This window comes from Rhinatrema bivittatum, chromosome 7 (assembly GCF_901001135.1).
Source record: "Rhinatrema bivittatum chromosome 7, aRhiBiv1.1, whole genome shotgun sequence".
In the NCBI taxonomy this organism is placed as follows: Eukaryota; Metazoa; Chordata; class Amphibia; order Gymnophiona; family Rhinatrematidae; genus Rhinatrema; species Rhinatrema bivittatum.
The window spans coordinates 1,255,737-1,327,825 of NC_042621.1; the positions used below are offsets into that span (position 1 = coordinate 1,255,737).

The 72,089-nt window shown below is 45.5% G+C and overlaps 1 protein-coding gene and 1 long non-coding RNA gene across 6 annotated transcripts in view; both read left to right on the top strand.

Moving 5' to 3' along the window:
* The first annotated feature begins 17,983 nt into the window (after positions 1-17,983).
* On the top strand, positions 17,984-39,934 carry LOC115094936. Of its 3 annotated transcripts, none has more exons than XR_003857641.1 (3): positions 17,984-18,320; positions 19,748-20,108; positions 34,472-39,934. It is a non-coding gene; the product is annotated as an uncharacterized LOC115094936 (long non-coding RNA). The 3 variants fall into 3 exon arrangements; XR_003857639.1 differs by lacking the exon at positions 17,984-18,320 and adding an exon at positions 18,329-18,511; XR_003857640.1 differs by lacking the exon at positions 17,984-18,320 and adding an exon at positions 18,329-18,511 and having other exon boundaries at positions 19,748-19,897.
* Positions 39,935-63,722: 23,788 nt separating this feature from the next.
* Positions 63,723-72,089, top strand: part of ZCCHC14 (zinc finger CCHC-type containing 14) — a 307,427-nt gene continuing 299,060 nt past the window's right edge. The window contains exons 1-2 of one of the 3 annotated variants that reach the window (XM_029608037.1): positions 63,723-63,841; positions 64,329-65,768. In XM_029608037.1, the coding sequence (XP_029463897.1) occupies positions 65,151-65,768 (618 nt within the window). In that variant the 5' untranslated portion in view covers positions 63,723-63,841; positions 64,329-65,150. Of the gene's footprint in view, positions 63,842-63,869; positions 65,769-72,089 lie in introns of those variants that run through there. The other 2 variants (XM_029608036.1, XM_029608038.1) reach the window with 2 other exon arrangements.

The following is a 72,089-nucleotide window of genomic DNA, read 5'->3' on the forward strand; positions in this document are numbered from 1 at the left end:
ATACTGTGTGCAGTTCTGGTCACCGCATCTCATAAAACATATAGTTGCACTGAAGAAAGTACAAAGAAGGGCGACCAAATGGATGGAACGGCTCCCCTATCAGGAAAGGCTAAAGAGGTTAGGGTTGTTCAATTTGGAGAAGAGACGGATGAGGGGGGATATGAAAGAGGTGTTTAAAATCATGAAAAGTCTTGAATGGGTAAATGTGAATTGGTTATTTACTCTTTCAGATAATAGAAGGACTAGGGTGCAATCCATGAAGTTAGCATTAGCTCATTTAAAACAAATCGGAGAAAATTCTTTCACTCAATGCATAATTAAGCTCTGGAATTCATTGCCAGAGGACACGGTTATGGCAGTTAGTGTAGATGGGTTTAAAAAAGGTTTGGATAAGTTTCTAGAGAAGAAGTCCATAAATTGCTATTAATCAATAAGGAGTAGTAGCTTGGGATCTATTCATTTAATGTTTGGGTACTTGCCAGGTACTTGTGCCTTGGTTGGCCACTGTTGGACACAGGATACTGGGCTTGATGGACACTTGGTTTGACCCAGTATAACATATCTTAAGTTCTTATGAGCTTGATAAACAGGGAAGGCAAAATTCAATGTGGACACATATTTAGTTACTAGGGCAGAAACATAATGGTAGCAGGAAAAACTGGCTTTGTCTGTTTGGCAGGGCTAAGGATCCCATATGCACTCTTGTCTGCAGGTGTCGGTCTACTCATTCTGTTACGGGTCACGGAATCTGGGAAACCCAACTGGGGAGCAGCATGGGACTGCAAGGCAGGACTCGGGACTGTCTTCTGCCTAGCCAGCTCCTCCCCCACAGGTTGAGTCCTTGGGTCCTGGGGGCCAGTAGGTCTCTGCAGCAGCAGTACATAAAAGTGGTGAGTCCACACAGGCAAGGCTTGGACAAGGCTTAAGAATATAAGTGACAGTGATCTCGGAGGATTGCGGGGTGAGGCGCTGTAGTCATGTGACACCATGTTCTTGGGCCAATCCGCACGATCAAGCATTCAGCCTGCCTCAGTGGCCATGCGGGTCAGTACAGCAGGGGCAGAAACTACCTGCACCCCCACAATTACAGGGCAATGACTTAGCCATAAGGGGGGATGGGGCTCCTCGTCCCCCACAGACATTCCCCGCCCCCATCAGGTTTCTTTCCAGGATATCCCCAGATGTGGCCTCTATGCTGGGGGTCAATGCTGGCTTGGCATGGCAGCGCTGGTCCTCAGGCAGCATCAACAGACAAGGCAGCGACAGTAAGTTGCAATGGTGTGGTCTCGGACTACACAGGTCAGCACGAGGTGCAGCAGCAGATGGCTGGCAGGGAGTCTCCAATGCGGTGCGGGCCGAGAGTGCTGTCCTTCAGGTGGAGTCGGTAGGTGACCAGGCTGGCCGAGCTCCAGACCCACCGGCGGCGGAAGCACGTAATGGCGAGCCTACTGGCACAGAGATGTCCAGTGGAGTCACTCTGAAGGGTGAGTTGGAGGGTGAGCACATAAGCGTTTCACAGGTCGGGGGGTGGGGGGGGGGGGAAATAAGGCAGGCAGGGGGAGAGGGCAAACGAAAGATGGGGAGGAAGAGCAGGGCAGTCAAGCTCGAGTTCCTCTTCAGATGACAGCCTGGCTTGACCTGTCCATGATGCCTTGGAGGCAAGAAGGGCACCTCCGGCTCTTACCAATTTCTCTCATTTGTGGAAGAGTGTTCCTAAGGCTTTGAGGAAACAACTGAAAAAAAGGGAATACATTGAAATTTTCCAAATTATGGAGGGCAGAAGGAAGAGAGGTGATAAGAAGAAAGGGAAGAAGAGAGACAAGGTCAGGGGAGGGGAAATAAAGATTTCCAGGAATATAATCAACTGGGTATGGGCAATCTTGGGAATGATTAGTGTGGTAGGCAAGGATGATCCCTCCCAGCACGGCCCAATGCTCATATATGCCGATACCATTTTAGAGGCGTATAGGTAGTACCAGGGATGGCCTGGTTAAACTACGATGATAAGTTCAGGGATAAGATGGAGGGAAATCATTACATGTCTTGGGGGACACAGGATGTAGGGTTGTGACTTAGGCAGATGACCAACAAGGCCACCGATGCAAGAGAGATGGGTAAGACGGGGCACATGAATAATAACTCTGTAGCATCGGGGGGGGGGGGGGGGGGTAGCCCAAACAGGGTGGAGAATGGGAATAGCAAAGTATGCTGGCGCTTCAACAAATCTGGCTGCAATTTTCAGGACTGTAAATTTAAGCATGTCTATTCTGTGTGCTCGGCTTCGCATCCCCTGTGTAAGCACGCGAAGAGAGGTACAGGGAGCACAGGAGGGAGTTTTGGGAAAGGAAAATGATACCAGGTTTTGTAAGGCCCCCATCACCGATTTGATTATCTGCCATGGACAGCGATTCCACCATCTCCCCGAAGTGCAGGGATGCACAGAGGTTAACCAAAGGTTTTCATTGGGGGTTCGTGATACCTTTTCAGGGCAAGATCAGGACTAGCTCTGCCAGCAATGCTCCTTCCTCAGCTCAACATGCTGAGATAGTGTAGCAGTAGTTGGAGGCAGAGATTGAAATGGGACACATGGCAGGTCCCTTCAGGGTCTCCCCATTTGAGGATATGATACTTTCGCCTTTGGCTGTAAGCGGGCGAGTTTTGACTAATTCAGAATTTCTCCTTGGGGAATCTGTGAATGATCACCTGCCTGTGGAGGAGTGCACGCTTCAATATGCCTCTGGGATTTCATGGTGTGAGCCACCTTTCCTGCCGGTTCAGCTTTCATCCAGGACTTGCAGGAAGAGAAATTCTGTATTGACATTGCACACTTCTCCTCCCAGAGATCCCAAACACACCTTCTTCATCATACCGTCAGGTCTGCCAAGCTCTGACTTCCCAGATTAAAGAATTAAAAGAAAAACGCATGCCCAATGCGCGAACTAAATGAAAATTGTGGCACATAGCCAGCTAAATTCTAGCTGGCTAATAAGTTAAGGAGCTAGAATTTAGATGGATAAGTTAGGGGCTTCCTGGGGGCGTAACTGGGAGAAATTAGTTTAGCCAGCTAGTTGGGCCAAAGAGCTAGCCTAAAATATTGAATATATCTCCAAAGTTAGCCAGATAAATTTGTCTGGCTAACTTTGCTATCTGGACTGTGTCTGAATATGGACCTCTTTATGTTTATGCAAAAAAAAACCCAAACAAAATAAGCTCTGTGGCACTTCTCATTGCAATTACCCATGAGATTCGCTGCTCGGCCACTCTTTGCAGAGGTCTGAAATCCCTTATGTACATTTCTACAGCTTCCTAGGCAGTGGGACTGAATGCGAGAACAGTTCGGACTGCTGCGGTGTAACAAGGAACCGGAAGCGCACTGCCCCGCTTAGACCACAAGAGGGCGCTCCTCGGCAGGCAAAAGACGTCCGCCATCGGCATCACGTGGGGTTTGCATCGCAAGCTTGCAACAGGAAAGCGCAGAGCCGAATCGGAGCGTAAGCAGCATGTAATCCTGTTCGTTTGCACTGTGATTCGGTCCTTTTTAATAGAAATGTATATAATATGAACCAAGCAATATATCTTGTACGGAAACATTGAATTCAGAAAAACATTATCAAGAATAAACCAAAACTGAATACAGTAATAATAAAGCAAGCATACTTCACATTTACAGTCCACAATAGAGAGAGGGATCCAAATAAAAAATGTAGCAGGAGCTCGCAATCAAAAAAAATGGAAAGAAACAAACAAACAAACAAACAAAAAAAGACAAAAGAAAAAGGCATTCCTGAGGTATTAACCAGGCCATTTTAACCAGCCAATAGTCCCTCTTGGGTAGGTAGGACCACAAAGCCTCTTTGTTTGGAATATTATCAGATAAAAGAAGGAGCTGTTCATGAACTTTTTAAAAAGGTAATTCTTCTGCCAGCTTTGAAACAGCTTACAGGCTTCGCACCCTGTTAATTATTAACCACTCTCCAATCTCACCTTTTTGTGGAAAATAATTGAACAGGTTATACAGATTTAATTGCAAGAATTTCTGGAGAATCCCCCCACACACACCCACCCTAAATGGACCCATTTCAATTCGGATTTATGAAATCCGAATTGAAATGGAACCAAAGCACAGAGATCAGAGGCATCGCTAAACAGAAATAATTGAGGGACGGCTGGGGGTGCAATCTAACAGGCCGATTCAGAAAAACCCGTGGGAGAGCTGGCACTCCAAGGTGAGCGCTGGCTCTCCTGGGCGCGCGATTCTCTAATTAAATTAGGGCTCGCGCCAATAAGGAAGCGCTAGGGTCACTAGCGCACCCCTAGCGCCTCCTTATTAGTGGAAGCGGCAGCTGTCAGCAGGCTGTCAGTTGTCGAACCCACTGACAGCCACGAGTATGGAAAACGGACGCCGGCAAAATTGAGCATCCGTTTTCCAAGCCGCGGACCGGCTTTTTTTTTTTTTTGGGACCTCCAGCGCTACCTCACCTGGGATCCTACCTCGGCGCTTCCTACTCCTCAGGGCCTGGCTCAGTGCCTCTACACTTGGGACCCTGCCGCAGTGCCTCCCGCTCCTCGGGGCCAGCCTCAGCACTTCTACATCGGAGATCCTGCTTCAGTGCTTTCACGCTTCAAGACCTGGCTCAGCACTACGACATTACAGGACTGTGTCTCTGTGCCCACGCTCCTCGGGGCACCTCCCAGCGCTTCTACATCACAAGGTCCTGTTACTGCATTGCCGTGTCTCAGGCAGTTCCTCTGCGCTGCTACTCTACTCGCCCCTGCTACAGCGGATTCCCCACGCTAGCCCTGCTTCAGCATTACCACAATACAAGTCTCTGCTTCGGCACCTCCTCTCCTCGGAGCCACTCCCACGTGGTCCTGCTCCTCAGTCTTCGGAGCTGCAGTGGTCTTTCACCCCTTGAGACTTTCTCTCCCTCTCCCTCCGGGAGTACCTCGGTCTTGGACTATACCTAACCTCCCTGACACTCTCTGCTTCCAGCCGCCTGCTCTCTCCGGGACCAGCCACACAGAGGTGCTCCTAAGTCCAGCCGAACCCGGCACCCAAGGGCTCAACCTGCGGGGAACGAGGGCCGGTACTGGCGAAGTTCCTGTTTGCCTCCTGACAGTGGGGACCTGAGGAGCCCAACCCCTCAGGTATCGTCAACCGCACCTTGGGCCAAGGGTCCACAAATCCTAACCGTCCCTAGGACCATCTGAGCAATTTAACCCTCTCTGGACCAGTTTCAACCAACCAGGAAAACTATTATCAAAATTATTTAATAGCATCATCCATCCAAGTCTAGAGCCTACACAGGAAATATGAACCCTGCACCTCCCGTTCCCATACTCCACATCCCAGGAACATCCTCCAGCAATGGACATAGGATGCTTCCCTTTACATCTCAGCAAACAAAACAATATATTCAAGTGCTGGTGTCACCTCAATAACAACAGCACAAGCACCTTCCAATGCAAGACACTTTGTGAAGCAACACAAAATCCTGCACATAAGATACAGAACCTATAGTGTGTAGTGTAGCAAACCTGCCATGATAGAATAGTACTAACTCCCAGGACTCAAATGACAGCAACTCTTCCTGAGAAACAGCAGCAATGCAAATAGTACCACAGGCCCTAGAACACCGATACACCAGCCAGACTGATTTAAATCTCTGTACAGACACTGCATATTAGTGAAATCTCCCACTTCTGTCACACACGTGGAGCACAGACCAACCTTTACATAATACAAAATAAGGGAGCACAAATTAGAAACAAAAGCCAGCAGACAAAAAATTAAATGGAAACCCCAAGAAGCCAGATGCAGTATGCAGTGCAACATCTGAGAACGAGAAACGGATGTATTTCCTCCTGAACTGAGCAAAAGACAAAGATATAAGAAGTGTACATTCCCAAAGCTAACATATTCCATTCTAAAAAAAAAAAATGAAAATACAATATTTTCTTTTCTAGCTTTGTCGTTTGGGCATTTTATTTTTTAAATTGGATTGGTCTTCACTCATTACAGTCTTCTCCTACATTCTTTTTCAGAGTCCCCTTTCCATTTATTCTCTCTCCTCCTTTCTTCTTCCTCTCTATAGCTGTCTCTGACTGATATTTTCATTTCATATTTTTTCTTCATTTCTTTTTTCTCTGCCTCTCTATCCATTTACACCCGGCTCCGTCCGTCCTCTGCTCGACCTGTGACCCGGCCCTTGCTCTCGCGATCGGCGTCCGACCCATCGGGGTCCAGAGCAGGCCGCACCGAAACGCGAGCCCCCGGCACCGAAACGCGAGGCTCCGAAACGCGAGGCACGGGTCGAGCAGAGGACAGACGGAGCCGGGTGTAAATGGATAGAGAGGCAGAGAAAAAAGAAATGAAGAAAAAATATGAAATGAAAATATCCTGACCAGGCCGCGCCTCCAACCCTCCGTCCGGCCCACCTCGTGAGGTCACTGGCTGTGGGAGGTGCCCCTCCAGCCCTTTAAAGTAAGGTCGCGACCTAGGCATCGCATGCCGTGTGTCGCGCGCCCCTTGGTGCGCCCCTTAGTGCAGCCCCTAACTCGCATCCCAACTAGGACTCCCTCTTAAGTTTTCGGCCACTCTACTCAATATCTTCCCCTTGACCTCCCTCTTCCCTGCACTCCCCCCCCCCCCCCACTGTCTTCCCTGAATCCCCCTTCCCCTAGGTTTTTAGGTTCCATCTGTACAATCTTTATACTCACTTTATCTTATTTGCACCCCTTCCAACCTACACCACCTCTTCCACCCTTGCTACCCTTTATACCTACATCTATGCCACCCAGCACTCAGAATACTCTCTTCCCCTATTACAACATGACTACCTACCCCATCCCCATTCTCAACCCACGACCATATCTCCGAAAACAAATCTACACCCCTACTCCCTCCTCAAGCCTCAGATCTCTTGTACCCATTATGATCACGCCATTAACACAACTCCTCTGTCTAACTACCATATCTCTCCTCCTCTTTAACTCACAATCTTTAACAAAAACATTTCCCATCCTGAACGACCTACTGCAGGACTCCCAGCCTGACATCTGTGCTATCACAGAAACATGGCTTAGCCAGACTGATATGGTACTTCTGAATCAACTCCCTTCCAACATTTATGACATATATTCCATCCCCAGACTAAAAAAAAGAGGAGGCGGCTTCCTATTAGCGGCCAAGAAAGAATTAAAGCTGATTCCCCAAGAAGTTAACATAGCCCACAAATTTGAAGTTGGCTTCTTCAAATCTCCGCTGCTTCAAATATGCCTGGCCTACACCCCACCTGGCCTCCTCAATTCTAATGCCTCACCACTCATCGAATTCATTGCAGATAGGATAGACATAGACACCCCTGCCATCATCTTGGGAGATTTTAACTTACACGTTGACTGTATACCATTACCACCCTCATGCGAGGCCTTCCTATCCTCTATGTTAGCCATGGGCTTCACACAAATTATTTCCAGTCCTACCCACAAAGCTGGTCACACCCTCGACCTGATCTTTACAAACTCCCACTTCCTCACAACCTCAGCCCCCTTCTGCACCCCCATACCCTGGTCCGACCACTCACTCATAAAAACAGTCCTCTCTATAAATAAAGTAATCTGCCCAAACAATAAACAAAACAATACTATACACTACAGGAAGTCTTGTTCCCCAGAGGAACTGTCCCTATCCCTTTCAAAGAACCTGCTGAATCTAGACCTCACTAACGAAGACACGGCCTACAGCTCCTGGAAGAAAATCACTAAACACATCGCTGATGAAATTGGTCCCATTATCACCAAAGAAATAACACCATCTAACCCAAAAAAAACCCTGGTTCACTCCCGAACTTAAAGCTCTTAAACTCCAATTACAAGCCAAGGAAAAGAAATGGCGTAAGAACCCCTCCCCTGCCCTTCAGTCCATTATGAAAACAAAAAGAGATACTACGCCCAGAAAATCCACAACTACCAATACGATTCTAAAGCCCTCTTTGCCTATGTCTCATCCCTCACAAATTCAACACCCCCTCCTATCTCAAATATTGATGCCAAAAACAAGTGTATGGAATTAGCTAATTATTTCCACACCAAAATCACCAACATTATCTTGAAATTCCCCCTAACCTCCCCTCTCTCTCTTGCTACCCAAAAAACACCCTGTAACACTCTCATCTCCTTTGAATTCACCTCGGCTTCAGAGATAACAAGACTCCTAAAGAAAATGAAACCCTCCACCCACCCAGAAGATTCCATCCCTACAAAATCGCTCCTTGCTATCCCAGACTCCATAGCCAAACCTATCTCCGAAATTATCAACCGATCCCTCACCTTAGGTAGGGTCCCCGCCGAGCTGAAACAAGCTACCCTCAAACCCATCCTGAAGAAACCCAATTTGGACAATACGGAAACCTTGTTAATCTCTCTTACCGATACAATCCTCAAAGGGCTAGATAAAGGCCAAACATACATCCTGGCCATGCTAGACATCTCTGCAGCCTTCGATACCGTCAACCATAAACTCCTAATCAACCGCCTTTCTGATATCGGTATCGCAGGCTCAGCCCTGAACTGGTTTTCCTCTTTCTTAGACAACTGCTTCTACAAAGTCAAAATTGGCAACCATGAATCAAACTCAGTCAAGTTATCACATGGAGTTCCCCAAGACTCTTCCCTCTCCCCTATCCTTTTTAACATTTACCTACTACCTCTATGCCAACTTCTTGCAGATCTTGGACTCACACACTATGTATATGCTGACGATGTCCAGATACTCTTCCCTGTCACTGATTCAGTAACAAATGCCCTTAAAGCCTGGGATAAATGCCTCTCCTCAATCAATAGTCTTCTCACTAACCTTAACCTCGCCCTAAATACCTCGAAAACTGAATTACTCTACATCTCTCCAACCCGCCACCTTCCACCATCTCCTCATCCCCCCCATCCCTTCTCACAACATGTTAGAGACCTAGGGGTCACTCTTGATGACCGCCTCAATCTCCAAAAACACATAACCAATGTTACAAAGGACTGTTTCTATAAATTACACATCCTGAAGAAATTAAGACCCCTCTTACACCACAACAATTTCTGAACAGTCCTCCAATCTACACTATTTACAAAGATCGACTACTGCAATACCCTACTTCTAGGATAACCCGCCTCCACCACCAAACCTCTGCAAATGCTGTAAAACGTAGCAGCTAGAATTCTTACCAACTCTCGCAGATCAGACCACATCACTCCAATCCTCAGAGACCTCCACTGGCTTCCTATCCCAGCTAGAATCCTTCATAAAAGCCTATTATCCACAAAACCCTTCACAATAATGAGATTCATTGGCTTAATGATTCTCTCCAGTTTCATATCCCCAACAGACCTACTAGATCCGCCTACCTAGGGACCCTGACTACCCCCTCATACAAATCCACCCAGCTCATTTCCACCCGAGAACGTGCTCTCTCCATCGCAGGTCCTACGTTAGGGAACTCGATGCCTCCAGACCTACGGTTGGAGCACTGTACAAACACCTTTAAAAAAAAAGTTAAAAACCTGGTTGTTCAAACAAGTATTCACGTAACCCAACCTCATCTCTGTCCCACACCCGTTATTATTACTGTAACAATGTAATTTCTATTGCTACATAACTTTCATACAGCCAATCTGGTAACTTTAACTATTATGCATTGTAACTACAATATACTACATTAACTATTGCTTCTTAACTGTTATATAGTATGTAATATAATCCTCTCTTAACAAAGTTGTTCTCTTAACAAAGTTACTCTCTTACCAAATTTGTTTAAGGTTTCTGTCTTCTTCCTTGCCTTTCTACTCTCTTGGTCTCCCTGACCGTTCCTCACTCTTGCCCCATTCCTTACAATACCCTGTTAATTGTAACTTTTTATCCTTCCTTTCTTGCTATTTAGTATTTTGTACCCCAGTTGTACGTGAACCGATGTGATATTCAATTGAATGTCGGTATATAAAAGTTATAAATAAATAAATTCACCCCTCCTTCTCCCTCTATTTAATTCTCCAGTCCTCAGACTCCCTCGTTTCACTCCTACCTACCATCTCACACTTTCTCCAACCCTGTTATGTTTGGTGGTCTGTGGGCTGCCCCTATGGACTGCCGCCCTCACCTCTGGGCCCAGCCAAGTTATAGCGGGAAGCTGGCGGAACACTGCTCACTTATCGTGGCAAGATACTGCTAAATGCACATGACAGGATGCCGCCAGCCTCAAAGCACTGCATCTCTCCGTAGGCATGCAGGTGCGCCTCTTGTCTGTATTTAAAGGGACCATAGCGGGAAATCCCCTGCAGCCCCCCTGATGATGTCAGCGCCAAGGCCCTATAAAAGGGCAATGCTATGGTCTCAACTTGCCTCAGCAACAGGTCCAGCTACGTCATTGTAATGTATGTTGCTTCTTCATTCCATCCTTGTCTTCAGTTCTTTGACCAACATATCTTCAGTTCTTCATCAGCTTGCCTCCAGCCTTGTCCCTGCCTATCTGTCTCTTGTCTCCTCCCTCAGATGGACCATTTGCTGGACCTCAGATACCACTGCCTGCTTTTGACCATTGCCTGCACCTCAGATATGCCAGACCACCGCTGGACTCTGACCATTGCCTGAACCTCAGACACTCTTGACCACTGCTTGCCGATGACCCTAGCTGCTATTGGACCTACTCTTCTGCCATCAGCAGAGACCCTCCCCCTAAGTTCTACCGGCCCCGGCACCCAAAGTCTCAACCCAAGGGGAACATGGGCTGGTTTAGACAAAAGCCCAGATTGGTCTCTGCTTTGTCTGGGTCCACCTGCTGGCCTCCTCCCTACAGGTAGAGCTAGTCCACCTCAGCCCAAGGATCCAAAGGTATAACAAACCCTCTCATTCCCCTTCTGTCTCTCATGCTTTTCCAGCCTCCTATTCCCCCTCTGTCTTTTAGCCACTACCTAGTCTTCCATTTCTACCCTTTGTACTCACCCCCTCCTCAACTTTCATCTCCTTACCAACTCCAGGTCCTTCCCTGTGATTCATTCCCTCCCTGATCACAAGCCTGTTCTTCTATCTTTTACTTCCTACCCAGCCTTCTATAATCCTTTTTTCACTGCCTCCCCAGTCTCATTCCCATCCTCTCTTACACCTCACAGAGCCATTCCTTTCCTCTCTCAACCCTCCACAGCACCCCATTTCTTTCCATTTCTTGTCACCCTCTCTCCAGTCCTCTAGGTCATTCACATCACTAATCAACTCCATCCCACCCTTCATTCTCCTTCTCTTACCCCCATTGCATACCCTCCAACCCATCCAGAACACCCCCACTAAATCTCTGAGTCCACATTGTCCCCCAAAATTCCCATTCTGTCCATCCACTCTAAGTCCCCATCTGGTCTCTGGATCTCCCCAAACTCTTGAGACGCTGCTCTCCCAGACTCCTACCCAGTCTCCAAACCCTTGTTCTCTCTTGTCCCATTGTTCTCCTGCTCCCCTCCCAGTTCCCAAATTCTATTCTACCCCTGCTCCTCCTCTCCCCCCCCCCCACCAATTCCCAAATGCCTGGATTCCCAGTCTTTGTCTCTATTCTTCCCCCTACTCTCTCCATTTTTCTCCTGCTCTTCTCCTGAGCCCCTGGATCCCAGACTCCCATCTAGTCCCTGAGTCACTTTTCTTCCCCTGCGCCCCCACACAGTCCTTGAATCCCATTGTTCCCCTACTCTTGCCCCCTACCTCAACCAATTTCTGAGTCCCTGCTTCTCCCCAAATCCCAAGTTCTCAATCTTGCTTTCCCCTTCTCAAAGGAGCTTCTAACTAACCTGCAACCCAAACACCCCTAATCTGGTGCAGTTATAGCTCCCATTCCTGGCTTGGGTGCCTCTTCCCTCTTCCTTTCTCCCTCCTATGTGGGGCCTGTGCAGTTCAAACATATGATGTGGTGGGCAATACCTTGCTTGCACACATGGAGCTACTCACAACCAGATCTGAGGGCAGGAACTGCATCTCCAGGCTCAAGTGACATCAGTGGCCAGGGACTCAGACAATTTCACCCTCACAGCAACAGCAATTCAGAGAAACCAGTCATGTCCTCTGCATGCTACACAAACTTGTTCATCAGACCTGTAACAGGGGTAATCAGAGCTTCAAAGGGGTAGCCAAAAAGCACAGTGAAATGTCTGCATTGCGATTCCAAGAAAGCATGAAAATAACCTGCAAAGAGCAGAAGTTATGACCCTATATAGAAGACATGAGGATACCAAGTGATAACTTTTCAGTATGGGGGTAACCTACAGAGAGACAACTCAAATAGAAGGTAAGGAGGTAACCTGCATAGAGCAGCAGTTACAACCCTAAACAGAAGGTGAAGGGGAAACTGTGGGATAGCACAATTGGGTCTGTATTTCCCAGAGGACAGAAACACTCTGGTGTTCTTACATAAAACTTTATTCTTCACAAGCCAATAGTTCAACATAAACCGATTACTTCAGTAACACTCATATTCAGCATTTACATTTAAGAACATAATAAGTTGCACTAATGGGTCAAACCGAGGGTCCAACAATCCCAGCATCCTGCTTCCAACAGTGGCCAATCCAGGCTACAAGTACCTGGCAAGTACCCAAACATTAAATAGATCCCATGCTACTGATGCCAGTAATAGCAGTGGCTATTCCCTAAGGCAGAGCTTTCCAAACTTTTCATGTTGGTGACACACTTTTTAGACAAACATAATTTCACGACACGGTAATTCAGTCTACTAGTAAACCAGAGGTTAAAGGTTAAACGAACGAAACATATTTCGACAATTTATGTATGTTTCCTTAAATATATACATAAATAAAATGTTTCATGACACAACCTATCTCATGAAAACCTTAAATTTATATTAAAAATATATATTCCAAGATTCATGTTATTGTTATAATTTATGAGAAACAATAATAAAACAAATTGTCTGTCCCCCACACTCATCTCTCTCCTCCCCCCAGCACATGTCTGACCCCCACACACTCATCTCTCTCCTCCCCCCAGCACATGTCTGGCCCCCACACACTCATATCTCTCCCCCTCAAGCACATGTCTGTCCCCCCAGCACGTTTGCCCCCCACTCACTCATCTCTCTCCCCCCAGCACATGTCTGGCCCCCACACTCATGTACCTCGTCTTTTTGATTGTTGCCAGTTAAGTGCTTCACTCCCTTCCATGATCACCAGACACTGCTGCTTGCAGTCAGTACTCCTCATGGCCAGGCCTCATCGGCAGCAGCAGCCAATGCAAGGATGGCTGGGCTCGTTCCACCTACCAAGCCCCCCCAAAAAACGCGATTGACAGCAAAAATCACCCAATAATAAGCAACCCATAAACTGAAAAAAAAAAGTGAATCTCTAGAAAAAAAAAAGCCCAAACTCGCATCAGAGTTGACCGGGCTTGCGCGACACACCTGCACACTGCAGGCGACACACTAACGTGTCCCGACACACAGTTTGGAAAGCTCTGCCCTAAGGGGTAGATTTTAAAAACATATGCACGCGCGTACTTTTGTTCGCGCACCAGGCGTGAACAAAAGTACGCTGGATTTTATAAGATACGCGCGTATCTTATAAAATCCGGGGTCGGCGCGTGCAAGGGGGTGCACATTTGTGTAACTTGTGCGTGCCGAGCCCTGCACGCGCTGCCCGTTCCCTCCGAGGCCGCTCCGAAATTGGAACGGCCTCGGAGGGAACTTTCTTTCTACCCCCCGCACCTTCCTTTCCCCTACCTAACCCCCCCTGGCCCTATATAGACCCCCCCTACCTTTATCGGAGAAGTTACTACTGCCTCCGGGCAGTAGTAACTTACACACGCCAGCGCGGCAGGCCCCGACACAGGCCCCCGACCGCCCCTTTTTGCAAGCCCCGGGACTTACACGCGTCCTGGGGCTTGTGTGCGCCGCCGAGCCTATGCAAAATAGGCTCGGTGTGCGCAGGGGGGGTACGCGCGTATCTTACACTAACGCCAGGGTCAGGGTAGGCAGTAAATTAGCAGGTAAAAGACGCAGCAAGATAGGTTAAAAAGGAGATAGTCGGGGCGCACGTTACTGTATGGGAGGGAATAGCTAATCGGATCGTTTACATATATATACATGCTGCTGGTCTAGGAATCACACACTATATATACGCAGACGATATCCAATTAATCTTACCCATCGACGATACAATTGAGAAAACATTAAACACTGCCAACATGTATCTAGATATCATCAAACAGCTACTAAACCAAATGGAATTAATAATCAATATAGAGAAGACAGAATTCCTACACTTAGAACGAAAAAATACGGAAATTAAACAAAGCCCAATCGCACTCAAAAACAACCAACAAATATTACTTGTAGAGAAAGTACGGAATCTAGGAGTAATAATTGACACTGAACTAAGCTTAAAATAACACATATCTCTGAAAGTAAAGGAAGGATACGCTAAACTTATGGTCCTCAGAAGACTCAAACCACTCCTAACAACTGCTAACTTTTGATCAGTACTACAAGCGTTGATATTTGCAAGCACTGATTATTGTAATGCACTTCTACTAGGCCTACCATACACCTCACTAAGACCACTGCAAGTTTTGCAAAACATAGCAGCAAGAGTTTTAACCGGCAAAAACAAAAGAGAACATATCACGGAAACACTGGCTGAACTACACTGGCTTCCGATCGAACAAAGAATCCAATACAAAACATTGTGCACCATACATAAATTAAATACAGCCCTCCGAGTACACGTCCCTAACAGAAACCTAAGGTCAGCAAACAAAGCTCTCCTGACTATACCATCAATCAAAACAGCAAGACTAACACAAGTAAGAGAGAGGGCGCTATCATTGGCAGGACCCATACTATGGAACTCCATGACCTTGGATTTAAGATTACAAAGAGACAGCAAAACCTTTAGAAAAAGTTTGAAAACCTGGCTATTTAAACAAGCTTTCCAGAAAGAGAAGGGAGAATAGAAGCCAGGGATGGGCAAAGCACAAACAATTAAACAACCACACACACTGCAGAAATTCACTAAGTGTGTAGTTTTTAATATATGGCACACCATTACTAATGGATAAGTTACATTTGTAAAATTAGTTCTGTACTTAAAACTGAGAAGGAAAGACATGGACATGATTAATCACAGTTAACGACGAACATTGATAACAAACTATGTTACCGAACCTTATGGCACCTATGTAAACGGACAAACTGTAGTATCATTACTTTTATGTGCCTTAATGTAAACCGTTGTGACGGTCCCCACCAAACGACGGTATAGAAAAGACTTAAAATAAATAAATAAATAAAGGGATACGCGTCGAGTAAATGAAGAGGTAAGGATCGGTAAAAACAGATAGTGAATCGCGGGTTAGACTTACGCAGCCAAATTGTGAGTACACAGCGGGTTAGAAACGGGGTAACTGCGGCTGCGCTTTACTGTATCGGCCTGATAATGCGGAAGTTACAAACTTAAACAGAGGGCGAGGGGGTAACGTGCACAGAGAAGAAGTTACAACCCTAAATAGAAGGCGAGAAGGTAGCCTACAGACAGCAGAAATTACCACCCTAGATACCTAGGCATCTAAATGGCAGATGAAATTTCATGTGGAAAACTGAAAAGTGATGCACACAGGAAAAATAATACCAACTACAGGTGCACAATGCTGGGTTCTATATTTGGAGTCACCACCCAGGAAAAGGACCTTGGAGTCCTACTGTTCAATCCAGATATATACCTAATTATATTGTATCTCTTGATTGGTATTAAGTTATTGTTCTATACCAGTTTCTGTTGTTCTGTTAAATGCTTTAAATGTAACAGGTTGTTGTAAATGTAAACCGGAATGAAGGCAATTTCTGCTATACCTCGGTATATAAAAAAATGCTAAATAAATAAATTGGATTCCTCAGCTCAGTGAGGGGCAGTGGCGGTCAAAACTGCAAATAGAATGTTAGGAATGATCTAGAAAGGAATGGAAAATAAAACAGAAAATATCGTACTGCCTCTGTATCGAGCCATCGACTGCACCTTGATTACTGTGTGCAGTTCTGGTTGCCCCATCTCAAAAAAAGACGCAGAGGAGGGCGACAAAAATGGTAAAGGGGATGGAATCTGTGTCCCGCGATGAGAGACTACACAGATTAGGGCTCTTCAGCTTGGAAAAGAGACGGCTGAGAGGGGGCAGGATAGAAGTTTATAAAATCATGAGCGGGGTGGGATGGGTAAATAAAGGACGGTTATTTACCCTTTCAAAGAATACTAAAACAAGGAAGCACTCCATGAAGCTAACAACCTGCAGATTTACAACAAATCATAGAAAGTACTTCTTCTCTCAACGCACTGTCAAGTTGTGGAATCTGCTGCCAGAGGACGTGATGAAGGCGACAAGCATAGCGGGGTTTAAAAGAGGTTTTTGAAAGTCCAGAACACATTATTAGCCAGGAAGACTAAGGAAAGCTATTGCTCTCCCTGGGAGTGAGTGACAGGAATGAGATCTACTTTACAGAATCTGCTGGGTACTTGCAATCTGGACTGGGCACTGTCAGAGTCAGAATGCTGGGCTCAATGGACCTTGGACTGACCCAGCGTGGCACTTCTTATGATCTATGTTTTACAAAGTCTACATTGACAATCAAGCATCACAACATCCAAACACCCAACAGAATTACCAACCGAGTCCTCGAAAAAACTTGTCATCAACCAGCACCAAGCAAACCCTTCTCATTCAAAAATGATTTTATTCTGGACTATAAAAAAGATTAACTTTACGTTTATAATATGTATCCTGTTATACCCTTAATTCACAATTGTTAAGAAAATACCTTTTGAAACTTGTAAACCGTTGTGATGGCTTCACCGAAACGGTATATAAAACTCAACAAATAAATAAATAAATAAATACATAAATACATAAATCTAAGAAGCCCATGTCCGAGGGATCTAGGAAGCACCAATTTTCTCTTTGCCATCTTGGTTCCCCTGAAAATTATTATTATGATTCTGATGTGACACAAATTCCATATGTCACAGGAGAGTTCTATACTGTTCACCTCACCCCTCCCTCTGGGGTTTTCCCTGATTGATTCTTTGGTTCTCAGCCTGAGGACATACACTCCATCACAGTGTGTGGCCTGTGTCTATGTGAGTGTCTGTGTGGATGCGTGTGCAGCCTGTGTCTGTGTGTGTGTGGCGTGTGTCTATGTGAATGTATTGTATGTGTGTTGGTATGTAAAGCCTGTGTCTGTGTGAGTGTCAATGTGTGCATGTAGAAGTGGGATCAAAAACGTTTACTCAAAATAAAACCTAGAAGCATTCATTTTTAAATAAGTAAAGTATCATAGGATAGGTAAAATTTAGCAAAAGAGAGAGAAGGAAAAGGCAATAGTGACTCTTCCCTCATCAGAGGTTGTGTTCTCAAAGGGCCCTAAAGTGATCTTGAGAGGTCAGACAATGAACTCTCCTTTATCCTGGAGTCTTCTTTTAGCAGCTCTAAATCTCTAGATATACAGATACAGCACATTGCTTGCAATATGTCATTGGTGTACAGGGCATTGTTCAGGGACAGATGGTCAGTGGCGGATAGAGGAAGAGAGAGAGGGTTTCTATGCCTTCAGCTCTGTATTCTGCCCACAAAACAGAATCAAAATATTCACATATCACATAGTAGATGTGGGAACATGTAGGCTTATCCACAAGGAATCGCCAATATACATCAGTCTGACCCAGACTGGTAACCAAAATGTCTTCTAGAATGTCCCAATTTCTGCTTTGCAGAGCTGAATCTGAATCCTGCACACAAACAACTACAAATCCCAGAATGCACTGTGCTCTGGAGCTAAGGCTAGAGATGGAATTACTAGGGCTCTGAGCTGTGATTAAAAATAGAGGATAATGCTTCCAGCACAGCAAGGTTTGGCCTTCCAAAAGCAGAGAAGCTATCGGCATCAGCTCCCAGTAACTCCTGGCTGTGTAACAGTCAACCCTGCCATAGTAAAACCTGGCACCCTTGAATGGAAAAATGCACACACGGAGTCGCTGCTCACTTGCTGTTTTCAATTTTTCTCTCCGTGTTTCTATTTTTATTCTAAAACAGCAGTAATCACTTCCAGGCCTGCTGGGTGATCTCAGCAAGCGCTGAGCCCGGGAATCCGAGGAAGAAATGTTGAGGCTGCAGTGTGGAGCTGGCTGCTGCCTCACGAGCCCCCCCATGTCTGGAAGACGTGGTGTGTAAACGGACAGCCATCTTCTTTTAATGAAAGCCAGAGAGGAAACCAAATCCGACCTCAGGAATGAGTCACGAGGTGCGCTGGTAGAGATGGGGGATGTTCAGTCTCCTGAAACTGGGGGCTCTTCTTATATACTGCTTTGGTATATTCTTTGCATGCTTTTTGGGCTCCTGCACACGTTTTCACTGTCTCTGCCTGCCAGTGCACTTTGCTTAAAGGACTATACACAGTTCTGGGCACAAAATTCTGAAGGGCAACTAAGTAATGTATGTATTTATTTATTTATTTAGAATTCTTATATACAATTAACAAATCATATCGGTTTACAATATAACAAAACAATCGCGGCTAAGGCGTTACAATAAAACAAAGCTTCTAATATTTATTTTATTTATTTATTTATTTTTAATTTTTATATACCGAGGTTCTTATAGAGACTACAAATCACTCGGGTTTACATATAACGATAAACTGCCCAACAGAGATAAGGGGCTTTACATAGAACAGTGGCACATATGGAACAATATAACTGGATGACAATTTAACATAATGATAATAAATAATATAGTATAGTTTAACATTGTAATTAATAAAATTATGTAATATAATCTGTATAATTTAACTATTTAACTTGGATATAGTGACATATTAACCATGCCAGATATAAATAATAAGATAAAATGAATTTTTGAACTTAGAAATTGTAGTCCAGTTGCAGAGGAAGATATAAATAATAAGATTAATTTTTAGAACTCAAAGATTGTTGTCCAGTTGCAGAGACCTGAAGGTAGGACTTGGTATGGTGACCATAATTAGGGGATACTTCTTATTTGGGAAGACTTTCCGTCTTGGTAGGATTGTGAGTCTGGGAAGGCTTGTTGGAAAAGAAGAGTCTTTAGTCTTTTTTTGAACTCTTGATGATTGGGTTCAAGTCTTAGATTTGGGGGGAGCATGTTCCACTGGTGGGGGCCTGCTAAGGATAGCGCTCTTTTGCTCAGAGATGATTTTACTTGTTGGGCATGCAGTGTTCCTTTGTAAGCGCTTCTGATTGGTCTAGAAGATGTGTGTGGTTGGAGTTGAAAGCTTAACGTGATGGGAGCTATTTTGTTTGTCGCTTTGTGGATGATTGTGAGTACCTTATAGAGTATCCTTTGTTTAATGGGAAGCCAATGTATATAATAGAGTATATAGAACAACATGTATATAATATATAGAACAATGTATATAATATATATATATATATATTATATACATGTATATAATGTATATAATATATTATATACATGTATATAACAATGTATATAATATATATATATATAGAACAATGTATATAATAGAGTATATAGAACAACATAACAGTAGCAGCTAAAGCGTTATATTAAAACATAGGGTCTAATAAAGTATAAATATGAGAATAAATATGCGAAAAGAAGTGTAAATGTGATAGCATTTATAATAATGGTCTGTGCTTTTTCTCCTGCCTCCTCCTCCTTCTCTTCTAGTTTCAATCTGGAGTCTGAAAAATGCTGCAAAATTCAAGGGAAATAGGACTTAGTGATTTGGAATGTGCCTGACGGGGAGAATTCCATGGAGACTGATGAAACGTCCCCATCAGCTATACAGCAATATGGGCCAGCCTGGTGGCTCAGGCAGTAAGTGCTGATCCCGGAGTTGGGACTTTTGCTCCTCGGGGTCAGCTGGAGCTTGAACTGAGAGTGCCGCAGAGGCAGTGCACATACTCCTTCATGCTTATTGCGCTGGGTTGATGCCTGGATAACTGCAAAGCTCCAGAGTCAGCCATTGGTGCATGGTCCTTGGTCCAGGACTGATACTGCAATGACCAGGCAAGGTGCACCGGGGCGGGTAAGATATATAAAAGGGGGGGAAAATCCCAGGTGGTTGCAAATGAAGGCTCAGGGTGCCAGATCCCAGCCCTGGTTATGATTGAGCAGGAAGAAACTGCCAGACACGCACAAAAAATGAAATAGGGGAAGATGAGTTTGTGGTAATGGGGTAGAGGAAATAAGTTCCAGCAGTAGAGTCAAGCAAGGGAAAAGACTTGGAGGGCTGAGCACTGGGTGAGGTAGGTGAGGGTGGTAAGTAATTAAAAATAAAAACAAGAATGGGAGGAACTCAGAAGACAGACAGTACAGTGAGCTGAACTGTTTCATCTTGGATGGACCAAGGGGAAAATGATGGAAAGTGAAAGATGAGCAGGGCACAGGTTGGAGTTTTGTATGGAAGAACATAAGAACATAAGAAAATGCCATGCTGGGTCAGACCAAGGGTCCATCAAGCCCAGCATCCTGTTTCCAACAGTGGCCAATCCAGGCCATAAGAACCTGGCAAGTACCCAAAAACTAAGTCTATTCCATGTTGCTGTTGCTAGTAATAGCAGTGGCTATTCTCTAAGTCAACTTAATAGCAGGTAATGGACTTCTCCTCCAAGAACTTATCCAATCCTTTTTTAAACACAGCTATACTAACTGCACTAACCACATCCTCTGGCAACAAATTCCAGAGTTTAATTGTGCGTTGAGTGAAAAAGAACTTTCTCCGATTAGTTTTAAATGTGCCATATGCTAACTTCATGGAGTGCCCCCTAGTCTTTCTACTATCTGAAAGAGTAAATAACCAATTCACATCTACCCGTTCTAGACCTCTCATGATCTTAAACACCTCTATCATATCCCCCCTCAGCCGTCTCTTCTCCAAGCTGAAAAGTCCTAACCTCTTTAGTCTTTCCTCATAGGGGAGCTGTTCCATTCCCCTTATCATTTTGGTTGCCCTTCTCTGTACCTTCTCCATCGCAATTATATCTTTTTTGAGATGCGGCGACCAGAATTATACACAGTTCTGGATGGTTCTGCGTTTCTGATATGGAATAACTTAACATTGGTTGGCAGAGTAACACAAGGAAGTAATTTAGAAAAATTTAGTATTTGTGGAATCAAAACACTTAAGTAAAGTTCAGGAGAAGTTAATTATTAATACCATAATATATACTACAGGTAATTTATTTTTAGTTATTCTGATCTTTAGTAGCTAGGGCAACAGGATTCATTAGAGAAAACATAATTAATGGATAATGAAACATGTTTTATAAACTAAAAAAGGGTTTTGGAAAATTGTACATAACCGTACCTATTATTGATCTTTGACAAATAAGTGCAAAATTAACCCTAACCAAAATTATAAGAAATAGTAGGCCTATTAGAGATCATAGGTAAACCGATAATGATCATAGATTAGATAAAATTACTAATCAGTTGGAGAAATTACTGCTTGGATAGGTAGTGATTTAGGTCATCATGTATCTTCTGCAAATAGAACAAATTAAGTAAATTTCTTCTGAGTTTGCTGGTAGTATCATATTTTAACTTTAAGAACATAAGAAATTGCCATGCTGGGTCAGACCAAGGGTCCATCAAGCCCAGTATCCTGTCTCCAACAGAGGCCAAACCAGGCCACAAGAACCTGGCAAGTACCCAAACACCAAGAATATCCCATTCTACTGATGCAATTAATAGCAGTGGCTATTCCCTAAGTAAACTTGATTAATAGCAGTTAATGGACTTCTCCTCCAAAAACTTATCCAAACGTTTTTTGAATCCAGCTACACTAACTTCACTAACCACATCCTCTGGCAACAAATTCCAGAACTTAATTGTGCGTTGAGTGAAAAAGAAGTTTCTCCGATTAGTCTTAAATGTGCTACTTGCTAACTTCATGGAATGTTCCATAGTCCTTCTATTATCCGAAAGTGTAAATAACCAATTCACATCTACTCGTTCAAGACCTCTCATGATCTTAAAGACCTCTATCATATCCCCCTCAGCCGTCTCTTCTCCAAGCTGAACAGCCTTAACCTCTTCAGCCTTTCCTCATAGGGGAGCTGTTCCATCTCCTTTATCATTTTGGTTGCCATTCTCTGCACCTTCTCCATCGCAACTATATCTTTTTTGAGATCCGGTAACCAGAATTGTACACAGTATTCAAGATGCGGTCTCACCATGGAGCGATACAGAGGCATTATGACATTTTCTGTTTTATTAACCATTCCCTTCCTAATAATTCCTAACTTTCTGTTTGCTTTTTTGACTGCTGCAGCACATTGAGCCGACGATTTCAATGTGTTATCTACTATGATGCCTAGATCTTTTTCCTGGGTGGTAGCTCGTAATATGGAACCTAACATCGTGTAACTACAGCAAGGGTTATTTTTCCCTTTATGCAACACCTTGCACTTGTCCACATTAAATTTCATCTGCCATTTGGATGCCCAATCTTCCAGTCTTGTAAGGTCCTCCTGTAATGTATCATAATCTGCTTGTGATTTAACTACTCTGAATAATTTTGTATCATCGGCAAATTTGATAACCTCACTCGTATTCCTTTCCAGATCATTTATAAATATATTGAAAAGCACTGGTCCAAGTACAGCTCCCTGAGGCACTCCACTGTTTACCCTTTTCCACTGAGAAAATTGTCCATTTAATCCTACTCTCTGTTTCCTGTCTTTTAACCAGTTTGTAATCCACGAAAGGATATCGCCTCTCATCCCATGACTTTTTAGTTTTCTTAGAAGCCTCCAATGAGGGACCTTGTCAAACACTTTCTGAAAATCCAAATACACTACATCTACCGGTTCACCTTTATCCACATGATTATTAACCCCTTCAAAAAAATAAAGCAGATTTGTTAGGCAAGACTTCCCTTGAGTAAATCCATGTTGACTGTGTTCCATTAAACCATGTCTTTCTGTATGCTCTACGATTTTGATCTTTAGAATAGTTTCCACTATTTTTCCCTGCACCGAAGTCAGGTTCACTGGTCTATAGTTTCCTGGATCGCCCCTGGAGCCCTTTTTAAATATTGGGGTTACATTGGCCACCCTCCAGTCTTCAGGTACAATGGATGATTTTAATGATAGGTTACAAATTTAAACTAAAAGATCAGAAATTTCATTTTTTAGTTCCTTCAGTACCCTAGGATGCATGCCATCTGGTCCAGGTGATTTGCTACTCTTTAGTTTGTGTTCCGATTGTGTACCCTTGGGCCGGTTGGAACAGAAGATGGTTCGTTGTGGAGGACCACGGCAAGCGTCCCAACTGGGAGGCGGCTCGGAGGGCTCAGAGAAGGCTTCAACACTGAGACACGGTGGAGTCCTATGCGACCAAGGATTCGGCAAAGGCTGAAAGGACGGACGACGTTGGGCCCCAGTGACTGACAAGTCTTCACCCTGGAAGCCAGTACTCCCCCAGGAGGAGCCCGTAGGAGTCCAGCCGCTGGGACTTTTGGAGATTCGCCCTGGAAGCCGGAGCCCCCCCAGGAGGCGCCCGTAGGGGCCCAGCCGCTGGGACTTAGGTGAATCTTCTGGGCCAGCGAAGACCAGGAAGAAAGCTGAGTCAGAAGCCGGGAGTCGGAGGAGAAACCAAGCCAAGGAGGAGGCAGAAGACGGAGTCGTGGACGGAGCCGGGTCGGAGCCAGAGGTCAGAAGCAGATACCAGAGCCAATGGACGAAGACGGAGAACAAGTCAGGAGTCAAGCCGGGTCAAGAACAGAGAGCAATCCAGGAGAACGCAGCAACTCGAGATCAGGAACCTGAGGAACCTCGTTGCAAGGCACTGGAGTGATCTAGATGCAGGGTACTTATACCCTGAGGGCATCTGATGTCATCCACAGCAAAACAGAGGGTTTTCCTGTGGTTGCCCCTTTAAGAGGAGCTCCTCCCCGCGCGTCAGGGGGTGGGGCCAGCCAAAGAGGGAGAGACGCGCTGGAGGGCCTGCAGGCCTGAAGAAGCCCCGAAACGGCCCGGGCTGCCCTCGAGGTAGGTGGAGGGACCGGGGCATGGCCCGGGACCGTAACAGTACCCCCTCTCCTACGCCCCCTCCCTGGAGGCCTGGGTTTACTTGGGTGATCCAGATGGAACTGGCGAAGGAGGTCTTTATCCAAGATATGAGAAGAGGGCTCCCAGGAGTTTTCCTCCGGACCGTAGCCCTCCCACAAGGAGGTATTCCCACCGACAATGGTGGAATCGTACATCCAGAACTTCCTTCACTGTATAGATGCCATCGTTCTCAGCTTCGGCAGCGGTGGGTTCCGGAAGTTTATCGTGAAAGGAGGAGAGCACCACAGGCTTAAGCAAAGATACGTGGAACACGTCGTGAATTCGTAAAAAGTAATCGCAGCCGGTAGGACACCGCCCCAACTCATTCCGCTACGGGGAATGGACCAATATACCTGGGAGCCAGGCGCATAGAAGGGACCCATAGACGAATATTCCTGGTGCTCAACCAGACTTTACTCCCTGGAAGGAGGACCGGGGCTGGTCGCCGTAAACGATCTGCGTACTTCGTAGCCTTGGCAGAGGCAGTTCGAAGCTTTTCCTGGGTAGATATCCATAGCGCACGCAACTGCTGGGCAGTAAGCTGAACCGCTGGTGAAGAGACAGTCAGTGGCAAAGGCAATGGAGGCCTGGGGCTCTTTCCATAGACGAGCTGAAATGGGGACTGGTCAGTAGTGGAGTGCTTGTGGTGGTTATAGGAAAACTCAGCCCATGGTAAGAGGGTGACCCAGTCATCCTGTAGATCCCCAACGAAAGCTCGGAGGAAGGCCTTCAGTGTTTGGTTAGTCCGCTCAGCCTGGCCGTTGGCTTGAGGGTGAAAGGCAGTAGTGAGATCCAGGCGCACCCCGAACGTCTTGCAGAGGGCCTTCCAATACTTTGCCGTAAACTGCAGCCCACGGTCAGAGGTAATGTGTGAAGGCAGGCCATGTAAACGGAAGACATGTTGGATAAAGAGGTTAGCCAGTTCTGGCGCTGAAGGTAGCTTGGCGAGAGGCCCAAAGTGGGCCATCTTAGAAAAGCGGTCGACCGTGACCCAAATCACAGTCTTCCCATCAGAAACTGGTAGATCCACAATAAAGTCGGTGGACAGGTGAGTCCAGGGCTCCGTGGGAGTGGGCAGTGGCTGTAGAAGCCCCCAGGGGCGTCCATGGAGAGATTTCTGTCGAGCACAGGTAGGGCATGACTGGACATAATGGCGTACATCGTCCTTGACTCGCGGCCACCAATAGAACTCAGTCAGGAGTTCCAGAGTCCTGGCGATCCCTGGATGTCCGGCGGTCAGAGAGTCATGGGCCCAGGCTAGAACCTTCTTGCGAGAACGAGTAGGTACCACCGTCTTACCCGCCAGAGCCACTTCAGAAGCCACTAGTAATACCTTGGCTGGATCCAGGATGTATTGAGGCGGGTTAGGTGCATCTTCAGGCTCCGATGTACGGGAGAGTGCGTCTGCTCGTATGTTCTTCACCGCAGGTCGATACCGGAGAGAAAAGTGGAATCGGCTAAAAAAGAGTGCCCAGCGTGCCTGGCGGGGATTAAGGCGCTGAGCCCGGCACAAGTACTCAAGGTTCTTGTGATCAGTGTAGACGATAATCGGGTGCAGGGCCCCCTCCAGCCATTGGCGCCACTCGTCGAAAGCTAGTTTAATAGGCAATAGCTCCTTATCGCCGATGCCGTAGTTCCTCTCCGCCGGTGTGAACCTACAAGAGTAGAAGGAGCATGGCAGGAGCTTGCCTCCAGCAGATGACTGGCTTAGAACTGCCCCCACGGCTATATCCGAGGCATTCACCTCTACGATGAACTGACGTTGGGGGTCTGGGTGGCGCAGGCAGGTATCCTGGAGGAATGCCTCTTTAAAGTCGCGGAAGGCCCGAATGGTCATTGTTGGCCAATTCTTAGCATCGGCCCCCCTCCTCATGAGGGCCATCAGAGGAGCCACCATCTGAGAGTAGTGGGGAATGAACTGCTGATAAAAACTGGCAAACCCCAGGAATCGTTGAAGTGCCTTCACCCCCTGCGGTTGTGGCCAGTCTCTGATTGCAGCAACTTTTTCAGGGTCCATCAAGAAGCCAGTAGAGGACACTATATACCCTAGGAAGGGTAACGAATCCCGTTCAAAAACGCACTTTTCCAACTTAGCATAAAGTTTGTTCTCTTGGAGCTTTAGCAGTACTTGTCAGACATCTTGGCGGTGCGTCTCCAGATCCTTGGAGTATATAAGGACATCATCAAGGTAGACTATGACCGAAGACTGTAGCATGTCTCTAAGGACCTCATTCATGAGGTTTTGGAAGACCGCCGGGGCGTTGCAAAGGCCAAAGGGCATAACCAAGTACTCATAATGGCCATCCCTCGTATTGAAAGCGGTCTTCCATTCATCACCGGGAAGAATCCGGACCAGGTTGTATGCTCCTCGGAGATCCAATTTGGTAAAGATCTTGGCCCCCTGCAACCTGTCTATGAGCTCCGGTATCAGTGGCAGGGGGTATCGATCTCGCCGAGTAATGCTATTCAAGCTGCGGTAATCTATGCAGGGGCGAAGTGATCCATCCTTCTTAGCGACGAAGAAGAAACTGGCTCCTGCCGGGGATTTGGATGGCCGAATGAACCGTCGCTCCAGGTTCTCCCGGATGTACGTGGACATAGCTTGGGTCTCAGGAAGGGACAGTGGATAGACCTGACCTCGCGGTGGTGTGGTACCAGGCAGCAGGTTGATCGCACAGTCAAACGGACGATGTTCCGGAAGAATTTCAGCTCTCTCCTTGGAGAAAACGTCATGGAACTCCTGATACTGGGGAGGTAGGGCCAATGGAGTCGTCAGGAGCGGTACGGAGGCACAAAGTATCCCCTTCAGGCAGGTACTGAAGCAGGCTGGACCCCAGGAAGCCAAATGGAGGGAGTCCCAGGCGATGACAGGTGAATGTCTCTGAAGCCAGGGCAGCCCCAGAATGATCAGGTGCATGAATTTCTCTAGAATGAAAAAGGAAATCTCCTCTTGATGCAAAATGCCCGTACGTAGGACAAGTGGCTGGGTACGCGTGGCAATGGTGCCAGGAAGGAGTCTCCCCTGGATGGAGGATATGTGAAGCAGAGGTCTTTGGGGTTGCACCCCGATTCGGAGTTGCTGAACCAGCTCCTGAAGGATGAAGTTCTCCCCGGCCCCTGAGTCGATCAAGGCTTGTGTTTCAAACTCTCCGTCCGGGAGAAGCAGAGTTACTGGGACGAAGCATGGGGAGTCGGTAGCGGCATGACCTAGGGTTGGCTCCCCCGCTGTCCCTAGGTCCGAGCGTTTCCCGGGCGCTCGCTACAACGGGCAAGGAAGTGGCCTCTTCCACCTCAGTACAGGCAAAGACCCAGCGAGCGGTGCCTCTTTCTTTCCTCCTGGGAGAGAGGTCCTCGACCCACCTGCATGGGTTCAATATCTTGGGTCCCAGAAGAGGCTGACGGGGAATTCCCACGGTGGGAAGGAGCGGATCCAGAGGTAGCAGGCCTATGGACTGCCCTCCTCTCTCGGAAGCGACGCTGGATGCGGTGGTCCACCCGGCCTGCCAATTCAATAAGATCGTTCAGATCATCAGGGAGATCTCGGGCCGCCAACTCATCTTGCAATCTCGGGGAAAGACTCTCCAGGAAGATACTGTGTAAGCTGTCACTTCCCCAGTTTAACTCAGCAGCGAGGGTCTGAAAGTCCATGGCATGTTCTGCTAGGGACCGGTTGCCCTGCCGCAGCTGGGGCAATTCGGAGGCAGCCGTGGGTTTGCGAGCGGCCTCGTCAAAGACCTGCCTAAACACAGAAACAAAGTGGACCAGATTGTTCAGGCGGGGATCCTGGTGCTCCAGCAGGTTGGAGGCCCAGGCCAAAGGTTTCCCATCCAGTAGGGAAATAATAAAACTGGTCTTGACCCGGTCGGTTGGAAACTGAAGTGGGAGAAGGTCGAACCGAATATAGCATTGGTTCAGGAATCCTCGACAGAGCCTCGCATCTCCTGAAAACTGTGAAGGTGCCGGCATCTGGATAGTAACTGAAGCTGCAGGAGGGACCCCAGCTCCGGGTGCCGTGGCACTGGCAGCCGTGGCTCCACCAACGCGGTCGGCTAAAGCTTGTACCGTTGCCGTCAGGGTATTGAGGCACGCTTGCTGTTTTTGTAGCCTCTGGGCTATACCTGGAATGGCCTTCAAGCCTGCAAGGTCCGCCGGGTCCATGGCCTTGCAAACTGTTACGATTGTGGACCCTTGGGCCAGTTGGAACAGAAGATGGTTCGCTGTGGAGGACCACGGCAAGCGTCCCAACCGGGAGGCGGCTCGGAGGGCTCAGAGAAGGCTTTGACACTGAGACACGGTGGAGTCCTATGCGACCAAGGACTCGGCAAAGGCTGAAAGGACGGACGACGTTGGGCCCCGGTGACTGATGAGTCTTCACCCTGGAAGCCGGTACTCCCCTAGGAGGAGCCTGTAGGAGTCCAGCTGCTGGGACTTTTGGAGATTCGCCCTGGAAGCCGGAGCCCCCCCAGGAGACGCCCATAGGGGCCCGGCCGCTGGGACTTAGGTGAATCTTCTGGGCCAGCGAAGACCAGGAAGAGAGCTGAGTCAGAAGCCGGGAGTCGGAGGAGAAACCAAGCCAAGGAGGAGGCAGAAGACTGAGTCGTGGACGGAGCCGGGTTGGAGCCAGAGGTCAGAAGCAGATACCAGAGCCAATGGATGAAGATGGAGAACAAGTCAGGAGTCAAGCCGGGTCAAGAACAGAGAGCAATCCAGGAGAACGCAGCAACTCGAGATCAGGAACCTGAGGAACCTCGTTGCAAGGCACTGGAGTGATCTAGATGCAGGGTACTTATACCCTGAGGGCGTCTGACGTCATCCACAGCAAAACAGAGGGTTTTCCCGCGCTGGCCCTTTAAGAGGAACTCCTCCCCTGGCGTGCGCATCAGGGGGCGGGGCCAGCCACGCCGGACCGTCGGCGTCTCTCCCGAGGAGGGAGAGATGCGCTGGAGGGCCTGCAGGCCTGAAGAAGCCCCGAAACGGCCCGGGCCGCCCTCGAGGTAGGTGGAGGGACCGGGGCACGGCCCGGGACTGTTAACAGTTTGTCAGTCTGGCCTACTACATCTTCCAGGTTCACAGTGATTTGGATCAGTTTGTCTGACTCATCACCCTTGAAAACCATCTCCAGAACTGGTATCTCCCCAACATCCTCATTAATAAACACGGAAGCAAAGAATTCATTTAGTCTTTCTGCAATGACCTTATCTTCCCTAAGAGCCCCTTTAACCCCTCGGTCAACTAATTGCCCAACAGACTCCCTTACAGGTTTCTTGCTTCGGAGATATATATATATATATATATAATTATTTCTAGTTTCTCTGGTTTACTTTTATATCCTCAGCAACAAGAGTCTACAAAGGGAACAACATATAACTATATACCTCATAGATTTATAAATATATTTTATGGTCTGAAAGAATAAGATAAGACACTTCATGCTTCCAAGCCTCAAGTAAGCAAGCAAACAGGAGCACAAATGGTATTGATCCAGTAGATGTTGCTGGATGGGAGTTGATGGCGAATTCAGCCCAGGGCAACAGTTCAGCCCAGTCATTTTGACGAGTACCTACATAGGCACGAATGAACTGCTTGAGTGACCTATTCATTCTCTCCGTTTGCCCGTTAAAATGAGGATGGTATGCAGAGGTGAAGTCGAGAGAGATATCAAACTTCTTGCACAATGCTTTCCAGAACTTAGCTGTGAATTGGGTTCCTCTGTCAGAGACAATGTGCTTTGGCATGCCGTGTAGGTGAAAGATGTGAGCGATGAAAAGCTTTGCAAGCTCCATGGCTGATGGCAAGCCAGAGAGAGCCACGAAGTGAGCCATCTTCGAGAAACGATCCACTGTTACCCAGATGGTGTTTCCTCCTGAAAGTGGTAAATCTACCACAAAGTCTGTAGTGATGTGTGTCCAGGGCTCGTCTGGCACTGGCAAGGGTTGGAGAAGGCCCCAAGGTCGACCAGGTGGCGGTTTCTGTCTGGCACAATTGGAACAAGAAGCAATGTAGGAGAACGTGTCTTCCTTCATGGTGGGCCACCAGTAGTACTTCTGAAGTTTTGCCAGAGTTCTGCGTTGACCAGGGTGTCCAGCCAGTTTAGAATCGTGGGCCCAAGCTAACAGCTTTTTCCTTAGGTTCTTAGGTACAACAGTCTTACCCACAGGTACTGGGTGAGTAGCTGACATGATAATTCTTTTCGGGTCGATGATATGTTGGGGTTCATCAGGAACATCCTCGGAGAGAAATGAGCGAGATAGGGCATCTGCTCTGACGTTCTTATCTCCAGGGCGATATTTCAGCACAAAGTCAAACCTGTTAAGGAACAGGGACTATCTCGCCTACCTATGGTTTAGGCGCTGTGCGTGGTGGAGGTACTCCAGGTTTTTATGGTTTGTAAAAACTGTGATCTGATGTTGTGCACCTTCAAGCCAGGGGCGCCACGCCTCAAATGCCATCTTTATTGACAGGAGTTCTTTATCCCCTATGCCGTAGTTCTTCTCCGCTGGCAAGAAGCAATGGGAGAAAAATGAGCATGGGTGTAAGGTCTTAGAGTCACCAGACTGGCTTAGCACGGCTCCTACGCCTACTTCTGAGGCATCGACCTCATAAGAACATAAGAACATAAGAAAATGCCATACTGGGTCAGACCAAGGGTCCATCAAGCCCAGCATCCTGTTTCCAACAGTGGCCAATCCAGGCCATAAGAACCTGGCAAGTACCCAAAAACTAAGTCTATTCCATGTAACCATTGCTAATGGCAGTGGCTATTCTCTAAGTGAACTTAATAGCAGGTAATGGACTTCTCCTCCAAGAACTTATCCAATCCTTTTTTAAACACAGCTATACTAACTGCACGAACCACATTCTCTGGCAACAAATTCCAGAGTTTAATTGTGCGTTGAGTAAAAAAGAACTTTCTCCGATTAGTTTTAAATGTGCCCCATGCTAACTTCATGGAGTGTCCCCTAGTCCTTCTACTATCCGAAAGAGTAAATAACCGATTCACATCTACCCGTTCTAGACCTCTCATGATTTTAAACACCTCTATCATATCCCCCCTCAGTCGTCTCTTCTCCAAGCTGAAAAGTCCTAACCTCTTTAGTCTTTCCTCATAGGGGAGTTGTTCCATTCCCCTTATCATTTTGGTAGCCCTTCTCTGTACCTTCTCCATCGCAATTATATCTTTTTTGAGATGCGGCGACCAGAATTGTACACAGTATTCAAGGTGCGGTCTCACCATGGAGCGATACAGAGGCATTATGACATTTTCCGTTTTATTCATCATTCCTTTTCTAATAATTCCCAACATTCTGTTTGCTTTTTTGACTGCCGCAGCACACTGAACTGACGATTTCAATGTGTTATCCACTATGACACCTAGATCTCTTTCTTGGGTTGTAGCACCTAATATGGAACCCAACATCGTGTAATTATAGCATGGGTTATTTTTCCCTATATGCATCACCTTGCACTTATCCACATTAAATTTCATCTGCCATTTGGATGCCCAATTTTCCAGTCTCACAAGGTCTTCCTGCAATTTATCACAATCTGCTTGTGATTTAACTACTCTGCACAATTTTGTGTCATCTGCAAATTTGATTATCTCACTCGTCGTATTTCTTTCCAGATCATTTATAAATATATTGAACAGTAAGGGTCCCAATACAGATCCCTGAGGCACTCCACTGCCCACTCCCTTCCACTGAGAAAATTGCCCATTTAATCCTACTCTCTGTTTCCTGTCTTTTAGCCAGTTTGCAATCCACGAAAGGACATCGCCACCTATCCCATGACTTTTTACTTTTCCTAGAAGCCTCTCATGAGGAACTTTGTCAAACGCCTTCTGAAAATCCAAGTATACTATATCTACCGGTTCACCTTTATCCACATGTTTATTAACTCCTTCAAAAAAGTGAAGCAGATTTGTGAGGCAAGACTTGCCCTGGGTAAAGCCATGCTGACTTTGTTCCATTAAACCATGTCTTTCTATATGTTCTGTGATTTTGATGTTTAGAACACTTTCCACTACCTCAACGATGAAGGGCCTGGTTGGATCCGGATGTTGGAGGCATGGCTTGCTCGAGAAGGCGTCTTTCAGTTTCTGGAATGCTGTTACTGCCTCAGTAGGCCAATTGGTGACGTTGGCACCTTTCTTGGTCATAGCTGTAAGCGGAACAGTTAGTGAGGAGTAGTTCTTGATGAATGATCTGTAGTAGTTGGTAAATCCCAGAAATCGTCTAAGAGCCTTTATACCTGTGGGTTGTGTCCATTGTCATTCCATTCAAAGTCAGTAAAAGGCAAGATGGACAGGGGTCAGGGAGGGATTGAGGGTGGGAATGCACAATGCTCATGGAAAAATCTCAACTGGGCAGAGGGATAGGCCAGTTTGGTCTTTATCTGCTGCCATCTATGTGTTAAAAGCAAAGGGGAAAAGAAAAATGTGGAAATATAATTAATTGGAATATGTTACTTTTTAAAGTGTTAAATTATACTTTGTGCATACATGTTACATGTTTTAAAATTATATCTGCATCTAATGAAAACGGCATGAACATGAGTATCCTCCCGCCCCTGATGGCAGGCACAGAAATCCTGTGAATTGCACGGGTGCTCTTGCCTCGGGTCCCTGCCAAACATGCAACTCCCGCATCCCGCACACATTTCCACCTGCTGGTAGGATGGACAGTATAGCCATCTGCAAACGTGTGTGGAGAGTTCCTGACCTGTGGGAAACATGCAGAAATCGCCGAAATTATTTTACTCAAATTTCTTCCTTAATTAAAATTCTTAAGAGGCAATGTGATGGAACTATTTTTGATATATAAGAAATAAATGACGAGTGATGGCTTTCTACTCTTATTAACTCTGGCTCCTGCTCTATGTTTGCTTTCTTTCTTCCCCATCTGTCACTGTACAGGTCACCCCAGCCATGGCATCACCTAAAAACACTTGAGGGGTGTTCTGGGGTTATGACTTGGGGTTGCCAGGCTGAGTAAACAGTATCACAGAACTACAGTTGCTTTCGTTTAGTATATGATGAGCTATTTCTGAGGGAATGTTTGTTTATTGATGGGAGACTCCTTGGCAAGAGATAAAGAAATCAACTGCCTTTTCTGTATTCCTTTGCCCTGCTGGATGTACGCCAGGGACAGAGTGAGGCCTGGGGGCAGAACAAATCACAGCTTGAAATTATTCCAAAGCTAACACCTTGCCCTCACCCAAAGTTTTCATTCATTTTGTGCAACCAATATAACACAGTAACATGGTAGACGACAGCAGATGAAGAACAAAATGACCCATCCATTCGGCCCAGTTGAGATTCATCTATTTTGGGCAGATGAGCATATAAAATTCCCGTACACAACCAAACACCAGTTCCCCCTCCCCCAGGTTTTTACCCGACTCTCAGCCCTTTTCCTGCTGCTGCCCTTGGTATCTATGCCAAGCACGCCCAAAATCTGCCACAGTGATGTCCTCTACCACTTCCATTGGTAGACCGTTTTAGGCCTTGCAGTCTTCAACTTTGCTTCTTACGAGTCCATTGTCCAAACACCCAAGTCCCCCTTCCAAGTCTTAACCCCACAGCCACCAAGGCTAGTGAGGCTGTTGTAGAAGGTTCCAACCTCCCCATGTTCATTGAAGTTTAGATTTTAACTGTGGTCCCTCCATGCAGGCCAATCCCAGCCTTCTTAGAAGCTATTGTACCATGGCTGTTAAGGATTGCAACCGCTGCTTCATGCAACTATATTTTTGTTGGCCTTGTCCAAAACTGTGAAGGACTGTGAAGGACTGTGAAGGACTTCAAAGGGGCGTGGGATAAACACTGTGGATCCATCAAGTCTAGAGGGCGTGAATAAAGTGGAGGCAGCAAAACACTGCATGGAGCGGCAGTAGCCACAGAGGCATTCAAACACTGCACGGAGCGGCAGTAGCCACAGAGGCATTCACGGAGCGGGATGCCAGTGGCCAGTAGTTATTGTTCCACCTTCACGGAGCTGAAGGATGGAGGGCTGCTATCTCCAAAAAAAATTAAAAAAACAAACAAAATATAATAACAGGGGTGGGTAAGAGTATGGGGCAAGGGTGTGGCCTGCTTGTTACTGCAGTTGCTACCCCTAATTGAGCTGGATGTCACTTGGATGCAGATCCGGCGCTGCTCTCTGGGTTGGTGGTGGGGTGGAGGGGAATTAGGGCTGGAGGGTACTGGAAGCCAATAGTAACAGGTGGGAGAGAGAAAAAGGGAAATAAAAATGGATAAAGTGTGTAGCTTGCTGGGCAGACTGGATGGGCCGTTTGGTCTTCTTCTGCCGTCATTTCTATGTTTCTATGTTTCTTGTAGGTTAAATATACATAAGGCTGCTGCAACGAGGACAAGATGGCCGCCGAGGAATGAGCAGCAAACGCTGAGCTCCGGAGTTGTCTGAATCTTTCTTAGCTTTAATTGCCTACAACTTTAATATTTCCTCTTTTAAAACTGTGGTATCATGCCACATACTAAACGCAAAGCTAAAATTAAAGAAATTACCCCAACCTCGATACAACTAACTCGTCAACCCCGGATTGAGGAGGTATTTGCTGGACTGGTGCAGTCGTTGCCGGAGGGAGGGGCCACTGGAGAAATCAGCGGAGAGCAGCCGCTGAGCCCCTTGGCCATAGAAACATCACCGAGCCCCAGCGTGCCAACAACCCCAGAAGCCCCGCTTAGGAGATTGGAACCTGATTTGAACATCTCTGCTCTGCTGGAAGGAAAATCTGCTATCCAGGAGGGGGAAACCCAGAGAGGAGGCGAGGAAATCGCAATACCCTCGGCGAGCCCAGAGTCAGCGGGCTCCAGAGACCCACTCGTTGAAGCGACGCATCGAGTCTGGGAAGGAATCAATCTCTCAAAGCAAGGAATGAGAAGAGAAGGTGAAATACAAGTGGTATGTGAATCTTCACAATCTATTACTTCTAAAGCAACGTTAGAAGAAATTCTTAAGGGAATTTCGTCCATGGAAAAATGATTGCTTCTTTAACGATGATGGTAAAAGAGAGCATTACTAAAAGTCAAGCTATAGAGAAAAGAGTGGAGAAAAATGAATCTTTAATCCTTGGTCTGGAAAATAAGGTAATTGAAATGGAAAAAATTCAAGGCAATTTGATTAAATCGGAAAATTTGCAAATGACTAAGATGGAAAATCTTGAAAATCATATAAGGAGGAATAATATAAGAATTTTAAACTTTCCTAAACTGCATTTGCTTGCTCATTGAAAACTTCTTAGATGTTATTTCCTTAATATATTGAAAATAGCGGAACAGGATCTACTGAAAATTGTAAAAATTTACTATTTGCCTCAATCAGTCAGAATGAAGGAGCATAAGGGTCAGAAGGAGAAAACGGAGGTTTCCTTCGATTTGACTACTAATCTGGAAAAATCCTATGATTGAAGAAAGAGCTACCCTGTTTGTGCAATTTGATACTTCATCTGAAAGAGACTCTATTCTTAAAATGTTTTCCTGATCTAAGCTCAAAAATTTTATGGTTACCCGATAAAAATCTTTCCAGATATAACTAAGATAACTCAAATAAAGAGAAAAAAATGTCTGGAAATGAGGGAGGAAGTCCAGGCAAGGGGGCGGGGGGGCAAAGTTTCTGCTCCGGTTTCCATGATATTGCCTTATAGTTTATAAAAGTACTAGATATATATTTAAAGAACCGGATCAGTTACGTGTTTATCTTCATTCTCATTCTAATTAAGCTTCAGGGGGATGTTGGCAAATAGAAATATAAACACTGGTTAATTCTGAAGCAATTAGGGTAAATGTACTTTGTTATAATTTCTTGTGATTCTGCTTTTTATTTACATCTTGTCTCCTACATTTCCTGTAATTTTGACATGAATAGAAAGGGATGTTAATATATCATATTAAGAAAATGTATAATCCTGTGTTAAATTTCTTAAATGTCCCCTATAATGTCATATTTCTGAACTTTATGTTTTGTAAAAAATTTTGAAAATTCAATAAATAGATAATTAAAAAAAATATATATACATACATATGGCTAATATCTAAATGATGCCATGATGAGAAGGCAGGACAGACTAGAAGAGATCTCTTCCCCTCTCAGCACAGCCAAGCTACTTCCTTATCCCCATGGACATGCTGACCTTTTTCTCCTTTCACTTAGTGGGTTAATCTGCAGTTATTGGAGAATCAATCTTGTAGTTTACACTCATTAACAGCAATCCCCCCCCACGAGTGACTAATTTTGAGGTTAGCCTGACGAGGTGGACTCTTGTCCTGGAAAGCTTATGCCTCGATAAATTGGTTAGTCTCTAAGGTGCCACCAGCTTCCATTTTTTATACTAAGGACTAACGTGGCTATCTCTCTGAAGTTTTAAAATAAATGCTTGTAATTACTTTCTCCCGATCTCACTAGGGCTGGGGCCAGAAATGAGGATGCTAGAAATCGGCTTCCCTCATTATCACACCTTCTTCCCAGCTACTGAAGTGACATGGAGTCACTGATAAATTTTAATTCTGATTAAAGTGTGGGGAGGAATCCCCCAGAGGACTCCCCTGCATCATAAGGAACGGCTTAACAGAACCAATCATTTTCATAACTGATAATCAGGCATGGAACGGCAGGGTATGGTTAATTAAGTATTGTTTACTGAAGGGCAATTCTCTCTGACATATGAAATCTCTTTGCTGCTTGGTTTGAACCAAAAATTGGAAACATTCTCTGCCTCTGGCTGGTAACATGACTAATGTTGATTCATCTACTGTAAATCATTACTTGTATAGCTTCTTTATCTTTATTTGCAAGCAAGTTAAACTCCTCACTGGAATTTACAGTGTGGCTTGACCTCGGATAAATGAATTAGTCTGATTGGTTACTGAATGCTCCAACTCTTTATGTATTCCTGAATGAGCACTGCTCCTGGGTAAGAGCATTCTGCATACCACAGAATAAATAAACCTTGGGTGGGGCCTTATATGGGAGGCAATGACGTTTTGTTAGTGATGATGGAATGAAAAGCATCACCCTTGGATGCCTGGTCTCTCATTATGTTCAGTGACCCCCCCTAGGATACCAAATGGAGAAATGAGTTGCTGTGACAGATCTCACAAGCCATGTTGATGTAATGTGTTCCATGCTCTGAGACTCATTTCCACACATTGGGGCATCTCTCATCTTCCCGTTTGCAGAGCAAGTGGCTGCATCATCCATGCCCTCTCTGGATCTGGATCTGTTGAGGTTTGTCCACTGTCTTTGAAGGAGGTCAAAGCCAGGAACTGTTACTGTAGGGTCAGTAACAAGAGGTTGTTCACTGAACAGCACGAGTCCCACAGTTCAATGCACCTGGATAGTGTTTTTGTATCAGCAGCACAGATACTGGCTACTGTGTCCCAGAATGGCCAGGGTGACTATAAGCACTTTTGGCAATGATAATAGAATCATGTTTTATGACTTTTTGTAGGATTTCAAGTCATTTGCTATTTTGACATCATAACAATCCATGAGATGCATTTAGATGCAAGTTCCAAGGAGCTTCCTTTAGTGCATGAGGCTTAAAATGAGGTCATGCAACATTTGCTCTCTTTAATCACTTCCTCATTCTTTGCCTCTGCTCTGGGTAGTGAGCAAGATGTAATCTGCAAATCCCAGAGGCAGGCAGAGCTCTGGAGTCCCAATGTGCAGATGAGATGATGGCATGCAGAAGAGGCCTTTACATTTCTTAGCAACTGAGGAGCATTCTGGGAAAGGGAGACCCTGTGCCCCGGGGTGCATCCTGGCTGCTGGCACTAACCTTTGAAAAATAAATGGAGCAGCTTGTAAACCAGACCATGGGGGAAAGTCAATAGTCACTCAGAATTGCATGGTTTGGAGGGATAGGTCTTCAATACAGGCATAACCAGGAAGTTATAATATCCTGGCAGAGAGGCTGTGGTTAAGGTTGAAGTAGTCCAGATGGATTTAAATAAAGAGCCCACAGATATGAATGATTCCAAACTGCCTGTATCATCTGCTTATAAACAGGTTGAGAATACAAATAAAAAAAAAAAGAAATACAAACAGAATGCTGGAAGTCTGAAAAATAAAATTGGAGAGTTGGAATGTATGGCATTTTACGAGGATATAGACATAAAAGGCATCTCAGAGACTTGTGATACCAAGGTACAAATTATATCAATATGACAAGATCTATCAAATTGGGGGAGGGGTGGCACTGTATGCTAGGGATGGTACAGAGTCAAGCAGGACAAGAGTTCTGCAGGAAGTTAACTGTACTCTGGAATCCTTACAGATAAAAATACCAAGGTTGATGGAGAAGACATTGTATTATTCTATACAATGTCATATCATGACATTGTATAGAATAATTTCCCATTCCTTCATTCAGTTTATTTGCCAACAACTCTAAACACTCATTTTGGTAACATTTATTTCAAAATATACTGACTATAATAGTAATAATCAGTCTTTTAATCTTGAATTTTCAAGAAATCACTAATTAGTATGAGTTACCCTCACTTTCTGTCATAATTGAACTGCTATTTTTATACTGCTATTTTTGATCCTCCAGTACCCTACACCTCCTTGGATGTATTGTTGAGTTTTATCGTGTATTAACCTAATGTATAAGTTACATTATTATTGTTTACAAACTTGTTTCGCTATAATTTAATTTTTGATTGTAAAGCTTGTTGCTAATTTAATGTTCTCTGTAAACCGAGGTGATGTTTGCTAACGAACCGCGGTATATAAAAATCCTTAAATAAATAAAAAATAAAATAAGAAGAACAATGGGAGTATACTGTCACCTGCCTAGCCAAGATGAGGAAACAGAATGTCAAATTCTAACAGAGATTAGACAAGCTAAACAAAGCAGCAGCACAATAATAATGGGAGATTTCAATTACCCCAATATTGATTGGGTAAATGTCACATCAGGACATGGTAGGGAAGCAAAGTTCCTAGATTCTATAAATGACGGCTTCATGGAACAGCTGGTCATGGAACCAACATAAGAAGGGGGTACCACTTTATACCTAGTCCTCGGTGGAACTCAGCCATGGTTGATCCACTTGGCAATAGTGATTGTAATACACTTAAATAAATACATTTGACATAATCATTGCAGGGTAGATAGTAAGTAAAAGTACTGCAACAGCATTTAATTTTCAAAAAGTAGATTATGATAAAATAAGGAAATTAGTTAACAAAAAAAAACAAAACTAAAAGGAGTGATGGCCAGTGTTTATAGTTTGCATGAGACATACATGTTGTTGCAAAAATTCCATCTTAGAAGCCCAGAGAAATTATATTCCATGCAAAAAAAGGTATTCAAAAGAAGACCAAACCACTGCCAGAATGGCTGAATAGTGAAGTCAAATAGTCAATTAAATCCAAAAGGGCTTCTTTCAAAAACTGGAAAGCAGGCCAAAATGGGGAAGATAGGCAAGAACATAATGTTACACACCCCACCCGCAGTCATCCCGCGTTCGGGACCGCTCCTTCGGGGTCACATAGCGGGTCCCGGCCCTGTCTCCCTCGCAGCCCTCGCGAGCCCAGCTAGGCCCCAGCGGCCCACGACGGCAGTAGCCGGGCCTTCGGTCACACGCCAGGCCCCACGCCGGACCTCAGCATCCCAGCAACTAGCCACGCCCCTACGCCTTAGGACCCGCCGCCCTGATATGGGTTCTAGGGCAGGGCCTAGTTCCGCGGCGCACCCTGATTGAATGGATGTTAAAAGGAAGTTCCTGGCCTCACTTCCTTGCCTTGGCATTCAGGTCGGTTTGTTCCTGAGATTGCCCTTGCTTGTGTTCCTGTTTGCCTGTTTCTAGTCTCGTTCCAGGATCCTTCTGTTCCAGTTCCAGTTCCGTTCCTGCTTGTTTCTGCTTCCTTGCCCTGCTTGTTCCTGTCTTCGTTGTTCATCTTCCTGGTCTTACCTCGGACTGCCTTTCTGCCAAAGACCTCAGCTTCTTCCTGACCTGCCTGCCTGCCGCCTGCCAAAGACCTCAGCTTGTTCCTGACCTGCCTGCCGCCTGCCAACGACCTCAGCTTCTTCCTGACCTGCCTGCCGCCTGCCAAAGACCTCGGCTTGTTCCTGATCTGCCTGCCGCCTGCCAAAGACCTCAGCTTGTTCCTGACCTGCCTGCCGCCTGCCAAAGACCTCGGCTTGTTCCTGACCTGCCTGCCGCCTGCCAAAGACCTCAGCTTGCTCCTGGCCTGCCTGCCTGCCACCTGCCAAAGACCTCAGCTTGTTCCTGACCTGCCTGCCTGCCGCCTGCCACCTGCCAAAGACCTCAGCTTGTTCCTGACCTGCCTGCCTGCCTGCCGCCTGCCAAAGACCTCAGCTTGTTCCTGACCTGCCTGCCTGCCGCCTGCCACCTGCCAAAGACCTCAGCTTGTTCCTGACCTGCCTGCCTGCCGCCTGCCACCTGCCAAAGACCTCAGCTTGTTCCTGACCTGCCTGCCTGCCTGCCGCCTGCCAAAGACCTCAGCTTGTTCCTGACCTGCCTGCCTGCCGCCTGCCACCTGCCAAAGACCTCAGCTTGTTCCTGACCTGCCTGCCTGCCGCCTGCCACCTGCCAAAGACCTCAGCTTGTTCCTGACCTGCCTGCCACCTGCCACCTGCCAAAGACCTCAGCTTGTTCCTGACCTGCCTGCCTGCCGCCTGCCACCTGCCAAAGACCTCAGCTTGTTCCTGACCTGCCTGCCACCTGCCAAAGACCTCAGCTTGTTCCTGACCTGCCTGCCACCTGCCAAAGACCTCAGCCTGTTCCTGACTCATCTGCCTGCCTGCCGCCTGCCCAAGACCTCTGCCTGTTCTTCAACCCTGCCTGACCTCTGGATCTTGACCCTTGCTTCGTTGACCACTCCTTGGACTGATTCTTGGACTTGACCTTGCTCACCTGACCTTGCTTTATTCTGGCTCTGTTCCTAGCCTTTTCGTCACCAACACTCTTCTGGTTTGCTTATCTCTAACCTGTTTCCAGCCTCGAACCCGATAGTGCTCTTCCAGTCCCTGTGGGCACACCAGACTCAGACTCTCCCAGGAGACCCTGCGAGGCCCGCCTAAGTCCCAGCGGCCCGGGTCCCTACGGGCTCCTCCCTGGGGGACCTCGGGCTTCCAGAGATGAAGATCTACACTGCCTCTGTCTCCTTCAGTGTTCCGCCCCCTGTGGTCAGTTTCCATACTGCCTCAGGCCAGGGGTCCACCCTCGAGCGCAACACATAAGCACTGGAAGATGTAAAACAGGAATAAGGCAGGCCAATAAAGAATTTGAAAAGAAGCTTGCCATCGAGGTATAAAAATAATAATTAAAACATAACTAAAAAAAAATATTTCTGTACTACCTAGTCAAAAGATTCACAGCAGTTTACAGGATAAAAACATTCACAATGATTCAAAATCTAACTGAAAACATAAGAACAAAATTTAAAAGAAGACTAAAAAATATCTCTAACTAGAGTACCACTTGGATGCATTTAAGCATCTACTCAGAAAGCCAGCTTGAATAAGTGGATTTTGAGCAATTTTCTGAAACTCTTTGTGCAAGATATAGTTCTTAAGGATTCCAGGAGGGAGTTCCAAAGATCTACAGCAGCAACAGAGAAAGCACACTTGCTGGTCATAGCTAATCGGGCTTGTTTCAATGAGGGGACTGTTAATCCCCAGGATTGACGAATGCAGTGATCTAATAGGCACATAGATCTTCAATAAGGCTCTAGACCATGACTGATCAGGGTTTTCAAAGAGTTTGTGAATGATCATGGCGACTTTATATTGTAAATTAATCTAAACAGAGAGGATATATTCAATCTATTCTGTTCTATTTTTATTTTTATTACTATTTTAATAACAGATTAACAGGAACAACACCATCAGTAATAGTGCAACTGTAGTCTAATCCACCGCCTCTCGCCACGCAATGGGCCGCAGGCAATTTCAGCAGTTTGTCAAGCACTCTGTTTATAATCATTTGATGTTGTTCCTCATTTTACTCATAACATTTTATTCAATTTACTTAAGAAAATTTTTAATTTTATTTTTTATTTTTACCCCAAAACCAAAAAGGCTATTATGTACTAAATCCTAAAATTTATAATTTTATAACTCAATGTCACTAATAACATTATATTTTAATGTCATTCAATCCTAAAATGTATGTATTTAACCGCCCTATAGATTTTAATTCAAAACTGTCACTATCACAATCACTATAGATTTTTATATCATTCCATCCTGAAGTATGTATACTTAGCCCCACTGTAGATGTTAATTCAAAACTGTCCCGACATGGGCCATGTTTCGACTGTTTCCAGTCTTCTTCAGGGGATGCCTTGTATCTTAATCTCAGTTTCAAATTTTATTCTGCCTTTCCAGCGCTCTAATCATTCAATTTGACCTAGGACACATGAAACATTAAAAAGAACATTAAAAGAATCTCACCACCAACACACGTATCACTACACACTTCCCACTACACATACCATCTTCAAATAATCTTTGTTCCCTTTATCACCATAGTTTCTACCTTCAAAACATTTTTTCTACTCACAAGTTAAATTCTGCCGGTTTTTCACTATTGCAGTAATAGCGCCTCGGCGTTCAAATTTGTGTCTCTACTTCCTGTCTAAGTTTTTATAGTTACTCCTCCGGAACTACCAGCTGTCAATCAACTTTAAAGGGATTACTCTTCAAAAAACTTTACTTAAAATACCGACCAGTCAATCTCTTTATTTAACCCACTAGGGGTCACTGTCTTGAAATAATGGATCCATTTTTGTTCCTTTTGCAGAAGAATTACATCAAAATTTCCACCTCTCTGTGGGCGCTTCGGTTGTTCTATAACCGCAAATCTAAGATCGGAAAACTCATGAGCTAGCGTTACACAATGTTGAACCAGCGGCGCTTCAATTCTTTGTCTCGCTATGGAGCTTTTATGCTCCACCATTCTCGTTCGTAGGCATCTCTTGGTCTTGCCGATGTATAGTAAAGGGCATTGGCACCAAATGCCATAAATAACCCCCACTGCAGAACAATCAGTATATGCCCTTAATCTGAACGTGCCCCCTTTAAAGAAAGGCAGAATCTGTCCACTGAAGGACTGTTCACACACAGAGCACCTGTTGCACGGATGATGTCCTATTGCTCCCAATGTTTCTTCTTCTTTAGGGACAGTTCTATCATCTGCAAAATTCGAGTGTACAATGTTGTCACGAATGTTCCTGCCCCTTTTAAGGGCAAATCGTGGACCCTTATTGAACATCTGATGCCCATGCCCTTTACTTTACATCGGCAAGACCAAGAGATGCCTACAAACGAGAATGGTGGAGCATAAAAGCTCCATAGCGAGACAAAGAATTGAAGCACCCCTGGTCCAACATTGTGTAACACTAGCGCATGAGTTTTCCAATCTTAGATTTGCGGTTATAGAACAACCGAAGCACCCACAGAGAGGTGGAAATTTTGATGTAATTTGATGTACTGTTATTAGTGACATTGAGTTATAAAATTATAAATTTTAGGATTTAGTACATAATAGCCTTTTTGGTTTTGGGGTAAAAAATAAAAAATAAAATTAAAAATTTTCTTAAGTAAATTGAATAAAATGTTATGAGTAAAATGAAGAACAACATCAAATGATTATAAACAGAGTGCTTGACAAACTGCTGAAATTGCCTGCGGCCCATTGTGTGGCGAGAGGCGGTGGATTAGACTACAGTTGCACTATTACTGATGGTGTTGTTCCTGTTATTCTGTTATTAAAATAGTAATAAAAATAAAAATAGAACAGAATAGATTGTGTATATCCTCTCTGTTTAGATTAATTTAATTATTGGGTGAGGATACAGAGCTTCTGTGTGGTGACTTTATATTGTACCCACAAAAAAACTGGAAGACAGTGTAAGACGTATAGTGCTGGAGTGATATGTTGTGTTTTGCTGAGGCCTATTAAGATACAGGTAGCAGCATTTTGTACAACTTGGAGAGGTCTTAGAATAAATGCTCGAATGCCAAGATATAGTTGTGGGAACCAGCAGGGAGTTATTTTAATTTATATGAAGAACTTTGTCATGCAGCAGATGGGAATAATAGTGGAACAAAGTAAACACCAATAAATAAATGATTTAAATGTGGATCAATATTAATTGCACAAGAGCTTAGCATAAGAGTTTCTAAACATGCTAGTTTTACATGCTGTCTCTCTTCTTTTTTTTTTTAATCTGCTTAGTAAGTAACAAGTTGAAATAGCAACAGGAAACATCTGCTGCTAACTGACTGATAAGGCCAGTACTTGAACTGTCTATGACTTTTGGAGTAATAGTTTGTCTCAAAGCAAGACCATAGCTTAAGACTTAAATTTGCTGAAATTGTAAATTCTAAATAAAGCTATCTGAACTTACAAAACCTGGACGAGCCAGAAATGAGAGTATAAAGTTAATTGCAATTTACAGAATTCCTCAGATTTACCAGAGGGAAAGTGCTGCTAGCCTTCGCATGGTTTTTCTCCGGCCTGACTGTCTCTTGATATTCCCAGATACGTTGACTCATAACAGCGAGACTGTCTTTGTATAAATCTTTATCTCTTATTACTGTAATACTATTTGTCTATGCTGATTCATGCAAAATTTACTGTGATACAATTTGCCTTTGCTGATTTCAACCATATTTTACAATATTTAGTAAATCAAGTATTTGCTTTTACAAATTTGTGTTTCTGTGTTCATGACATAATATACCACCACTCATTACAACAGTGCATTGCAATAATAAAAACCGGTGAATAATAAGGCTTGAGGTGTAATTCGAAAATTGTTCACATCAAGTAATGGTTTCAGGTGCCTGAGAGTTTTGATTAAAAAAAATGTTGCTTTAGTTTTGACATGCACCCACATGGAAAGAACAAGATGTTTTATAACACCAAGGTTTTTTATTTAAGATGATAATGGAATCTGAAATCCATCGACCATAAAGTAAGTTGGTTTGTCAGTAGAACGAGTACTTTTAAGTATCATGATTTCAATTTAATACCAATTTATCATGAAATAGCCAGGTCTTCACTGATGTTAAGCACAGGAAGCCATCTGGGCTATATCAGACCAGGTTTGGAGAACTGGAAAAAAAACTGAATGTCATCAGCATAGACTCAGTATTGAACACTGAGAACAGCAATTTGCAAATGAGAGCTAAATATATGTTAAACAGAGTGGCTAAGAGTGAAGATCCCTGAGGGATCCATGTTAATGTTATGCCATAACGAAGTAGAATGGCAAATTCTGACCTGTTGGTATTGCTACGATAGGTAGAAGATGAACTTGCTCAGGTCACAACCTGAGATGACACATTCTTTTAAATATTGGATAAGTATTTGATGACTTATGGTGTCAAATGCAGCAGAGTTATGCCTGCAGAAGGGAGAAGTAGAGACCAAGAGAGTCTGTGAGCCAGAGAAAGATTGGAAGGATGTGGTGTGTATATGTGACAGTGCCTCCGTGTGTGTGTGCGTGTGTGTGTTCAATAGAGAGTGGGAGCCTGTGTGAGGGAGTGAGAGTTCATGAGTGTCTGTGTGAGAAAGGGAGCTGTGTAAGAGTGTATCTGCCAGAGAGAGAGGGAGCCTGTGAAAAGGGGTGTGTACAAGAGACAGAGAGTGTCTGTATGAGGGGGTATGAGAGAGAGAAACAAGGAAGGTGTGAATGTGGGTGAGAGAGGGAGCCTCTGTGAGGGAATATGTATTTTAGTGAGTGAGAGAGAGAGAGAGGTGGGGGGGAGCCTCTATGATGGAATGTGTATGTGAAAGAGAGAGGGAGCTTGTATGAGGGTGTGAGTGAGAGGGATTGTGTGTTTATGAGAGAGCGATGGTATTAGTGAGAAAGGAGGGAGCCAGTGTGAGGTGAGTGTGTGAATGAGACAAGGAAGCAATGTGTGTGTGTGTGTGTGCGAGGGGGCCTATCTGAGTGAATGAGGGTATCTGTATGTGAGGGAGAGAGAGTATGAGAGTGAGAGTGCATATATGTGCATGTGTGTGTGTCTGGTAGAGTGTGCACGTGTGGGAGAACCTGATTGTGTTTGTGTGTGAGTGTTATTGTTTGTAAGGTTTTAGGTGGACCCTTGGACACTGTGACAGCTGACCTCGCCCACGGGGGGAAGTCCTGTGAGGGGCCACAGGTCAGGCTCAGCTTTGGGACACACAACACAGAGTTATATCTTTTATTAGACAGAGTTGAGAAGCCACCAGAGGTGGCAGTAGTGAGTAGAGATGAAGCCCGGCTGGGCTAGGGTTCCTCAGGTTACTGGAACAACGATTCCCTCTATGGCTGTGCTGTAGTGGAGAAAACTGAGATAGTGAATACAGTGGAGCATACACAGAGTTCTGGTATTGAGCCTCGTTGGTGGATTACTCACACAGCGGTTTCTCCCGGAAGGTGACACAGAAGCTGGAATAGAGGCAGGCCCTCGAGGAGCGAGTACCTGGTTCCAGGGAACAGCTCTGAGGAAATAAAGTTGGTAACTCACTGATGATGTAGGCAGCGGTTTCTTCCAAGCAGAAGCGATAAGTTCAGGCAGCGAGTCAGGGAACATGGGCCCTCAAGGAGCGAGTACCAGTTCCTGATAGCGACCTGAAAGAAATGAGAGAGGCCCCTGAGGAGCGGGTACCCCATTAGGATAAAGTCCAAAAGTTGGAGAGGCATAGTAGCTAGGTATGGAGAGTGAATCCCATCCGAAAGGAGTCCCTTGCTAACTCGATTAGCTAACAAACAATGTAGGCTTTTATATCCGGGATGCGTGACGTCATCACGTGTCAAAGAGAGAATAAGAAGCAGGGCCGCGCGGCTCGCGTGCCCTATGGTACCTGGACAACATGGCGGGATGCAGCGCCCAAGCCGGACCAGGAACACCGGAGAGGATGGCAGGCAGACGGTGCGGCAGCCGGACATCCATCAACTGCGGGAGGAGTCGCAAAAACATTAAGGTGGGCGGAGTGGAGACGTCGGGCAGCGACAGTCATAACAGTGAGAGAGAAAGAAGCTGTATAATTATGCGTGTATACATGAAAGAGAAAGGAGAAAGTTTATGCACAACAATCCTCGCTCCTCCTCACTAATTCACGACAGGATATCTGGAAATCAAAAGTTCCCAGATATGGTGGTTTTAGTTTTAATCATTGGGTGTTAATATTTGATGTGTGTGCTGTTTTTCAATTTTTTTGTGGAGTTGGAGCTTTTTTTATTTTTATGAGTTTGTAATTATTTGATGTCATTCTGTTTGTCTGCTATTTTGAAATATTCCTGTTGCGATTCTGGCAGCTGTGTGGCCTCTTCTCCACCAGAGGACCCCAGCGAGCCCGACTCCAAACTGTTCACCAGCATTCTCTGGCTCCTGCCCTCAGTCTGTGCTTCTGCTTCCATGCCAGCAGGGTCCTCCACAACTTCATTCCCCTGGCTTGCGAACCCCTTCTCTCCTGCCTGTACCACACCCAGACTCCAGCCCTACTTAACTCTGTCTCTCCCATGCCTCAATGCTTCGGCATTGAGTCCTTCTTGGATCCCTGCTCTGGCCCTCTCTGCCTTGCGGCTTTCTCAAGTCATTCCTAGCTTTGTCTTGTGGCCTTCGGGCCCTCTAACTCTAGCCATGTTTTTCCCTATTCCCTGACCTCTGGGCCTTCTATTCCCAGCTTGCCTTGGTCTTGCCTTGTGGTCATCCGGCCTTCTGTTTCAAGCCTTGCTCTGTGGTCTGCAGGCCTTCTGACCCTTCCTTGCCTGGTGGCCTGCCCTTGGCCTAGCCATGAGACTTCCAAGTCTCTCCCTGCTTCTAGGCCTCTCTCTGCCTTGCCCCTACACTGTCTTCAGGCACTCTGTGTTCCATGTTCTGTGTAGTCCTTGTCCTGGATTGTTCTGTCTTGCCCTAGTCTGTCTTGCCTTAGTCCCTGTCTCCAGAGTCCCATTTCTACGCTTGCTTGCACTCAGTCCCTGTCTATTCCAGCATTCCAGTTCCAAGTATACCTGCATCCAGCTCCACGCTTACCTTCATGCTTTTCCTGTGATCCGGTTCCACCCTTACTAGCACTCAGCCCAACCTGCATCTTGTTCCAGTGCTCCAATCTCACCAGACCATTCACACTCTGTTCCAGTCCTGTGCCACTCCAGGAGGTGGTGTCTACAACACCCCCTCTCCAGCTGCCTTCATTCACAACAATTGCTTTTACTAATATGGTTTTACTATTATTGATGTTTTATATGTCTTAATTTTATTGTTTTATATTTCATGAAGAATGGAGGTGCTTCTGTTTTCCCATTGATGAGCTGCATCCAAAGTCTAGTGTCATGGTTTCCAGTTCAGTTTTTGTTTACACATTTTTATTTTTTATCTTATTTACCTTATTTTTTACCTTTATTCTGTATTTGGTGAGGTTTTGTTTGCATGTGTGATCAAACTTGAGGTATTCTGCTAGCGTGTCGTTTCTGTGTAGGGTTCTATAGCAGCTGGGCTTGTTCTGTTTTCTAATAGGAGATGTATTGGTGTTTTAGGGCCTGGTGTAATATTTACAGCATTGCCTTTTCATGGATAGGGTTGTTACTGTTTGAGTGCTTGTACTTAGTGCTTGTTTTGGTATGGAAGGTTTACTATATTGTAATAGTAATTCACTTTACTCATGGCTTTAAGTACAAGCCTACACCCAACACGCATTACAATAGATTTAATATCATATGGGTTCCAAGTGGTTTTTTTTGGCCTTTTAGCAGCATTTTCTAGTTGACATACAATGGGGCAGATTTTCAAAGGGGTCCGCACGTAAGATATTTATTTATTTATTTTTTATTTAACTTCTTTTACTATACCGACACTCAAGACCAGGTCTTATCGTACCGGTTTACATTAGAACAAGGGGAAAAATCAATTAACGTATAAGTGGAAAAGAGAAGTTACATTAAAACAGGGAGAGTAAAAACATGGATGTCGGAAGATAGGACAGAATTAAGTAATTGAACAATAAGTTAACAAAATTACAAACTATAAATTAACATAAAACAATAAATTAATAATACAAAAAACATGGATTATAATCAGCGGAAATATACATGGAAATATATATATATGGAATATATACAGCTGGAATATACATGTTATGTCAGATGGGAGGAGTGGCGGGGGTGAGGGAAAAGGGTGGGTTGAGGTTGCGAGTGGAAAAGGGAAAAAAGAGAAAAAAGTTTGGGAGTGCGGGGAGGGAGAAGGGTGGGTTGGAGGGTGAGAGAGAGTTGGTTAATATGGAATCCTTCAACGATAGGCTTGTGTGAACAGCCAGGTTTTAAGTTTTTTTCTGAAGGTTAAATGGCATTGTTCCTGGCGTAAGTCTTGAGGAAGCGAATTCCAATGTAGGGGACCTGCTGTTGAAAAAGCTCGCTTGTGGATGGAGTTGTGAACTGATGATTTGTTGGGAGGGGCCTTGAGCTTACTTTTGTAGGCAGTTCTTATTGGTCTTGAAGATGTAAGTAGTTCCAGAGGGAAGGTGAGTTGGAGAGAGGATTGTTGGTAGACCGATTTGTGGATGATAGTGAGAGCTTTGAACAGTATTCTATGTTGAATAGGAAGCCAATGTAAGATTTTTAGGATAGGTGTGATGTGGTCCTTGCGCCGTGTGTTTGTAAGGATCCTGGCTGCTGCGTTTTGCAGCATCTGTAGAGGTTTGGTCGAAGAGGCGGGGAGACCGAGTAGAAGAGCGTTGCAATAGTCAATCTTTGAAAACAGTATTGCTTGAAGCACAGAACGGAAATCCTGGAAGTGTAAGAGCGGTCTTAGATGCTTCAGGACCTGTAGCTTGAAGAAACATTCTTTAGTTGTAGCGTTAATGAATTTTTTGAAATTCATTCTGGAGTCAAGGGTGGCCCCAAGGTCTCTGACATGGCTTGCTAGTGGGGTTATTGTGTTATTAGTGAAGGGGTGGTTATCGCTAGGGGAGATAACCAGGAGTTCCGTTTTGGACGTATTTAGGACCAGGTTGAGATTCGTGAGAAGCTGGTTGATGGCATGTAGGCAGTCGTTCCAGAAATTTAGAGTTGAGGAGATGGGGTCCGAGATGGGGATTATGATTTGCACATCGTCTGCGTATATAAAATGGATGAGGTTGAGGCTATTGAGCAGCTGGCATAAAGGAAGTAGGTATATGTTAAACAGGGTAGGGGACAGAGAAGAGCCCTGTGGTACTCCTTGTTTTGATGGGACGGGGTGGGATTCTTTGTCGTTTATTTTAACTTTGTAGTGCCTGTTGTTCAGAAAGGATTTAAACCAGAGCAGTGCAGAGCCAGAGATGCCTATTTCCATTAGACGGCTGATGAGGATGTCGTGATTTACCGTGTCAAACGCCGCAGAAATATCGAGTAGGGCTAGGAGGTAAGATTGTCCCTTGTCAAGGCCCATCAGGATGGTGTCCGTTAAAGAAAGAAGGAGGGATTCTGTGTTTAGGCGTTTCCTGAAACCGAATTGAGAAGGGTATAAGATATTGTGGGAGTCCAAGTAGTCGGTGAGACGGAAGTTGACAAGTTTTTCCATTATTTTAGCTATAAAATAATTTTTTATTTTAGCTATAAAATAATTTTTTATTTTAGCTATAAAATTTTTTATTTTAGCTATAAAAGATTATTTTAGCTATAAAAGATATGCACGTACCCCCCGAAAACCTGCCCCAAGTTCCCCCTGCGCACGCTGAGCCTATGTTGAATAGGTTCGGCGGTGTGCGCAAGCCCCGGCACACGCGTCGGGGGCGTGTCAGGGGGCGTGGCGCGGTGGTGTGTCATCTGACGGCGGGGCCGTGGTTGTGATTCTGGCCCGGGGGCATTTCGGGGGCGTGGCCGAGGCCTCCGAAACTGCTCCCGGGCTGGGGAATCGCGCATCCGGCGCGCACGAGTTACGCCTGCCTTGGGAAGGCGTAACTCTTCAAACAAAGGTAGGGGGGGTTTAGATAGGGCTGAGGGGTGGGTTAGGTAGGGGAAGGGAGGGGAAGGTGCGGGGGGTGTAAGGAAAGTTCCCTCCGAGGCCGCTCCGAAATCGGAGCGGCCTCGGAGGGAACGGAGGCAGGCTGCGCAGCTCGGCGCACACAGGCTGCGCGGCTCGGTGCATGCAGGCTGCGTGACTCGGCGCACGCAGGCTGCTGATTTTGCACAGCCTGGTATGCGAACAAAAGTACGTGTGGGTATACGTTATTAAAATCTACCCCAATATGTATATTATATTTACATGCACTGCTTGCAAGTGATACTTTTATCTGAGAAAACTATACTTTGAATGTCCTTTTTCACGTAAAATCTATTATTATAAATGGATAATTTTTATTTGTGTGTTTGGGTCGGGGGAGATGCTAAGAAGACCCAAATAATTGAAACACCCTGTCCTCCTCCTTCTTCCTGGTAAGAGATTACCCTCAACTCTGCTCACTTTTCCAAAATGGAATTTTTTTTAAATTACTTAAAAATGTTGTTTGTAGCTGTGACAACGATATATGTACTACAGTACCTGAATGTAATCTGCTTTGAAGTGCCGAAAAGTGGAATCTAAAAATCAAATAAATAAATAAATAGAAAATGTAACCAGATAACTTGTGAGTTATCCAACTAAATGCTTCTGAATATTGACCTCTGTGAGAACCTCACAACATTAAAGTTTTCACTTGCCAGAAATGCAATCATTCATATATAGCTTACAAAAAAAGCGGCTAAATTAGCATAAGTGAGCAACTTGTCAACAGTAGCACCAGTCTTCAAGGTTTCAACCCTGGATACTGTCCATTTCACATCTTTCATATATAATCATATTTCAATCATCATTTAAAAAATCTGTCTAAAGTGAAAAGCATATCAAAATGCATTCACAAGCCACATTTGGTTATACTCTCCACTTTAAATAGATTTTCTTAAGCTGATTAAATTATATGTGAAAGATGTGCAAATGGACAATAGCCAGATGTTGAAGCCTTGATGACTGGCGTGACTGCTCACAAGTTTCAGCCCCTATTTGTGTCTATTGTCATATATCCAATATATGTGTATGCACTTTTATATATATCTTACCAAAGGCTATTTAAATTGTTCTTGTTTGAACATTTTTCTGGTCAAAATGGTGAATAACACTATATATTTTCATTTAAATTTATTTTTTAAATGTTATTAAAGTGAAAACTTCAGCCTTTTTTCTGACAGAAATGGAGGTTGGAATGAAATGGAGGCCATTAATAAATTGTGACTGATAAGAGAGGTAAGCAGTACAGAAAACAGATGCTTTGATGATTTTGTTTTAATTCATCCACCATAATAACGGTCAACAACCAAAAAAAAAAAAAAAAATAAGGCAATACCTTTCTATTTTGACTAACTCAATCCATGATTCACTTGTATGTTCAAGCAGATTCAGATTTTGCTTGCACCTGCTTATTCTGTTTGAACTTAAGGAAGGTAGTGTGAGGTCCCAAACAGGGCTAGCTCTAGGGTAAATAGCACCCTGGGTGAAAATCAGTTTCCTAACGAGCAAAAATCAGCTTTCCATCAGCAATTCAGCAGAACAGAGGATAATGGTGGCACCCAGGGCACCCTTCAGCTCACATCGCTCCGGGCGACCCCCCAGTGCCTCCTACCCAAAGGGCTAGCACTGCTCCCAAAAGCTACTCAAGAATTGTATTAATTTAGTCTACTAGAAAGGTATCAACCGTTACATAGTTTTTGTTTGTTGACCTTTATTTCTGTACATTCAAGGGGATTAATACGCCAACCACACCTCTTTCTCAAAGATGCCATAGGAAACAAATGCGCTCTGTATCCCATATGCTAGATGAGGATTATCTGGAATAGAGTGCCTGGCAAGAAATAACGTGAATGACATTAACAGCAATAGTTTCAAAGGACTTTTAAACAACATGCATAGAGGAGGGTAAGCGCAAGCGATAGGAGACTGCTCCTACTCGCTCAGCGATGCGAAATGGTCCACAAAATCTGGGGGCAAGTCTTCGGGAAGGAATCCGCAGTTGCAGATTCTTCGTACTCAGCCAGACGTGATCCACTGGGAGGAAAACGGGCTCTGGCTGGCGATGGCTGTCTGCCCATCTCTTGGCGGACCAGGCGGCCTTATGCATCTTCCTTTGGATGGACGCCAACAAGGCAAGTAGCTGGCGGGCAGAGAGTTGCACTGCTGGTAGTGCACTAGGATCTGGTGAGGGCAAGGGTGGCCGAAGTTGCTTCCCATAAACTGCTAAGAAGGGGGAACTTCCAGTAGCGGAGTGTGTATGGTTGTTGTATGAAAATTCCGCCCATGGGAGTAACTTGGCCCAGTTATCTTGTCTTTCATTTATGAATGACCGTAGGAAAGTCTTTAAGGTCCGGTTTGTTCGTTCTGTCTGCCCGTTACTCTGGGGGTGGAAGGCAGACAAAAGACTGAGTTGTACATTGAAGTGCTTACATAAAGCCTTCCAATAGCGGTTGGTGAATTGTGAACCTCGGTCTGATACTATGTCCTGAGGAAGGCCATGGAGTCGAAACACATGTTGAGCGAACAGATCAGCCAACTCTGGAGCTGAAGGTAACTTCAGTAGAGGGACAAAGTGCGCCATTTTGGAGAACCGGTCCACGGTCACCCAAATGACCGTGTTTCCATCAGATGCAGGGAGGTCCACCACAAAATCAGTGGAGATATGCGTCCAGGGCTCCACTGGGATGGCAAGGACTGTAACAGGCCTCTAGGTCTCCCGGCAAGCGGCTTCTGTAATGCACAGGTGGGGCAGGAATCCACGAAGAGACGCACGTCTTGTCTTACCGTTGGCCACCAGTAGTACCGGTTTAAAAGGTCTAGGGTTCTGGTACGACCCGCATGACCTCCAGTGAGGGATTCATGGGCCCAGGCCAAAACAGCCCTAAGAGAGCGACGTGGGACGATGGTCTTTTCCTCCGAGGTTACAGAGGTTGTTGCTAGGCACACGTTCTTGGGATCCAGGATGTACTGTGGCATCTCCGGAGTCTCCTCGACCTCAGTGGAGCGGGATAGGGCGTCTGCTCGTACGTTCTTAGAGCCAGGATGACATCGTAGAGTGAAGTTAAACCGGTCGAAAAACAAGGACCAGCGAGCTTGCCTCGGATTCAGGCGTTGGGCTTGGCTCAGGAACGCTAGGTTCTTATGGTCGGTATATATGGTGATCGGATGGTTGGCCCCCTCCAACCACTGTCTCCACTCTTCCAGAGTGAGTTTTACCGCCAACAACTCCTTATCACCGATACAGTAGTTGCTCTCGGCCGGGGAAAACTTCCATGAGAAGTAAGAACAGGGGAGAAGTTGTCCTGTATCCGCATGCTGGCTTAACACTGCTCCAACCGCCACGTTGGAGGCATCAACCTCCACCACGAACGGTCAACTAGGGTCAGGGTGGCGGAGGCAGGTGTCTAGCAGGAAGGATTTCTTAAGATTCTCAAAGGCTTGGCAGGTGGAGTCAGGCCAATCCACCGCACTGGCTCCTTTCCGAGTGAGCGCAGTTAATGGAGCCACAATGCGCGAGTAGTTTGGAATAAAGTGCCTATAGAAATTCGCGAAGCTGAGGAAGCATTGTAATGCCTTAAGGCCTCTTGGCTGAGGCCAATTCTTGATTGCAGTGACTTTCTCCGGGTTCATTTGGAAGCCGTCTGCCGAGACAATGTAACCCAGGAATGGTAGGGAGGTCTTTTCGAAAGAGCACTTCTCCAGCTTGGCATACAGGCTGTGCTCCCTGAGTATTTGGAGTACTTGGCGAACATGTTGGCGATGCGTAGGCAAGTCACGGGAAAAGATCAAAACATCGTCGAGGTAGATGATAACGCAGGTATTCAATAGATCGCGTAGCACCTCGTTCATCAGGTGCTGGAAGACCGCTGGGGTGTTACAAAGACCAAAAGGCATTACGAGATACTCGTAATGCCTGTCTCTGGTATTGAACGTGGTCTTCCACTCATCTCCGGGGCGGATTCTAACCAAATTGTAGGCCCCGCGCAAGTCCAGTTTCATAAAGACTCTTGCGTCTTGAAGCCTATCAAGAAGTTCTGGAATTAACGGGAGTGGGTAGCGGTCCTGCTTAGTAATAGCGTTGAGTTCTCGGTAGTCGATACACGGCCTCAAGGAGCCGTCTTTCTTACTAACAAAAAAGAATCCCGCCCTGGCGGGCGACTTCGACGGGCAGATGAAGCCCTTGGCCAGGTTCTCTGTTATATAATCAGAAATTGGCCGGGTTTCGGGCAATGACAAGGGGTACACTCTACGACGAGGAGGCATGGTTCCAGGTAGTAAGTCAATAGCGCAGTCATACGGGTGGTGCTGCGGAAGGATCTCCGCCTTTGTCTTCGAAAAGACAGCCGTGTAGTCCTCGTACGGAGTTGGAGGACCAAGTGCGGAGTGCAGAAGCAGGAGTGCTGGAGGCTTGGGCACTTTCATACAGTGCGAGAGGCAGTAGGAACTCCACTTGGTAATCTGCAGAGTATCCCAAAGAATCATAGGCGAGTGCTTCTGGAGCCACGGCAGTCCTAATACCACGGGGTGGACAGCCTTTTTCAAAATCAGAAAGGCTATCTCCTCCTTATGGATCGCCCTGGTGCGGACAGTAATGGGAGCCGTGGAAGTCAATATTCGACCTGGCAGGAGCGTCCCCTGGATGGAGGTAATCTGAAGTGGAACTTCTCGTCTCTGCGTAGGGATCCGCAGTTGGGAGACCAAGTCTTCCTGGATAAAGTTACCCCCAGCTCCGGAATCCAGGAATGCGAGGGTTTCCAAGGACCCTCCGGGGAATTCCAAGGTAATAGGCAAGGTGAACTGAGGAGCGGTGGCACAGTCTAGGAGCAGCGTGCCACAAAATGGCCCTTCTGCCCGCAATACAGGCATAGGCCCAACGAACGACGACGTTGTCTCTCCTCGATGGAGAGAAGGGCACGCCTTAACTGCATAGGTTCAGAGGCAGGAACATCAGAACGGGGGGACTTTGAAGAGGGTAGTGGACGTGAAGAACCAAGAGCTGGACTGTACTTCGTGGGACGAGACTCTCGCGCTCTCTGTTGCAGGCGGCGGTCGATCCGAGCAGCCATGTCAATGAGGGCATTGAGATCCTCCGGGAGGTCACGGGCGGCGATCTCATCCTTAATGCGCTCGGACAACCCCTCCATGAAGATAGCCTTAAGGCTACCGTCTTGCCAACCCACTTCCTGAGTGAGAGTCCTAAATTTCATAGCGTAGTCCGCCAGGGAGCGAGACCCTTGGCGAAGCTGTAACAGATCAGACATAGCAGTGGCCTGACGGGCCAGCTCATCAAAGGCTTGACGGAAGTTGGAGACGAACTGCTGCAAGTCCTCCAACGAGGAGTCGTTATGTTCCCAAAGGGGGGAGGCCCACACCAAAGCCTTCCCATCAAGCAGGGAAAGGATATATGCCACTTTAACAGAGTCCGTGGGGAAACTGCCGGGGCAACAGGGAGAACCGTATAAAACACTGGTTCAGGAACCCTCGGCAGGTCCTGGAATCTCCAGCGTAGCGAGAGGGTGCCGGAAGCTGAGTCACAGGAAAAGCTGCATCTTCGGGTATTGGGCCTACAGCAGGCGAGGACCGAGTATCCCTGGCATCCATTCGGGCGGCAAGTTGCCCAACGGAGCCGGCAAGGACATCCAGGTATTGCTGTTGTTGTTGTAGCTGCAGAGCCAACCCAGGAAGATCCTGGGGTCCTGGTACCTCTGCCGAGTCCATGGCCTTGCCAATCAGATTACTGGATCAATGGAATATTCCAAAATCTCTTATTCAGTGTACAGTGCGCTGTCAATGCACTGGGGCAGGGAATGTATTTCTCTAGGGCGCATTTTGCTTTTCAAAAGAACAATACTGCAATTACAGGGCAAGGTTTCTCCTGCAACAGGGCAAGCAGGCTTTCTGCTATTCTGATTGTGAGAGGTTGGAAAGTACTGGCTAACAGCTCTCTTCCTTTAACATTCTAGGTATGTTTGCTATCCATTTTATTTTGGGGAAAAAAATTAAAATAATTTCCAAATCTGAATATGTGTAACTCTTGACTTAAAAAAAAAAAAAAAAGTTTAACTGACTTTACTCGGGACCAGCAATAAACTACACCCTTGCTCCATTTTTGAGAAATCTGGTGAATTTTAGCTTTTGTGAACATTAGAGTGATAGACAGTCAAGATCACAGTGCTTCCTCCAGTTCACCTTCACTGGCCCCATACATCCAGGTCTGATCTTCCTTGGAATAAAGATTATCTACCAGCATACAACATTCATAGTGGACACATGTCGGCTAGACTGGGTAGTTATTAGACATAATGCAGCTCACAGCAGAAACTAAAGAGTGGGCACCCTCCTCCCTCAAATCCTGTATCCTCTCTCCTTGTCACAGGTCCTCTGCCAACATCTTTCCCTCTTCATCTCAGGACCTCTTGGGAATAAGGTGTTTTAGTGGACCCTTGAGCTGGCCTGGGGGAGACTGGAGGAAGATGGACTATAGTCTTTTCTAGGGACAGGCCGGGAGGCGGATACCAGGCAGGCGGTGGACGACGAGGTTCACCCTGGAAGCCGGTACTCCCCCGGGAGGAGCCCGTGGGAGCCCGTCCACTGGGACTTAGGCGGTTCACCCTGGAAGCCGGTACTCCCCTGGGAGGAGCCCGTGGGAGCCCGTCCACTGGGACTTAGGCGATCGGAGTCTGGATCCAAAGAAGGGCAGGTACTGGAATCGGACTGGAACTGAAGCAAGACAGGCACTGGAACCGGACTGGAACTGAAGCAAGACAGGTTACTGGAAGCAAGCAGGAACTGAGGCAAGACTCGTGTACAGGAGCGCAGCGAGTCTCAGGCAAGAACGGAGCTGCTTGGGCAAGCACACTCCGGGGCTCGGAGTAACTGGGAACCGTACGGATCCCTGTTGCAAGGCAAGGTTCTGGGATCCGCAGCGGCCTTACATAGGCCGTCTCATCTGACGTCAGGCATGAGGCGGAGTCTTCTGTGGCGGGAAAAGGCCTTCATAAGCGCGGCTCTTGCGCGCGCGCCTAGGAAGGAGGCATCCCGGAGGGGCTTCTCGGCGGCGTCCCTCCCGCGGGAACACCGCGAAGCAGGCCATAGACTCCCCAAGGCGGAACGGGACCATGGAGGTGAGGGCCGGATCGCGACACCCGCGACCGGGACCGTAACAGGACCTTTTCCCTACCATCTCTGCCTCCCGCCTTTCCTGTGATTCTGATATGATGCAAGTCAGATGTGCCACAGTGGCCCAGGCAAGTGCCATCTCTTAACACCAGCAGTGTGTTTAAATGCAGCTACACTGTTAGCTTTCGCCACATCCTCTGGCAATGAATTCCAGAGCTTAATTATGCATTGAGTAAAAAAAATATTTTCTCTTATTTGTTTTAAATGTATCACTTAGTAACTTCATTGTGTGTCCCCTGGTCTTTGTACTCTTTGAAAGAGTAAACAACCAATTAATGTTTACTCATTCCACTCTATTCATTATTTTATAGACCTCTATCATATCTTCCCTCAGCTGTCTCTTCTCCAGGTTGAAGAGTCCCAACCTCTTTAGCCTTTCCTTATAAGGGAACTGTTCCATTCCCTTTATCATTTTGGTCACCCTTCTCTGTATCTTTTCTAATTCTGATATTTTTTTTTTAGATGTGGTGACCAGAACTGCACACCATACTCAAGATGAGGTCGCACCATGAAGCGATACAAATGCATTATGATATTCTCTGTTTTGTTCTCCATTCCTTTCCTAATAATTCCTGGCATTATATTTGCTTTCTTGGATGCTGCTGCACACTGAGCATAAGATTTAAACGTATTATCAACAATGATGCCTAGATCCTTTTTTTGAATGGTGACTCCCAATATGGAACCTTGTATTGTGTAGCTATAATTTTGGTTACTCTTCCCTAAGTGCATCACTTTGCACTTGCCCACATTAAATTTTATTTGTTATTTAAATGCCCAGTCTCTCAATTTTGCAAGGTCCTTTTGCAATTTCTCACAATCCTCTTGTGATTTAACAACTTTGATTTTGTGTTATCAGCAAATTTGAGCACCTCACTTGTTCACATTTCCAGGTTGTTTACAAATATAGGGGCGGATTTTAAAAGGCCTGTGCGCCGGCGCGCCTATTTTGCATAGGCCGCCGGCACGCGTAAAGCCCCGGGACGCGCGTAAGTCCCGGGGCTTTCGAAAAGGGGAGGGAGGGGGCGTGTCCGGAGGCATTCCTGAAACGACGCGGCGTTTTGGGGGTGTGCCACGGCGTTTCGGGGGCGTGGCACCGGCCCGGGGGCGTGGTCGAGGTCTCCGGACCAGCCCCCGGGACCGGAGGACGGAGGGGGGCTGCCGGCCGACGCGCGCAAAGTTACGCCTGCTTTCAGCAGGCGTAACTTTGCCGACAAAGGTAGGGGGGGTTTAGATAGGGCCGGGGGGGTGGGTTAGGTAGGGGAAGGGAGGGGAAGGTGGGGGCAGGGCGAAGAAAAGTTCCCTCCGAGGCCGCTCCGAAATCGGAGCGGCCTCGGAGGGAACAGGCAGGCCGCGCTGGGCTTGGCGCACGCAGGTTGCACAAATGTGCACCCCTTACGTGCGCCGACCCCGGATTTTATAAGATACGCGCGGCTACGCGTGTATCTTATAAAATCCAGCGTACTTTTGTTCGCGCCTGGTGCGCGAACAAAAGTACGCGATTGCGTAGTTTTTAAAGATCTACCCCATATTGAAAAGCAGTGGTCCCAGGAGAGATCCTTAGTGCATTCCACTATTTATCTTTTTCCACTGGGAAAATTTACCATTTAGTCCTACTCTCTGTTTTCTATCTTTTAACCAGTTCACAATCCACAATAGGACATTGCCCCCTATCCCATGACTTTTTAATTTCCTAAGAAGTCTCTCATGAGGGACATTGTCAAATGCTTTCTAGAAATCCAGATACACTTTATCAATTGACTCAGCTTTATCTACTTCCCTTGGCTAAATCCATGTGGCTTTGTCCCATTAAACTATGCCTAGTTATATGTTCAGCAATTTTGTTCTTTATGATAATTTCTACAGTTTTGCACAGGCATCAGACTCACTGGTTTGTAGTTTCCTGGATCAACCCTTGATCCTTTTTTAAAAAGTTGGCATTACATTTGCAACCCTCCAGTCTTTAGGCACCATAGATGATTTTAATGATAGTTTACAAATTTCTAATAGCAGGACTGCAATTTGTTTTTTTTAGTTCTTTCAGTACTCTGGGAAGTAAACCATCTGGTCCAGGTGATTTTCTACTCTTTAGTTTGTCAGTTTTCCCTATTACATCTTCCACGTGCAAGATTTGTTTCAGTTCTGCTGAATCATCACCTCTGAACATCATTTCTGGCATGCGTATCTGTCTTACATCTTCCTCAGTGAAGACCAAAGCAAAGTATTAATTTAGTCTCTCTGCTATGGTTTTGACATCCCTAAGGCCTGGATTCTCTAAGGTCGCAGACCTTAGAGAATCCAGCGGTAACGGCGGGCAGGGGGGGCAGTCCTTCTATAGCCGGTGGTCCTTCAATAGCCGGCAGCGATCGCACCTCCACGGTGTGATCGCTGCAGGCTTTCGCACCGAATAACTACACCATAAAAGGTGTAATTATTCGGCGCGAAACTGGCGGCAATAAGGAATCTTACCTTTTGCCGCCAGCGATGTGTCCGCAGCGTCGGCCCTGGTACCGCCCCGACTCCTCCTCTTCTGGGGCCGACTCCACCCCGAGATAGCTATCGCATGTGAAAAGGGACTTTTCGCGTGCGAAACGTCCCTTTTTGCGTGCGATAGCGTTAGAGAATGACCCCCTCAGTGCCTTTTTTACCCCTGGATCATCTAATGATCCAATTGATCCTTCACAGACTATTTACTTCGAATGTACCTAAAATTTATGAGTTTTACCTTCCACAGCAAGCTTCTTTTCAAATTCTCTCTTTGCTATTCTTATGAATGATTTGCATCTATGCTTATGCTTTTTCATGTTTTCTTCATTCGGATCTCTTTTCCATTTCTTGAAATATGTTCTTTTAGTTATTATAGCCTCTCACTTATTTATTTATTTATAAGGTTTTATACACCGACATTCGTGTGGAACATCATGCCGGTTTACAATTACAAAAAGTTGGAGAAATTACAATGAACCATGTTAGTAGTTGTTTAACCTTCCTTCCACCTTTTCTAATGCATGGAATACATCTGGTCTGGGCTTCTAAGATGGTATTTTTAAACAATGTCTATGCAAACCGGTATGATTTGTATCTGATACAAGAATGTTGGTATATAAAAATGCAAAATAAATAAATAAATGCAGGATGTAAACTTTTAACCTTTGCAGCTGCTCTTTTTTTTCCTAACCATTTTCCTCATTTTTTTAGGCACCCTTCTGAAAGTTAAATGCTGTCGCAGTAGATTTCTTTAGTGTCCTCCTTCCATTTATTAAATAAAATTTGATCATATTGTGATCACCATTGCCAAGTGGCTCTAACACTGTTATCTCTTGCACCAAACCCTGTGTTCAATTATGGACTTGTCTCCTGAAAACCAGACTAGCTCCTGAGTCTTTCCAGCAAGAAGTGATTCAAAGAACTGCGTTTCAGCACTTTCTCCAGGCCTGTTAGCGCACTGCTGCAGAAGGGTTCTTTTAGACAGAATAAGAGCAAGAGCAGGCCTGGATTTAGGCATAGGCAACATAGGAAAGTGCCTAGGGCACCAAATTTTGAAGGTGCCAAATATCTAGGCCAATGAGGATCCTGCTTCTGCATTCTTTAGGAGCATGTGCATATTGGAGCCAAAAATCCAGTTCTGGGCAAGAGAATTTGGAGGTCTATGTTCCAAAGGCCTTTTCTCATTTTGTGCTTGTAAGAAAACAATTTAGTATGTCTGGCCCAATGTGCAGAAGAAATTAGAAAGGGTAAATTACAGATGTTTCAAAGCATGTTTACCATTTACAGTGTGAGACCTTTCAGATTATAATTTCCGTTTACTGTTTTATGGGCTCTCATTAAGCAGGCACATTCACAGAGACTAAAGAAGATACCTCAGCAAACCTTACTTTAGAAATCTTTCCTTTTTAAAATCAGTTACCACAGTAACATGACAATCCTCAGGCTTGAATGAGGAGTCTATAAATAATACCTTGAATTAGAAGTGTGATTTTAATTAATTGCATCATGTGGTCTTTAAGATGCAATATTAAGTTATGCTGTCTTCCTTGAAGCTAGCTCAACCCAAGGAAATGCAAACATAAACAAAATGCATTATAAAATTACAGAAATATTTGCCATTTGATAAAGCTTAGTTTGGTCTACTAGAGGAGTGGCTCTCAACCCGTATTGGATAGGGATTCAAAAAAAGGCAGATTTGATTAATTAGGATAAATGTTTCATGGCTCTGGGCAAAAATGTTTTAGTGTTTGTTTTTTTTGTTAGTATTTTTTTTCTCAAGCCTCTTTCAAAACTTTCCACACCTCATCATAATTATCTTCAAAAGCTAATAGACTGCAGCAGCAGCATAATTAAATACGCATGTCATAATGCAATAGCCAACACACTGTATTACTATCATTGTAACAGGAAATTGTGTTATGAGCTCTTGCTCATATTTTCCTAATTTACATACTGTTTTCTTTTTTAAATAAAACTTTCTATCTACAGAAAAGAAAGCTCAACCAGTGGTCAGCGCGATTTTTTTTAAAACAATATAATCTTTATTAATATCTTACAAAAGCAAACCGTAAAAACGTAATATTACATTATGGTAAAACAAGCGGTCAATTATATAGCTGTTAATAACGGTGAAATAAAAAAAATATATACATCAACAATAAACTGGGTAAGGCCTAAGATTCCGGTTATTTGTTATTTTGAAGCCTTACAGCGGAGGAGGCAATGTTCTTAATGACCCCGCCTCCTGCCGTCTCACAGACATTTCTTCTGACCAATCACAGAAGATAGTTTTCCGCCGTCCCTCCTCTTTCCTCCCCTCGCCCCCTACCCGTGGTTTACAAGGACCCCTGGGTGGTGGAGTTAGAAACAATGATTGACAGGGTCTGACAAGTCACAGGGGGCAGGTCCTTGGGGGTTGGGCTACTCGGATCAATTCTGAGGGGAGCTCTGCTTTCAAGTGTCGTTGAAGAGAGCAGAGTTCAGAAAGGCTAAGCCAAGAGAAAGCCCTACATCCGTCCAATGGAAAGGTCTCATCTACAACTGATTTGTTGACCTTTATTTCTGAATCCCGTTAGGAAACAAATGAGTGGCAGCAAAGCCAACCAATAAGGAGCCGCTGGTCCGGGCCCGACCAACCGGGATCTCGGCCTGCTCACTTCCCAGCGCGCGCTCAGCCGCTAGAGGCAGCTGAAGGAGGAGACGGGGGGGGGGCGGGGCGGAGTTCTGAGCGACAGTTGAGTTAGGCTGAGGCGCGAGGTTTTTTTTTTTTTTTTTTTTTAATTTTGTATGTGTGTGTGTGTGGGTGTGTGTAATCTCGTGCTCCGCCTACCCGGTTGTGGAGACGAGAATCGTAGACGTAAAAAAAAAAAAAAGAAAAAACCCCCCCGAAGTCGGTAAAAAAAAAAAAAAAAAAAAATCAATCAAGCGATTGGTTCAGCGCGGAAAAAACGAGCAGAGCGGGAAGAAAGGACACTCGCTCGAGGAAAAGCAAACAAGCAAATGCGGCCTCGCGCGTTATCCTGAGGAGAAATCTGTTTGTATCTCTGGCTTGTTTTCGTTTCCCGCCCCCGCCTCAGGCTCCGAGCTGCGCGAGGTGCGGCGGTCAGTCCTTACCGCCGGCGGCGGCGGCAGCAGCCACCCCAGCACTATCCCTGGGCGATTGTTTTCTTTTGTCCGTTGTCATTTTCTCGGCAGCTCCTGTGGTGGGCAGAACATTTTTTTTTAAATGTTTCATATATATATATAAATAAATAAATAAAATTAAGGCCGGAGGTTTTACGCTTCCTTCGGGCATCCTTCTCCATCCGGGCTAGAGAGCTGCCGGGCGGAGGAGAGACGGGAAGCGGACGAAGTGAAGTTTCTGGGGGGGCGGAGTGGGGAGGAGGTTCCGCGTTGCCTTTTTTTTCGGAGCCCCGGCTTGGGGAGGAAAGGTGGAAGCCGGCCTGCAGCGGGGAGGCAGGCACCTCCAGCTGGAAGGCAAGACCCCTACCTCCTTTATTTTCTTTCTTTCTTTTTTTAAGGTAACCTGCAAGAACAGATATTGTCGAGAAAATACAAAGGCACAACCTTAACCTGGAGAACGGGCACTTCTGGGATACAGAAGAGAAAACCTGCCACCTTTGGAAGACGATACCTGTTTTGGGGATGTAAATGGAAACCAATAGCCTCTGGAAGAGGAAATGCTATACGTAAAGGAACAACGTTAGCCTTTGGAAAGGGATATTTCTCAGGTGGAGAATAACTCGGTTACTTGCAAGGAATATTTCTGACACAATTTTTTTTCCCCTGAGATGTCAACGATTTTGAAAAAGTGAGATATTTTATGATCTAAATATTTTTAAAAGAACGTTATTTGGTAAGACGTTAATGTGGAAACTTTTTTAGATCAGACTTTTGGAGGATACAATTTTTTTGAATATGGAATAAATCAGTGAAAAAGATAATAGGAAGGAGAGGAAAGCTGTTTCTGGAGCAGACTGGGAAGCAAGGAAAGGGAACACTTCAACACTGCCTGGTGCCTGGGAAATACTGATGGCTGAAGAATAAGAGATGTGAGCAAGATGGGGCTGGGATCCTGGACTCCCTGATACCAACAAATAAGCTAGGATTGCATCACTCCTCCGGAGAAGGATGCTGCTGCAGACCAGGTGCTAATAGCCCTAAACTCCAATTATGTTTTGAACAAACAGCAGCACATACATTATTTTATCAAACTAACTTTTAACTGCTACTTGGAATTTATTTTTATTGGGTTTCCTCTCTAGCGATACTGTTTCGGTTTGGTGTGGTGCCTGTGCCAGGCTGTGCCCCTGCCGCCAGGCCCTCTCCAGGAAGTGGGCAGCATGGTTGAGAAGCAACGCTGCCCCTTGCAGAGGGATGGTGTGTACCGCTGGTTCTCCCAGCTCAGTTCCTCGCAAAGGGTGGACTTTCTGTGTGGCCTGCTAGATCTGTGCATCCCACTAGAACTACGCTTCCTGGGCTCCTGCCTGGAGGACCTCGCCCGGAAGGACTATCACTCTCTGAGGGACTCTGAAATTAAAGCCAATAACCCTGCCGACCTAGGTAGCTTGACCAATCTGACAGATGAGGTAGTCCGCAGTAAACTGCTTGTGTCCTTGGCCCTGCTGAGCTCCGATAACCGTGAAGCGGCTGGGGTCCTGTGCCGGACCCTGACTCACATTGACTCCATCATCAATAACTATGGACTGCAGCTTAATGATGGCAGGACAGGGGATGAGTTCTTGCTTCTTTTCACCATGGCTTCTAACCATCCTGCCTTCAGTTTCCACCAGAAGCAAGTGTTGAGGAAGGAGTTAACTCAGATTCAGAGTATCATAGATACCACAAATCCTCCTAACTCAAGTGGTCCAAGTCCTGCTGCCCCTTCATGTACTAATACATTCACAGCTACTACTACCACGGTCACCACCAGCAGCAAGGCTGCTGCCAGTTGTCACAAGGTGGGTAAGGTACAAATCACACCATCAAATGTGGTCTTAAATCAAAGGTAACCGAGGCCAGTCTTGGAGTGTCATGTACAGGTTAGGTTTTTCAAGGATGTCCACAATGAATATTCATGAATCAGTTTGCACACATTGCCTCCATTGTGTGCAAATCTATCTTGTGCATATTTATTGTGGATATCCGGAAAACCTGGCCTGTTTGTGGCTGTCAAGAACTGGAGTTGGCCACCCCAGCTTTATGTGATTGACGGTAATAATTAAGCAAGTTAACAGAATTTGCATTGTATATCATCTGTAACAGGGAAATGATTTGAAATCAAGAGAAGCAGCAGCCAAGACACTTATTTTTTTGGGCTTGGTAGAGAGGGACCATATTTATTTTATCTAGTTAAAATCAGTAGCAGTTTATGAAGTCAATGAGCAAATGGCATTTCATTAATTATTGTCTTTCTGACTTGGTATTGTTGACTGACTGAATAAGTTCTCTTGCAAGATGGAAAGAGGTTAGTGTGACACAAGTCTTATTTGGAATGTATTTTGACTATTTTGTACTCAAAACTAAGGGCTGACATTGGATGTAGAAAACATTTGGAGCATAATATAGAGGCCAGCTGCTGATGAATGTAAAACTTGAAACATTTTATTGCATTTCTCTTAAAGATAAATGCTTAAAACCAAATGAAATGCATAATTTAAATAAAACTTTGGGCATGATCCTGCACCAGTGCTAGTGAAATTAATAAGATGCTTGTTGCAACTGTGCTTTTCAAAAGTGATTTCAGCAATAAGCATAATGTTCAAGAAAAGATTTAGAATCCAGAGTCTATCAGAATGGATCAGTATATCTGTCCTCTCCTAACCAGTTTTTAGTAATAGACCTTCAGTTTGTATGAATGTTTTACTTTTTAATGTATTCTTCTCCGAAAACAGATGGGGAACTCCAGCATTTTTCCCTAACAGCTAGAATATTTATGAAACTGATGTCCTGACCAGACAGAGCACAGCATATGAGATTCATCTATTATTGCCCATTTAAAATACTTATAAATGTGTTTTTTAATTAGTAAATCAGCTATTTGCTGAATATCATAAAAGATAATTGTTGTACAGTTCTCATTTTTTGCTAGATGTAGCAAAAGACATTTTAAAGTTTTTAGATGCTGTTATGCTATTTAAGTTTTGGTGCTGCTTTAAATGTAAATGCTAGTTTCCAGTGTAAATACTATACATCCTTTTTTACAGCAGTATTAAATGTTACAGGAACCCACATGAAATGTATTATGCCACTGCAAGTACACCTAGAGGTATCAAGGGTAGAGTTATCTCATCAACTGCTTGGCAAAATAGAAGAGCCTTCCTTTTCTGTAATTGATTTGTGTTGTAGATTTAGAGTTTTTTTAGGCTGCAATATTTTTTTTTATTATACCAGCATACGATTTCTCCACAGAAGATGTACATGAGCTTCAGGACCATATGAGTCCTTTCCTTAAGGTCTTGGCACCTTAGTCTTGAATTCTGGTATATCACTGCAATAATCTGTAAAGAATCCATTTTCCTCCAAGATCTCTTCAGCTACGTGACATTTGTATTACAAAATGTTCTGTAATTTGCTGTTTATTAACTTTTTCAATGATAACAAGATACATTGAATTGAAAATGTATAGCATAATAAAGAAATTCTTACACTCAGACTCAATAAGTAACATATATTATATTACACTAACAATAATCCCTCAATATAGGTGAGAGATCCTACTCCAGGAGACGACTCTTTTTAAATATAAGAAATATTATCATTGGTAAAGCGCTATATTGAGGGACATTTATTACTAACAGAACGATTACTCATACTAAGAGGTTACTATTCAATCACCAGCCTTAATTTCAGATTCTACTATATCTGCAGCTCTGTCATCTAGGAATTGTCTTAACTGAGAAGGCAAAAAAAACATATATATAAGATCTCTATATTTTACAATACATTTACAAGGAAATTTAATAAAGAGTTGTGCCCCCAGTTTCAATACTCTAGGCTTTAACTCTAAGAATTCTTTTCCCTTATATTGCGTTTCCTTGGCTAAGTCCGGAAAAATCTGTACTCTTAAGGCCCATAAATGGTTCCCGTTGACTCCGGAAATAAGCTTTTAAAACCCAGTCTCTGTCCGAGTCCAGAAGAAACGTTAATATCAAAGTAGCTGATTGTAGTTCTTCCTCGATTGATGTTTCTAGTATCTCAGTCCGGTTTAAATTTATTGGTGACAACTGTTGCATATCTGTGTTTCCTATTGGTACTTTTTTCTTCACAGGCAGATAGTATATTTTTGAAAGCGGAGGTAGAATTTCTTGTGTTATCTTCAAATTTTCCATAGCATATTTCTTCCACATTTCAGAAGGTGATATCGTCAATTTTTTAGGAAAATTTATTAACCTGAGGTTTCTGCCTCTTTGCTGGTTTTCTAGATTTTCTAATTTTCTTAAAAGGTAGCTATTATCTTTCATCGTATCTTGGTGTTGCTTTTTCATTTGTCCCATATCTATCTGACTTTATAACATTTATTTCCTTTTTAGTTTCAGCATGCTTTTCTTTCATTTTCTTAAACTGATTATTCATTTGGGCCATTTTATTTGTAACAGAATTTAATTGCACTGTTACATTTTTGTTGACCGTCTCTATGGCTAACTTCTCCAGAACGGGATCTTCTTCAGTATCTTGCCATTCTAAAATTTCCTCCAGTGATTGAAGCTCTCCTTGCAGAATATCTCCCTTCCAATTCGGCAGCTCCCGGGGACTCCGCTCCAGTGGGGTTCCCTCCGAGTATCGTGAAGGCCCCTCCCTGGCTCCATCCGGGGACTTCTGCGGGAAGACGAGGGTAGCTGTCCTACTTAGTGCCGGGTTGTCGGGTGCCGTCCTTTCAGCCGGGGATAGTGATGTTAATGAGTCAAAGAGGCTATCGGTTGTTCTTGCGTCTCCACGAACAGCCTCCTGCGACTCTTCCCACGGCTCCTCTGTCCCTCTACGAACATGGGCGTCCATCGGCCCTCTTAACGGACCGGCGTTGAAGCTTCTAAATTCAGTCTCTCGTGGGCCCTTCTCTTTCGTCCCGAATGTGGCATATCAGGTAAAATTACCAGCGGTAACGAGAGAGTCGGCTTGCGTCCTGCCTCTAGCGCGCCATCTTGGATCTCTCCCTCCTCTTCAAAACAAAAAATGTTCTGTAATAAAAATGGGTCTACCCTTTTTTAGGATCTTGGTGCAAATTGTCTTATGTCCTCCTGGTAAGAGGAGTTTTCTTAATTTGATGCCAGCTTCTTAGGCCATTTGGGGGATACTAAGAGGATTTTCTTTGTATTTTGGAAAGTATGATAGGAGCACATGTTGACTTGGCAGCATGATTTAGTGCAATGCTAATGATGTGGCCTATAAGTGGTCTGCTTTGGCAGTGTCCCAGTGTTAATGCAGTACAGCATCTGTGATAAAATTATCATACTCGGTAACATTGGTTATAGTTGTATTACAAAATGTATAAATATTTTTTGAAATATTAAGTGTAACAAACAAGATAACATCTTATTTCAAATATGCCAGTTGTTTGTGTATATTGTACATGCCCATTGCTTTCTTAAATATAAGCATAATATTGTGGTCTGTCTTCAAAATGTACATGACTTATTATGTGATAGAAACCTAAAGTGTAAGTGGGAAAGCATATAATGTAGCAATTTTCAAAAGTCCATTTGCATGCTTAAACTACATTCCTGTACGTACCCGGATCAGTCCAGACAGTGGGTTGAGCCTCCTTTCCAGCAGGTGGAGACAGACTAAAACTTGAAGGATGCCCTATATCAGGACAGAGCCTATCCTCTACCCCTCCCGTATTCGTCTGTCTCCAGCAGGTGCAGCATCTCCCCTTCGGTTCTCTGCTGTAGGCTAGTCAGCCTCTTCTTCTTTCTTTTTCGGCTCAAGCAAGTAGTTCTTTGATTCCCGCTTGTTTTAGAAACAAAGAAAAAAAAATCTATGAAGGAAATTTAGCCTTCTTTTAGTGTTTTTACTGTTTTTGTGTGGGAGACGTCTGTCTCCCAGCTCTTGCCCGGCTCAGGGGGGCTTTGCCCCTTTTGCAGGAGGGGGTTCCCTGCATAGTCTTGAGTCCGTGGACGCTTCCAGGTGTGGGGACCGACGCTCTCTGGAGAGGGTTTTTAACCCGCTGCTGCGCTCAGTAAAAAAAAAAAAAAGTTTAAAAGTTTCAAACTTTTGATAAGTTGCAGGTACTCACCTACCTCTAACTTATTTGCAGCAGTTGGCCAGCTTTTTTATTTTTTTCTGGTCAGAGTAGGGCTAGAACCGGCAGCTAGAGAAGCAGAAGGCAGCAGGTTTCCCGCCTGCTCTCTCCTGCTGTGCAGGCTGTCAATCAAGCTTTTTTTTTTTCAGCTTTTTTTTTTCTTCAGCCGCGGCTTAGCTATGTTCCGGCTGGCAGCCTGCCTTTCTTGTGGGCTGCCCTCTTCGCGTTTTTCGCGGCAGGGCCTCTGCACTGCTTGCCTGCCGAGTGGGGTAGGTCCCTCCTCGGCAGGACAAGCAAATTTAGCTCGGGGCTCCACTCCTCCCGGCATGGCTAGGCCTTTCCCGGGTCGGCAGAGCCCGGGAACGGCCGCCATCTTGGATTTTTCATCTGGGCCGTTTTCAGTGCTCCCTGGGGTTGGGGGGCCAGATTATTTTGCTTTAACCCCCGATTTGGCCCCGTGGGTGCCCAGGAGGGGGGTCCTGACCTTCCCTCGCCCCCCCTTCCCCTCCCCCCGCCAAATCCAGGGTCCCTTTTTCAGCGGATTTCGTCCTCCTCATGCACAAATCTTATCTAGCTAGCCTGCATGAGCTGGACGAAAGCCCCCCCCCCCCCCCCCCGCCAAAAATCTTTCGCTCAGCGCCGTTGACCACTGGACCGGCCGCGGAGCCCCAGGGACCGGTGCGGGTGGTCCCGGGAGTGCCCCCTTCCCCCCCCCCGGTGTCTCCCGTGTCCTCGGACCCCGCTGCTTCCTCGGATTCGGCGGATACCCCCCCTAGAGGGGGATGACCCTAGAGCCCTCCGTCTTTTTCGTAAGGAGGAATTAGAGCCCCTCCTTCCTTTTGTTTTGCAGGAGCTGGGTCTGGAGAGTCCCTTTGTGGATAATCTCATGGCCTCGCTCCCTAAGGATATGAACCTGGTTCTGGGAGGGCTCCTGCCTCGGCCTTTCCCTTCCACCCCATGCTTAAGCTCCTTATCCTGCGGGAATGGGAGGCTCCTGAGGGTGCGCTTCGGGTGGGGCATGTGATGGATAAGCTCTATCCTCTCCCGGAGGAGGGCTTGGAGCTGTTGCGATATCCATCGGTGGATCCTTATGTTTCTGCAGTGGCAAAGCACACCACGATTCCGGTGGAAGGTTCCACGGCCTTGAAGGATTCACAAGATCGTAAGCTGGAGGGTCACCTGAAGTGCATCTTCGACGTTCTGGCCCTTGGGGTCCAGGCGCCTTGCTGTAGCAGTCTCATGATGCGAGCGGGCCTCCAGTGGGTCGCCAGGTGAGGCAGAACAAGCTGAACGTCTGGAGGCAGTCACCACTTACGTATCGGACGCCCTCTACGATCTGGTCCGTGTCCAGGCGAAGGTGATGGTTTCGGCAGTGGCAGCCCGGAGGCTCCTTTGGCTACGCCACTGGTCGGCTGATCAGTCCTCGAAGACCTGGCTGGGCACGCTGCCCTTCAAAGGTAAGATGCTCTTTGGCGAGGATCTTGAGAAGCTTATGGACTCCTTGGCTGACAACAAGGTCCATAAGCTCTCAGAGGACCGCCCTAAGTCTTTCCGATCCTTCGCGGCCTCTCGCTTCAGGGGCCAGCGTCGCTTCGCTTCTCGGGGGCGGGGCGGTTCTGCGAGGGGGGTCTTCTCGTGCGCAGTCCTGGTCGCAGTCCTTTCGTGGCAGACGGCCCTTTCGCGAGGGCCAGCCCGTGCGTGCCGCTGCTAAACCTGCCACGCAATGAAGTTCAGCCGACCCATTCCTCGGTTCCTTACCTCGGCGGACGCCTCTCCCCTCTTCTTCGAGGAATGGGTCAAGATCACATCGGATCAGTCGGTCCTCAACATTATCAGAGACGGGTACGCTTTCGACCTCATCAGGGAACTTCCAGATCTCTTTCTTTTCTCGCCTTGCGGCCGGGCCAAGAAGGACGCGGTGGTCCAGACTCTCTCCAAGCTTCTGGATCTGGGAGCAGTGGTCCCAGTCCCGGAAAGGGAAATTGGCGCCGGCCAGTATTCTATTTACTTCACCATGCCCAAAAAGGACGGGTCCTTCCGC